Raw genomic sequence first — 72089 nt, 5'->3', positions numbered from 1 at the left:
TAATATAATACTCTGCACTATATTAATATGTCTATTTGAAAATTACTTTCTAAGCCTTCCCAAGCCCTTTTTGTGACTTATAAATTCTCCAAGGACAGGACAATCTCTTCTGTTTCTTTTATATCCAGCGCCTCCTGCTTTCACATTGGTGCACTGTCAATCGATATCATCTTGAACATAAAGTTCCGTGAGAAACAAGTGATGAAAAATGACTTTGGATCATCCACAGACTATGACACCAGCAATATAGACCATATGCTTCTGTCAGAAGAATGAGAGAATGAACTGGACGATAGGGTTGTAAACTACAGCAACCTTGACATGAAGCACAGAGCAAATAGTTATTAGCATTAGCAACAGACTTTGGGGGGTAGAAGGTAAGAGAGGTAAAAAAAATTACTGCCTTAAGGATAAAAGTAGTGTTCCCTTATTAAATCAAAGCATGTGAAATTCATGGCTTAGCAAGTGGAGACCTGAGGCCCCCTTGGGAGCCCCCATATCTCTTTTCTATGAGGTTTATCTTTCTCTTGGGCACTTTACTAGGAATCCATTGCCAGTGGTTCTTCCCTAAGGGCACTGCTCTCTCCCTCAAAAGCTGAGGCCCAAATGCAAACACAATCCCTTTAGTACAGTTAAAAATAGTGGGAAATGTCAAAAAGTTTCCTAAAAGCAACAAAAGACAAATGAAAAAAAATGCAAGAAATCTCAAACCAGTACATTTTACAAAGCATGGGTTCATAGCCTGTGAGAAATACCAGCTTGTTTCAAGGTTCACAGCTTGGTCCAGTGCTAAACAAATACTTTTACTTCTTCCATCAAGAGCTGCTACAACTTTAAAAGCATCTTACCCTGTTTTCCTGCTTCCAGAATACCTATCTAACGAAATATGGGGTTGCCATCATGCCTCCCTGTTTTTCTCTGCCACTCGGTTGCAAACCGTAGGATAAAGACTAAAGGAGAAGCTTCTGCCTCCCCACTTACCCCCAGGACCCTTTTACTTAGTTTTTAATTTCACGAAAGCAAAATTCTACCCTGACCATTGCCATAGTTTACGATGGAAATTCCACACATTTTACAAATAAGAAATGGTTTGCTCTTTTTCATAAGGGTGTCCCATTTTTGCAGTAAAACTTACAGTCATGCCACATGAATTATGCACATGAAAAATAAGGGCTCCTTTCTTTATACTGGAAAAAACTGATTCTTAGCTTTTGAAGATTTCTACATTAGTTTTCAGGAAACCCATGGATTTGAGGGCTTGGGTATCCATGTTTTCAGTTTCAATTCCTAAAGCCCCCAATAAGCTAATTACTAGTTATTGCTTGATTGTTGCTCTAACTGGGACCTGCCCATGTGAAATTGCTGGTATATTAAATGAGAAATCATTTGCTTTCTTTCCTGAAGTCTGTCAGAAATTTTAATGTGTAGAAGTGAGTCCCTAATTGAAACTGCAGTGTATCTAAAGACTGGAAAAAACAAACAAACAAACAAACAAACAGAGTTCAAGGAAAGCTGTTGAAAATCCTGGGGCATTTTCTCCCAATGATCACAGTTTTATTTTTCTTTTTTTTTTTTAATTTTTTTTTCAACGTTTATTTATTTTTGGGACAGAGAGAGACAGAGCATGAACGGGGGAGGGGCAGAGAGAGAGGGAGACACAGAATCGGAAACAGGCTCCAGGCTCTGAGCCATCAGCCCAGAGCCCGACGCGGGGCTTGAACTCACGGACCGCGAGATCGTGACCTGGCTGAAGTCGGACGCTTAACCGACTGCGCCACCCAGGCGCCCCAACAGTTTTCAAAATTATAATAATATCACAACCATGATATAATCACCTTAGTCAGATTTCCCTAATTTTATCTGGAATCTGTGTGTGTGTGTGTGTGTGTGTGTGTGTGTGTGTTAAGTACAGTACACTTTTGCCATCTCTGAGGGCTTGTGTATGCACAGAGTTAAGATGTTGAACTATTGCAATAGCACAAGGGTCTCTCATACTACCCTTTTGTAACCACACCTATCTCCCTTTATGTCCTTTCCTGTCCCTGAACGCTGGCAACCAGTTATCTGTTCTCTATTTCTAAAATTTTGTCATTTCAAAAATTTTATAATATGGAATCAATCTTTTTAACTTTTTGAGATGGGCTGTGTTTCACTCAACCCAATTTCCTAGAAATCCATCCAACCTGTTGTTTTCAATAATTCACTTCTTTTTATTGATGAGTAGTATGCCATTGTATGTATATCCCACAGATTGCTTAAACATTCACTTGTTGGAGAAATGGGCTAGTTCCAGTTCTTGGCTATTTTAAATAAAGCTGTTGTGAATATTTGTTTTTGTGGGTTTTTAAGAGTATGAAAAGAAAGTTTTCAGTTCTGGGATAGATGCTCAACAGTGCAGTTGCAGGGTCATATGGTAATTTCACGTTTAGCTTTGTAAGAAACTGTCAGACTATTTTCCAGAACACCATTAAATTCCCATCAGTAAAGTAAGAGTGATTCAGTTTCTCTGAATCCTCACCTGCATTTGGAGTTGTCAATACTTTTTAATTTAGCTGTCTTGATAGGTGTGTGGTGATATCTCACTGTGGCTTTGTGTTTCTGTGATGGCTAATGATGTTGAACATCTTTTCATGTGCTTATTTCCCATCTGTATACCCTCTTCAGAGAAATGTCTGTTCATGTCTTTTGCCCATTTTCCAATTGGATGTATACTTTTTACTTATTTGATTTTTTTCATTATTCAATATCAAGAGTTATTTATGTATGTCAGATACAAGTTCTTTGTCAGATATGTATTTTGCAAGTATTTTCTCCTACTCTGGATCTTGTATTTTCATTCTGGTCACATGGGATTTCACAGAGCAAAAGTTTTAAATTTCAATGAGGTCCAATTTATAAATTTTTCCTCTTATGGATCCTGATTTTGTGTCAAGTATAACAACCTTTGTTTAGATCTATATTCTAAAGAGTTGTGTCCTGTTTTTCTTAAAGTTTTGTTGCTTTATGTTTTACATGTAAGTCACATGATTCATTTTCATTATTTTTTGTGTAAGTTGTGAAGTTTAAGGTTTTGGTAGAGGTTCTTCCCCCTGCCCCACCTATGGATATTCCATTGCTTTAGCCCTTTAAAAAAATTTTTTTTTCAACGTTTATTTATTTTTGGGACAGAGAGAGACAGAGCATGAACGGAGGAGGGGCAGAGAGAGAGGGAGACACAGAATCAGAAACAGGCTCCAGGCTCTGAGCCATCAGCCCAGAGCCCGACGCGGGGCTCGAACCCACGGACCACGAGATCGTGACCTGGCTGAAGTCGGACGCTTAACCGACTGCGCCACCCAGGCGCCCCTGCTTTAGCCCTTTTAATTGAAAAGGCTGTCCTTCTTCCACTGAATTACTTTCACCTTAAAAAATAATTTGAGCATATTTCTGTGAGTCTATTTCTGGGTTTGCTTTGTGTTCAGTTGGTCTATGTGTCTATTCCTCCATGAATACCATACTGTCTTGAATATTATAGTATATAATAAGCCTTAAATTGGTTAGGGTTATTTCTATTCCTAATTATTCTTTTACAAGCTTGTTTAAGCAATTCTATGATTTGTATCTTAAAGCAAGCTTGCTTATGTCTACAAAAATAACTTGCTGGTATTTTGATAAAAATCACATTAAACTTATAACTCATTTTCACCATGTAGAGACTTCTAATCCATGAACATGGCATATTTCTACATTTATTTAGGTCCTCTTTATTTCTTTCATCAACATTTCATAATTTTCAGCATACAAATCCTATGCATATTTTGTTAAGTGTATCCCTAAGTATTTAATTTTCTTTGGAAAAGTTACAGTTGGTTTTGTGTTTTTACTTAGTTCCTATATATGTTGAACTTGTATCCTATGACCTTACTAAACTCATTTATTAGTTCTAAGAGTTTTGTGTACTCTTTGGGATTTTCTATGTAGACAGTCCTATCATCTGCAAATAGAGATAGTTTTATTCCTTCCTTTCCTATCTGTATGCCTGGTTAGAACTTCCAATTCTATGTTGAATAATATGAGTGAGAAAGGACATTGCAACTAACTAATGTATTTTAAAAGTATACTGAAAAAATGGGATATATTCAGAGGAATAGAACTTGTCTTGGTCCAGCTCATCGGAGGAGCCTGTATTGTTTTCATGTGTACAACCATAACAAATATTAAAGCCTATCTCCTAATATTTGCAAACTTAGTTTTGGAGAAAAACAGGTGTAGCAGTTTTATGTTGCCACATGACCCTGGGCTGGATTTGAAAAAGCCTGCAAAGGAGAAGATTTGGGCTTAGGAAAAGAAAGAGCATTATAGTAGAAATAACTCTCAGGCATCCATGAAGGATACCTCATGAAGGTTTTGTTCTCATTTCTAAAGGTTTTCAGAGATAAGATCATCTTCTGTGAAGAAGGACTATGTAGAAATTGTTTCTCCTTGAGTCCCAGGTGGCCTCTGAGGACCTGTGCCATTCTCCATCTGGAACACTAGGAATTTATGACTGTTCTCCCTCTAAAAACACATTCAGTTAGTTGCATTTTCCTTTTATGTGGTTACTGAATCATACTTTTTTATGCAGTCATGACTGTGGGCACATAAAAAGTTCTCAGTTCATAAAGCTAATTAAGAATGGATGGTCATGGTGATGATAACACAAGAATCACATAGCATGGAGAAAACACAACCCTAAATAGGCTTGATGTGTAATAAGTACAGCAAGTCAACCTCAGCCACTTTTTGAATAAACTGCTTTTTTTCTCTCAATCACATGCCTGTTATTTTTCTCTATTCAGTCTTTGTATTTTCTCCCCAAAGCAATGTGAGTGATCTTTTGCACTATACACAGAGGATGCTGCCTTGGACTTGTATCTCATACTTTTAATTGCCTGCCTTGTATGATTTGGTTATGGAATTAACCAAAGTGGAATAAAAAGGAGGAAAAATAGAAGTGAAGTGTGAAGTCAAGACTAGAGTGAGCTGGGGCGCCTGGGTGGCGCAGTCGGTTAAGCGTCCGACTTCAGCCAGGTCACGATCTCGCGGTCCGTGAGTTCGAGCCCCGCGTCGGGCTCTGGGCTGATGGCTCGGAGCCTGGAGCCTGTTTCCGATTCTGTGTCTCCCTCTCTCTCTGCCCCTCCCCCGTTCATGCTGTGTCTCTCTCTGTCCCAAAAATAAATAAACTTTGAAAAAAAAAAAAAAAAAGACTAGAGTGAGCAAAGAAGTCACCCTGGGGTGCAAATGTAAGAAGGCACCCACTCACAAGCTCTTGCAAGTATTGTGTCAGCACATGAGAGTGAGTGCCTCCTTAAATGCTGAGCCCTGGGCACCTCGCTTGTCTCACCCGGGTCCAGGTCACAGACCTCTGATTTATCCTTAAGTAGAATAAGCAAACAGATATCAGTTCAGCAAGGAATAGCCCATCACTAGTTGATAGGACATTTTATTTCTAGTTTTATAAAACTGCACTGCACTTAAAGAAAAGGATTAATTTATGGGCGCCTGGGTAGCTCAGTTGGTTAAGTGTCTGACTTCAGCTCGGGTCATGATCTCACAGTTCATGAGTTTAAGTCCCACGTCAGGCTCTGTGCTGATGGCTCAGAGCTGGAAACTGCTTCAGATTCTGTGTCTCCCTCTCTCTCTGCACCTTCCCCACTCATGTTCTGTCTCTCTCTCAAAGATAAATAAACATTACAAAAAAGAAAAGGATTAATTTGTAAAACATAATGTTCATATAACTTTATTTCCTCACAGTCATTCAATATATTGTACTTTGTCTTCTTTCGTGACTGAATTTACTACATTAGATGCTATAAATTCATAATTTTGTGGGTTAAAAAATTGAATATGAGCGATTTCATGTGGTCAGTTCAACTTTTTACTATATGGTGTAATGGAAAGAACATGAGCTAGAGGGTTATATCTATCTTTAAATTCTAGGTATATCATTTAGCAGCTATGGTTGCTGGAAAATTATTCACCTTTTTGTTTTTTTTCATCTTTAAAATGAAATCATAATTATCCTTTAGGATTGTTTTGATTATTGAATGAGATTATTCTCTACTACATCTGAGTACCAAAGAAACTCCAGCGTCAGTCCAAAACAGTTATAGTTGTACAAGTATTAAGGCAAAATTATGGTGAGTATTCTGTGATAGTCAAGTTTGGAGATTGCAAAAGTTGTCTGACTATCAGATTCAGACACAGTTAGTCTAAGGTGGAGCTTGATTAACTATATTTAAAAAATTTTTTTTAATGTTTATTTATTTTGAGAGAGAAAGAGAGAGAAAGGCAGAGCGTGAGTAAGGGAGGGGCAGAGAGAGAGAGGGAGACACAGGATGTGAAGCACGCTCCAGGCTCCGAGCTGTCAGCACAGAGCCCAACCCTGGGCTCAAACTCAGAAACCATGAGATCATGACCTGAGCCTAAGTCGGATGCTTAACTGACTGAGCCACCCAGGCACCCTGATTAACTGTATTTTTAATGAGCTCCCCTGGTGATTGAGATATGCCACCACATTTGAGACGGTGCGCTAGGTAGCAATAGAGTTCCCTTCTTTGTCTTATAATTATATATCAGACCCTGATTTAAGCATTTTTTCTTTTCTAATATAAACTCACGATTCCTTTACTCTATGTAATTTCTTCCCAGAGAAGGCCCCAGGCTAACTTGATGTATGCTTTCCTCGTGTGCACAAGGGAAACCTTTTGTTCTAGGATAGTTCTTTGAATCTGCCAGTTCTGCTGTGCATTTCTAGGAGAACAATTTTTTAATTAAAAAAAAGTCAAATGAGATTACTTACTTTTCTTCTTTAAAAGGCATTGTTGTCAGTTTCCATTAAATCCTTTTTTTCTTTGCCTCTCTTTCTTTAAGATATTTGAGTTTAGCAACATCCTCTGTGTCAATTTCTGGATAAAAAAGATGTTTCTTGGCCTGCTTCTATTGTCCGTGACTGTCATGGTAAAACAATCCATGCCAATAGCCCAGCCTGCTGGGCTGCCACTGATAAGAACCACCCACCCCCCCTTTTCTTGGTCTGGCATCTTGTTCAGATACTATAGCAAAAGCTGTATTACTCTCTGGGGAGCAACTTGAGTGTCATGTCAGTGGCTAACAGCCAGCATTCTGCCCTGTGGAAGGGGGATCCTTGGGCACAATCCAGAATGTACTTAGTACAGTATTGTCCAGAGGATCTTTCCCCTGTATAGTTAAAACCTATATTTTTGACCTTCAATTCTGACAGCCTGAATTTTATTCCAGCAGATATATCCATCTGGATTGAATCTAGCTCATTCTAGAAAAAGAATCTCTCAAGAAAGTTGTTGGTACTTTAGACCAAACATTAAAGATGAATTGGAGCTTCTACATGGGCTATTGCAGAAATAGAACTTTCAAATAATTGAGGTTATTACAGTATTCCTATAATGTTGTCATTCAAACAATAGATGCTCAGCCACAGGGACATAGTGGAACCTCCCAAGTCATTCTAACATCCATCCGACTGGGAATCCTTTGCTCAGATTGCCTGATAGATTGTCATCAAAGCCTGTGATGGAAAACTTCTATTGATTGGAAGCTCACTGCAACCCCTTCAGCTTTGAAGTTCTCTATTTTTCACAAAGTATTTCTAAATATTAAACAGCCTCTCTAATATCCAACTGTTCATTTTATTTATGCCCTAGAAAAGCACAGAGAACAAATTCGATTTTTCTTCTTTATGGAAGCTCTTCAAATATTTGGCAATACTTATATGTCCTGGTGTCTCCCCTTCTCCAATTAAAATGACCCCAATTTTCTTTTATATGTCATAGTGTTAAAACCCATGTAATTCTGGTCACTTTCTCTATAACTTATTTGACCCTTTCAGGTACTCAAATACATGAGTATGGTCTGATCAGGACAGACTACAGTGGGGTTACAATCTTTCTTATATTAGATGCTATACTTTGTTCATACATCCCCTTATCACATTAGTATTTTTGATAGTCTTATTACCCTTTTGCATCATAATAAATTTTTAGTTAACTGAAACCCTGTATAGTTTTTATATCTTTAGTCTTTCACATAAACTGATATTAATGCAATAATTTAAAGAAGTATGAAGGGAAAGGAAATTAAACTGTATTATACTTTACTCCTAGTTTTGTTACTACTTTATTTTGGGATCTTAGGCAAGTGTCTGGTTCTGTTTCTTCAACTGTAAAATGGAAGTGTAGGATTAAATGATTTCTAGTTCTAATTTTGTATTATTCTAAGAAATTCTGTGTTTCTCTGGGCGCCTGGGTGGCTCAGTCGGTTGGGCGGCTGACTTCGGCTGAGGTCATGATCTCGCGGTCTGTGAGTTCAAGCCCCGCGTTGGGCTCTGTGCTGACAGCTCAGAGCCTGGAGCCTATTTCAGATTCTGTGTCTCCCTCTCTCTGACCCTCTCCCGTCCATGCTCTGTCTCTCTCTGTCTCAAAAATAAATAAATGTTAAAAAAAATAAAAAAAAAGAAAGTCTGTGTTTCTCATATAATTGGTTGTTTTTTTTTTACCTGAAATGTAAGATTTTTCTCAAATTTTCAGTATTGCAGTAGTGTTTACATTTATTATTATTTCTGTTGACATTACCTTTTAAAATGTAGATCCATAGATACACATTTATGGAATTCATTTATTCTCTGAGAGGTTCCTAAATGTGGAAGGGAATAAAATATCTTTCACCCAAAATGGAGTAAAGAGAAAACACTTGTGCTAGATAGGGTTTAATCAAGGAAGCATATTACTATTCTGAGCGGTATGAAATAAAGGATATGAATGGACATGATTGTGGGTATTTCTGAAGGTGTTTATGGATGCCTATTTATGGGAGACCTCTGCATCGGAGACCCGATGGAAAACAAAAGCTAAACATGAAGTGGGGAAGAATGAGGGAAGACTAGAATTTGTGAAGATAAATTGGAACCCATGTAGACAAAATGCAATCCACATCTGTGTATCATCACCTCTAGCCTTGACGATGTGGATGACCAACAGAAGGAACTGGAACCCTCTCCAAGGAACTATACCTGCAACTGGCCTTGCCCTTGGAGAGACTGAGGAGAAGATGTGATGGAAGATAGAAGAACTGCAGGCCCAGCTGCTACCTCACACCAAGAAAGGGAACTAGCATATTTGCAACAAATGGACACATGTTATAATGGTAACTGAGCCCTACCCAGTGTTCACATCACTGCCTTCTAAATCTCATGCAAGCTTCCTTGTGGTCAGTCCTAACTTAGAAACATACAAGGAAGAGAATCCTGAGAAATGTGATTCCAGATTAGCCATGTTAACATGGAGAAAAATGCAGCAACAGTACCATTTTCTGACTACTTTCCATAGTGTTTGAAGATCTAGAAAAAAATACACGTGGGCAACCCATAAAACACATGAAAACCAAAAGAACTGGGGTCAGTTGCTTTGAATACATAATGAAATGTAATCGTGTAATAACTAAAAAGTATAAAATAATATTTTTAATGTTGAGGCACATAAGGAAATAAGCTCTCTGTTCAGTATAATAAAATGCAAAATGGATCAATAAATATAAAGAACTATATTTTAGGATAAGTGTGACCCATGCACTAAATACATTTGAAGTGTGTGTGTGTGTGTGTCTGTGTGTAGATAGGCATGGTTGGTTTGGTTGTCTGATGACCTTATCCTGTGTCAAGAATTAACTTTATATAAGGAAGGGCCCTAGCAGTCTTCCTTCTTCTGAAGTTTCTGTTTACCCTTCCCTTCTTTCTCCGAGTGATTCTCTTTTCCCAGTTCCAGCCTTAACTTGAACACCTCCCCACTAGTGTTCATCCCAACAAAACTCTTGATTCATAGTTCACAATTTATTTGGTAAATGGCATTATTTTAATTTGTATTCATTATGATTTTTTTATGATAGAAAGTAGGGTTTGGTCTGCTATGGTCTGTCATTGTGGTTTCAAACAAAGAGGTGTACAATTGCAAGGCAACTTCATCCTGAATAGATATAATTACATGTAATGTTAAAAACAACACTCGTATTTTGAATACTCAGAGAATTCTGTGGTTTATGAATGGTTCTAAATGGTTTGATTATATCTCTAAAAACACAGAAACTCAAGGTGTTCTGTTCCATTAAAGGTCAAGGTGGGGTTTAAAATAGTTTCTTCTAAATCTGATATGTTTCTCAGTCTTAGTTATTCTTCAGTTGCCTTCAAACAGCCCAATCAACGAAAACAAAAGAATTCTTTTAAACTCCACAAAATGTTCTGGGAATAATGTGGAAGAAGGAATAACATGTGCCATCTACTAGTGGCAAAGCACATCTCTTCACTTCTAAGAAACTAATGTTTGTGTTAAGTGCGTACCCGGAAATCTTACTTTGATGGCTTATCATCTGTGGTTTATTGCTAAGTTTTTCCACGACTGATTATACCACTATGACTCCTGGAATAATAATTGTGATTGTCCTAGTGATTCCAAGACACCCCAGAACTTTCTGTTTATAGTAGGGCAAGATATTGAGCAAAAGAATTGCTTGCATTGCTGCTATGATAGATAACGATGGTTAAGATGGTTAAAAGGGGATTAAAAAGTTTAGGAGGCTATTAAGAGAAAGTTGGGGTTGGAAGATGGTGGTAAATGAAATTTAGATGCTGGTGACCTATTTAAGGCTTATGTAAATGTCTGGAGTGTTGGCATTTACCTATGCAATATCTACTTAGAGTAGAAGTAGGCTTGTGCTTTGCAACACTTAACAAAACAACAACAACAACAACAAAATCAAGTCATTTCTGACAGCCAAATGTGTTAGAAAGCATTTCTATTTTCTTTTAAACCTCTATCCTCTGAATAAACATTTAGGAGAAGAAAAAAACTGTCTCTACCCAATTAAGACCACTTAAATTTCTCCTATTAATTAAACATTAAAGTTTCCCTATAGTACAGCTAATTAATCCTTGAAATATGAAAATCACCATGAAGAAGACAGTTTATACTAATAATTTGCATAAATTCAAGCTTATGCTATGGTGATCAAGATAAGAGATACATGAAACTTAAATACCAGTGAGAGGAGGGTGAGAATGTGTATTTTCATATACCTTAGCACAAAATGATGAACAATCTACTGATTTTATTTTTTCTTTTAACTATTAAAATCCTTAACTTGTATGTGTCAACTTATCAATTTAAATGTAAAATTTAGTAGTTCTATAAATGTAATGATTGAAATCTTGAAGGAAATTATATTCAATATGAAGTCAAGCTCTATAGATTTTCAAAATGTTAAACACTTAACTAAGAATAATCACACATTAACTTAATTTTCACAAAGTTCCCTTTCTACTGTTTGTCAAATAACAAGGGAAAGAAGGTTAGGAACCACTCAGTCTCCACTTAGTGGTTTTCTTCATCAATGCTTGAGCCCAAAACTTGGAATGAGTGCTGGGGTAGGTTGCCAAGGTTCTGTCCATTAAGGGCCTTTTAGGACAGACAAATCATACTTTATGCATTTTCCTATTTTAAATACTGGTATTGTATAGGGGTGATCAGCCTAACACACACTTTGTGGGTAGTATTCAAAGGGGAAATATTTTACAAAGATTGAATGGAAGATAAATATTAATTATATCCACTTGCCTTGGGGATGGTGCCACTAGTTTCCAGGTCAATACCTCTCCTCGTTCACCTGTCAACACAGGTTCTTGAAAGCTGGTGATGGGACTGCTGCTCTGAGCTAACCAACTGAAAGGTGATTTCTGGCTGTTGCAAAGTCCAGGGACTGGTAGCATTGCTCTCATGGCTCGTGTGATTTATCATGAGCAATCTGACTGCAGATTTGAGGCACGGGTATGGCAAAACGTTAATCTGAAATTTCAGAGCTTAAAACCTAATTGTGGAAAGCAACACTGATGAGGTTAGTATAGAAAGCAACGTAAATTATATCTCACCTTCACATCTACCCCAGCCAGCAAGAGTATTACTTACAATATTGTTCTCAGGATGGGGTGAAGATGTCAAAGAAGAGAAAACACCTGTGCCTAAAGATTTCCCATGAATTTTTAGCCACAGTTAGGTGTTTGTACCATTATGAGATATTATCTGCCAGCCTGTGGACCAGACCAGGATTATAATTAGTCCTTACTGTTTATATATAATTGGTTTATGAGAAATATGGACCTGTTTTGCCTTTAATATAGGCTCAGGAAAAATGCTGAATCCATCCCTTCCCTGTTTCAAAGTGTGCTTATAATCAGAGTGTGGGGGCCAACTAGGCAGGCAAGAGAGGAAACTGAGAGGGAAGAGCCAAAGTGATAGGGTCAGAGATCTGGGTGAAGGAATCATAAGTCTGACATGGTGAAAGCAACTAGAACAAAAAAGGTGGAGATGTAAAAAGTGAGGTCTGGGAATCATGTGGGAAGAGTTTAAGTAGAGTCTTTCCTTTGGTCAGAAACAATGAAGGCAGAGAGGATATAGGACAAAAGTAGATACAGTAACAGAATGTGAGTAGGTCTAAGAGGCCTCCATTGAGGCTTAAAGAGGCAATTTTAGGATAAGAACCGTGCTGTGCCAATCCAAGGCATTTGTCCTGTCTCATATACAGAAAACCTCTAGAAAAAAAGAATAAATAAAATAATAGATTCAGAAGATGATATCATTGCTAATAATGCTACCTACATCTGTATAATTCTTAATGGCTTTCAAAGTACTTTTATAAATTAGCTCATATGATTTTATGACCCCTGTGAGATATGTAGAACAGGTATCATTTTATTGATCTTATAGGTAAGGAATTTGAATGACGGTTTGGAAATCCTAATTGTCATACCCCAGCCTGCTAACATGTGAACTGGCACTCAGACCTCAGTTTTCTGATTAGGAATCTAGACCTGTTATTGGTAAATATATAAACACACACACACACACACACACACACACACACACTAAAGTTTTGGGAAAGCTAAATACATTTGATGATATATTTAGATTTTCAAAATGATATTATAGAGGATAATTATGTTTGGGTATTTGGTCTAGAGAAAATTTGGGTCTACACAATGTGATTTGGGCTTTTCCCACAGAGAGGTTGAAAGAGAAATAAAAGATTAAATAGGTCAACCTGGGAAACCAGTTAAGGAAGATTATAGTCAAGCAGGAGAGCACAAATGGTTGGAGAAGTTACCTTTTGTCTTGGGGTCTCAATCATTTGGAACCACATCCCATGATTAGGGTTCTTCAAAATCCCTAAACTCTTGGAAATGGAAATATCAGAATTGCAAAAGCTTGTTCCAAGAAATAAAGCATTGGGGTATCTATAGAACTTCTGAACACAATTCTGAACTGAGACTCTATGACTCTTTCCAACCATGGCCAAAGGCAATGTAAGCTACTAGGTGAATATGGCAGGCTATCACTTAAGATCTAGTTTTCATACTTACTGTATGTCACTTAAACATGTTAATAGTGAAGTTTACTTGTCTATATAAAGGCAGTGGTGCCATCTGCTTCATGGTGCATTTGGAAGATAAAATGATCCCATGTAAATAAAATGTATTTTGCAAGTATCGATTGTTAGAAATGTCACCCCTATTGAGAAAAGAACCCCTTTGAAGTATTTCTCTTTAAAGACATCTGAAGTCATGCTTACAGTTTCTAGAACTGCATCACATTGAGGCAAGGACAGAAACTTCAGAAAACTTTTGTGTATAACACTATCAGCTCTTTATTTTTCCTTTTCTGTAGGCCTGCTGGATGGATTTTCTGAGCTGGACAAGATGACAGCCACTAGTGAGGTAGCAGCAGCAGCTGCTCGTGCAGCTGCAGAAAGTTGCTGACACAAGACTCAGTTGGGAAAGCACTGAATGGAATGCAGTAATTTGGTGGAGAAAGGCAAAGAGAAGGCTGAGCAGCGCACAGTGAAGAATGACTCAGAGACTTTTCCCTACCCAGAACTTTATTCTGCTGGAGTTCTCTTCAGCGTTTTTGTCATTGTAAATTGGAGGCTTGGAATCAGCAAGAGACAGAAAAGAGTCCCTGATGAACCTCCAGATGGAGGCGCTTTGTTTTAAAAAGAGTAGAAATAGAAAGAGAGGTGTACTAGCATACCGAAAAGAGGCAAAAAGAGTGGATGGACGTCTGTAGACAAAAGAAGTTGTCTGCAGAGGGAGCAACTCCACTCAGTAGCCCTCTGGGTGATCTTAAGAAATGCTTAAGAAAAAGAAAGGAAAAAAAAAAAGCACAGAGTCATAAGGAAACTTTGGAGGTAGTGAATGTCTTTATTATATTAGATATCTTTACCTTGATTGTGATGATGGTACTATGTATGCATGCTTATTATGTCCAGATTCATCAAACTGTATATGTTAAATATTGCAGTTCTTTTTTACACCAATTATACCTCAATAAAGCCAAGAAAGAAAGAGAGAAAGAAAGAAAATTCTTTTGTTCTATCTTGTTCACCTTCTTTGAGGAAGGGCCTAGAGCTCTAAGCCCTACAAAGTAAAAGAAAACTGACGTCAGGGCTGTCGGTTGAGCACCTGACTCTTGGTTTCTGTTCAGGTCATGAACTCACAATTCCTGGGGTCGAGCCCCTCAATGGGCTCTGTGCTGACAGTGTGGAGCCAGGTTGGGATTATGTCTTTCCTTCTCTCTGCCCCTCCTGTGCATGTGTTCTTCCTCTCTCAATGCAAACATACTTAAAGAATTTAGTACTAAAAATACCCATGGTTTTCTTTTTTTTTTTAATTTTTTAAGCTTTATTTAAAAAAATTTTTTAATGTTTTTTATTTTTTGAAGGAGAGAGACAGAGCATGAGTAGGGGAGGAGCAGAGAGACAGGGAGACACAGAATTTGAAGCAGGCTCCAGGCTCTGTGCCGTCAGCACAGAGCCTGAAGTGGAGCTCGAACCCACGAACCGTGAGATTACAACCTGAGCCGAAGTCAGACTCTCAACCTACCGAGCCACCCAGGCGCCGCTAAGCTTTATTTTTCAGAGAGAGAGAGAGAGAGAAAGAGAGACTATGAGTGTGGGAGGAGCAGAGAGAAGGAGACACAGAATCCAAAGCAGGCTCCAGGCTCTGAGCTGTCAGCACAGAGCCCTATGCGGGGCTCAAACCCACAAACCGTGAGATCATGACCTGAGCTGAAGTCGGACGCCTAACCGACTGAGCCACCCAGGTGCACCCAAAATACTCATGTTTTTCTAAACAGCTTTATTGACATACAATTTCCATGCAATAAGATTTACCTAACTAAACTACAGTTTTATGAGTTTATCGAATGTGTACAGTCATGTAAGCACCATAATCACAAAATAGAACATTCCATCATGACATAAAAGTTCCCATACAACCCTTTGCAGCCAATGCCTTCTTCTTGTTCCTCGTCCCTAGATAATAATGATTTATTTCTATCACTACTGTTTGCCCTTTTTAAGGATTTCGTATAAAAGGTGGAACACAACTTACAGTCTTTTGTGTTTATTTTTGAGAGAGAGAGAGAGACAGAGCACGAGCAGCGAAGGGGAAGAGAAAGAGGGAGACACAGAATCCAAAGCAGGCTCTAGGCTCCAAGCTGTCAGCACAGAGCCCAACCTGGGGCTTGAACCCATCAATGGTGAGATCATGACCTGAGCCAAAGCTGGACACTTAACCGACTGAACCAGCCAGGAGCACCCAGTCTTTTATTTTGAGATTTATCCATCATGTTTTCTGGAACAGTTTTTTTTTTTATTGCTGAATAATAGTTTTTGTATGGATATACTACAATTATCCCTTCCCCAGATGATGGACATCTGTATTTTCCACTTTCTAGGTATTATGGGTAAAGCTCCTTTGAACACTCATTTAGTAGAGATTTGTGTTTTAATTTCTCTTGGGTTAGTATTTACAAAGAGGATTGTTACATCTTACAGAAGTGTATGTTTACAAGAAATTACAATTGGTTTTCAAAGTGGATATTCTGCTTGGATTCCCATCAGCAATGCATTGGTGCTCTAGTTCAATTTCTTGACATTTGGAATTAGTCCTTCTAATTTGAGCTATCATAGTGGCTACACAGTAGTCTCTCGATAAGGAGGATTAACATCCATATATCATATTTGATGAATTACCTGTTCAACCCTTTGGCCCATTCTTTACTTGATTTTGTGTTGCTGTGATTGAGTTATATGATACTTTATATTCTAGATATAAACATTTAATAAAATATAATTTTTGCAAATATTTTTCCTAGAATGTTTTGTGCCTTTTTATTTTCTCATCAGTGGCTTTTGAAAAACAGGAATTATTAAACTTAATGAAATATAATTTACTTCAATTTTATCGTTCATCCTTTTTTTGTCCGATCTAGGAATCTTTGCCTATACCAAAGTCACAAATATTTTCTCCTATATTAACTTCTGTACGTTTTATACTTTTTGGCTCTCACATTTAGGTTTATGATTAATTTCAAATTGCCTTCTGTGTATGGTGTGAGGTCAGGTACAAGGTTTATTTAATTATTTGGCATATAGATATTCAGTTGCTCCAGCATCATTTATTGAAAAGACCAAACTCTTCACAATGAAACACCTTGACACCTTTGCTGAAAATCAACCAACCATATATGTGTGTCTATTTCTGGACTCTTTTCTCCACCATATACCTATATATCTATATGTATGCAAATACAACACTGCCTTGACACTGTGCTTTTTACTAATGTTGATATATGTTATATGTGTTCTCCAATTTTGTTTTTCTCAAAATAATTTTGATTACTCCAGGTCCTATGCATTTCCACACAAATTTTAAAATCAGGTAGTCAGTTTATTTAAATGACCTATTGGAATTCTGTTTTAGATTGTTTTGCATCTATAGATAAGTTTGGGGAGAATTGACAATAATCATATTACTGAACATGATATATCTATCTCATTGGTTAGATCCTCTTTAATTTATCTGTAGCTTTAAGCAAATAGATCTTGCACATATCTTGTTAATTTTATCACCAAATATTTCATATTTTTGATGCTATTGTGAATGAAGTAAAAAATTTTAAATCAATTTATAATTGTTATTAGTGTATAGAAATTTAATTGATTTTAGTAGATTGACTTTACACATGCAAATTTCATGTATCTATTAATTTTATAAGTTTTTGAAGACTTTGGGGAAAGACTGTCTACATCTGTCTGGACATAGATATCTTGGCTTCTTTCTTCCCAAACTCCATGTTATCTAGCTTTATTTCTTGCCTTTTAACACTGGATTGGACCTGGAATACAATGTTGGATACTAGTTGCCTTGTTAGTGATCGTAGGGGGAAAGCATTCAACTTTTTACCATTAAGAATTGTGTTAGTTGTGGGTGTTTTACTTTTATTATTTTTAATGTTTTATTTATTTTCGAGAGAGAGAAAAAGAGAGAGAGCACACGTGGGGGAGGGACAGAGAGAGAGGGAGACACAGAATTCAAAGTAGGCTCCGGGCTTTAGCTGACAGCTCAGACACAGGGCTTGAACCCATGAACCATGAGATCATGACCTGAGCCAAAGTTGTCTTAACCAACTGAGCCACCCAGGTACCCCAGTTGTAGGTTTTTTATGGCTATTTTTTTTTCAACGTTTATTTATTTTTGGGACAGAGAGAGACAGAGCATGAATGGGGGAGGGGCAGAGAGAGAGGGAGACACAGAATCGGAAACAGGCTCCAGGCTCCGAGCCATCAGCCCAGAGCCTGACGCGGGGCTCGAACTCACAGACCGCGAGATCGTGACCTGGCCGAAGTCGGACGCCTAACCGACTGCGCCACCCAGGCGCCCCTTTTATGGCTATTCTTTATGAAATTGTCACTCCTGATATGCTGAGAGCTATTTTTTTTCTGCTGATATTTTCATGAATAGTTATACATATATTGAGATTATCATGTAACTTTTCTCTTTTATTCTTTAATATTGAGAACACACTTTTGTATTTTTAAATATTTTTTTAATATTAAAGCAACCTGGCATGCATGAGATAGACTCCACTTGGTCATGGCATATTATCCTTTTTATATATTGCTAAATTTGATATGCTAAAGATACATTTTCCTATCTTTGATTATGAAGGATATTAGTTTGTAGGTGTTTTGTAACTTTGCTTTATTGTTTTTGGTATCAGGACGATGCTAGACTCTTAAATGAGTTGGGAAGTAACCTATTTTCTAGAAACATTTGTATAAAATTGGCATTATGTCTACCTTCAAAGTTTTGTGAACTCATCAGCAAAGCCATCTGAGTCTGGAGTTTTCTTTGTGGCAAGGTTGTGAACTAGAAATTAACTTTCTTTCAAATTATCAGACTATTTAGGTTATTCTTTTTAAAATTTTTTATTTAAACATTAAAAAAAAAAACAAAAATAAAAACAGTTTACCCATTTTCCCACCCCTCTACTCCATGCCTTTGGAAACTGCCTACCTGTCCTCTACATCTATGAGCTTGTTTTTATTTTTTGTTTTCTTTTCTTTTTTTTTTTTGTTTTAGATTCCATATTTAAGAGAGATTATATGGTATGGGTCTTTTTCTGTCCGACTCATTTCATTTAGCATAATGCCCTCAAATTTCATCCATTTTGTCACGGATGGCAAGATTTCATTATTTTTTATGACTGAGTAATATTTCACCGTGTATATGTGTGTGTGTGTGTGTGTGTGTGTACCATAATTTTATTATGCATTCATCCATTTGTGGACACTTAGGTTTTTTCCATGTCTTGACTATTGTAAATAATGCTGCAGTGAATATGGGGGTGCATACATCTTTTCAAGTTAGTGTTTTTATTTTCTTTAGATGAAATCCAGAAGTAGAATTTCTGGGTTATATGGTAATGTATATTTTGTGAATTTTTGGAAAGAGGTCAATACTGTTTTCTATAGTGGCTGTACCAGTTACATTCCCATCAACACTACACAAGTTTTCCCTTTTCTCCACATTCTTACCAACACTTGCTATTTCTTGTATTTTGAGAGTAGCCATTCTATTATATAACATTCTACCACAATGAGGTGATATCTCATTGTGGTTTTCATTTGCCTTTCTGTAATGATCAGTGATGTGAAGCATCTTTTCATGTACTTGTTGGCCAGCTGTATGTCTTTGGGAAAATGTTTATTCAGATTCTTCTGAATTTTTAATACAATTCTTTCAGGTTTTTTTTTCTATTGACTTGTATGAGTTATTTATTTTGTATGTTACCCCTTATCAAATATATGGTTTATGAATATTTTATCCCATTCAGTAGGTTGTCTTTTTATTTTGTTGTTTCCTATGCTGTACAAAGACTTTTATGTTTTTGATATGAAATACATTGTCCAGTTGGTTTCCATACAACACCCAGTGCTCATCCCAACAGGTGCCAAAGACTTTTAATTTGATACAGTTACACTTGTTTATTTTTTGCCTTTGTTGCATTTACTTTTGGTGTCAGACTAAGAATATCATTGCCAAGACTTATGTCAAGGACCTTACTTCCTATGTTTTCTTCTAGGAATTTTATGGTTTCAGGTGTTATGTCAAGTCTGTAATCCATTTTGAGTTAATTTTTGTGTATGGTTTAAGAGAGTGGTCCAGTTTCATCCTTTTGCATGTGGTTGTCCAATTTTCTCTGTGCCATTTATTGAAGAGACTACCCTTTCTCTATTGCATGATCTTGTCTCCTCTGTCATGAATTAATTGGCCATATATGTATGTGTGGGTTTATTTTATTCCATTTATTTCATGTTATCTATGTGTCTGTTTTTATGCCAATACCATACTCTTTTAATTGCTATGACTTTGTAGTATAATTTGAAACCTTCAGCTTTGTCCTTCTTTCTCAAGATTGCTTTGGCTATTCAGTCTTTTGTGGCTTCCTACAAATTTTAGGATTGTCTGTTCTATATCTGTGAAAAATGCCATTGGAATTTTTATAGGGGTTGCATTTAATCTGTATATTTCTTTGAGTAGTATGGACATTTTAACAATATTAATTCTTATAATCCATGAGAATGGAATGTCTTTCCATGTTATTTGTTTTCCATAATTTCTTTCAGTTTTTAATATACAATCTTTCAGTTTTTAATATACAGGTATATACAAGTATTTCACCTCCTTGGTTAGATTTATTCCTGGGTATTTTATTCTTTTTGATGCAATTGTGAGATTCTCTTAAATTATTAATAATTCTTAATTTCCCTTTCTAATAATTTATTATTACTCTCCAGAACCACAACAGATCTTTGAGTACTGATTTTGTATCCTTCAACTTTACTGAATTTGTTTATTAGTTTTAACAGGTTTTTTTAAGGAGTCTTTAGGGTTTTCTGTATATAATATCATGTCAACTGAAAATAGTGACGTTTTTACTTCTTCCTTTCCAATTTGGATGCCTTTTATTTCTTTTTCTTGTTGAATTGTTCTGTCTAGAATTACAGTACTATGTTGAATAAAAGTGGTGAGGGTGAACATCCTTGTCTTGTTCCTGATCTTTGGGGAAAAGCTTTCAGCCTGTCACCAGAATATGATGTTAGGTGTGGGATTGTAATATATGGTGGTTGTTGTGTTGAGGCAAGTTCCTTCTGTATCAACTTTGTTGAGATTTTTTATTGTAAATGCATGTTTATTTTGTCAAATGATTTTTCTGCATCTGTTAAGATGATCATATGATTTTTATCCTTCATTTTGTTAATGTAGTGTATCACATTGACTGATTGGTAGTTGCTGAACCATCCTTGCATCTGCTGAATAAGTCCTACTTGATCATGGTGTATGATCCTCTTCATGTATCGTTAAATTTGGTTTGCTAATATTTTGTTGAGGATTTTGGCACTATATTCATCAGGGATGCTGACATGTGATTTTCTTTTCTTGTGGCATCCTTGTTTGGCATCAGGGTAATGGTTGACCTTAAAATGAGTTTGGAAAAGTCTCCATTTCCACTATTTTTTGAAAGGGTTTGAGAGGATTTGTGTTTGTTCTTATTTAAATGTTTGGTAGAATTTACTAGTGAAGCCAGTCCTAGGCTTTTGTTTATTGGGAGGTTTTTGATTGCTAAATAAATCTCCTTACTAATAATTGATCTGTTCAGATTTTCTATTTCAGTGATTCAGTCTTGATAGTTTCTGTGTTTTTCTCTATTTTTCTCTATTTTATTAATTTTTGCCATCATCTTTAGGATTTTCTTTTTTATACTTACTTTGTATTTACATTGCCCCTCCTAGGTTTGAAGATAGAAGCATAGATCGTTCATTTGAGACCACTCTTATTTTTCCATTATAAATCTTTAATCCTAGAAGTTTCACTGTAAGCACTACTGTAGCAGCATCACAAACATTTTTGTAAGATATACTTTCAATTTTTCAGATACAAAGATTTTTCTGACTTCCCTTGTGATGTCTTCCTTTTTCTTATGTCATTAGAGGCATGTAATTTAATATCCAAATGTTTGGGAATTTTACAGATCTTCTTGTTATGAATTTCTAATTTAGTTTCATTCTGGAGAAAGAATACACTTCAGATTATTTCAATTCTGTTAAATATATTAAGACTTGTTTTAGGGACAGAATTTACGTTAGTGATTTTTTCATGTGTACTTGAAAAATAGTGTATTCTGCTGCTTTGAGTATAATGTTATTTAAATGTTAGATAAGCTGGTTGATAGCAGTGTTCAAACATTCTATACCCTTATTATTTTTATCTACTTTTTCTATTAAATGTTGAGAGAGCAATGTTGAAATTCCAACTATAATTGTGAATTTGTTTCATTCTCCTTTCACTTTTATAATTTCTGTGTGTCTTTTCTTCAGGTATTTTGAAGCTCTATTATTAGGCATATGCAAAGAATTATAATGGCTTTTTGGTGAATTTGTCCTTTTATCATTATAAAATATTCCTCTTTATCTCTGGTAATATCTATTGTTTTTAATTTACTTTGTCTAATATTAATATGCCATTCCAGCTTTACTATATTTTAATTTAGGTTTATAGAAGTATAATTTACCCATAATAAAATTTAACCTTTAATTTACAGTTTTATAAGTTTTGAAAAATGTAGACATTTGTGTAACCAGCAACATAATCAAGATAAACATTTCCATCATCACAAAAATTCCCTTGAGCTCCTTTGAAGTCAGTCCCCTCCCTCCATCTTTTGCCCCTGCAAACCATTCATCTACTTCCTATTTCTACAGATTTGCATTTTCCAGAGTGCAACATAAATGGAATTAAACGGTAAGTAGTCTTTTGTGCTGGTAATATTAGTAATTTCTCCTTTTTATTGCTGAGTAATACTCCATCACATTGATGTGCTGTTGTTTGTTTATCCATTCTCTAGTTAATGGATATTTGGATTTTTCCAATTTAGAGCTATTTAAAATAAACTATATAAGCATTCATGTACAGGTCTTTCAGTACACATTTTCATAAAGTTCTATGCTTTAGGTTTTAAAAAAACAGGAATCTTCACAAAACTCACAAGAATAACAGATTGAGATGGACAGAGAATTGAAACATGGTGTAAGTAATCTGAAGACATCTTCAGTGAATCAGAACCTAGAATAAGTTCTACCTTCTGTGAACACAATCCAATAGTGGCTGATTTAACTTAAAAAATAGTTTAATAAAATCATGTAGGGCAGCTACCAGGATTTGGGGAAGGCTAGATAAAGATGTGCCAGGTGAGTTTCTGGGAACAATAATAAACGAAACCAATTGAAGAATGGGCATTAATATAAAAATGCTGAGTTCTGTTACCTCATGAAGCTCTTAGGACATTACTGTCATAATGACATTAATGTCACTTTTATTCCAGGAACTAAACATTATAAATATTGCCAAACTGAAGGTCACATATCTCTGCCACATTTGCAAGCAAAATAAATTCCCCTCAACCCACTCTCTACAACCAAGTGCTTACTTTCTCAAGCTGTTCACTTCTGTCTTAAGGTTAAGCCTGATGCTTAATCATCTGCCTGTGCTTTAACATCAAAGGAAGCAGGTGAGGTCAGTTCTCCAGGTCCTGTTTTGGAGAGGAATAACTTGTAATATTAGAAGTTCATCCAATGTATTAATATTTTATAAAACATTATGATCAGCCTGAAATTATGGAAAATATCTATTGTATTCTCTTTGGTATTTTTTGTTTTTTTTTTTTTAATATTTTTATTTATTTTTGAAGGAGAGAGAGAGACAGAGCATGAGCGGGGGAAGGGCAGAGAGAGAGGGAGACACAGAATCTGAGGCAGGCTCCAGGTTGCAAGCTGTCAGCACAGAGCCTGATGCGGGGCTCGAACCCACAAACTGTGAGATCATGACCTGAGCCGAAGCCGGACGCTCAACCGACTGAGCCACCCAGGCGCCCCTGGTATTTTTTGTTTAAATAAGATACGGGTTCAAGATAGGGTTCATACTAATAGTGAAAGGAATTTTTTAAAAGTGCAAGTTAGTAACCACAGAACTGGTCTTAACAAATTTGGAGTGATGGGAAAAAAAAGGACATAAACCAGAGGAAAACAGGATAACTCCTTTGAAGACAGGAACTGTTATTTGTTTTGTTTTTTGTTTGTCTTTTTTACCATTATTTTCTTAAGCTCCATGAACTTAGTACCTGACACATTATAGGTATTCATTTGGCACATGGAAAGAAAAATGCATCTAAATGGAATTTCCATTTAGTTCCACAATTTCTAATTGTGAAAAATAAGTGCTAATGGAAAAGAGTTTATGTTATAAAAAGAGCTCTTACTTTGTAAAATGAATTTTATATTTAAATAAATTTTTTCTCAGTTAAATGATATTTAAAATGTTTTTATTTAAAACTATTATTTACACATGAATCTTCCAGATATAATTATTCCTTACACAATGTATACTTGATCTTATTACTGTGACTACTGAGATATGTCACATTTGATTTCACCATATGAAAGTAAGAAAGCAGAGAGTCATAAGATATTTGTGTCAGGATTATTTAGTTCTAATCAAACTTGACAGAAAAGTGAGGTGGAGTTAAGAGTAAAAAGAAAAATTAACAATAATTGAGAACATAGATAATAGTGTCTAAAATTGTATTTGTATGTCCTTTGCATAATTACACTGTTAGGAATTTTTTGCTGAGTTTCTGTGGTAATCTTGAGGTTCCGTTCAAGTGAACCTGCTTTGGGTTGCATAGCTCATTGACAGGCTGCTGAATCTTCAGATCCACCATGGACTGTGAGACCATGCTCCCGGTCAATGAGTAAGGGAATAGAATCTTGCCCCATGTGAGAGTCCTCTAACAAGCAACTTTGGCATGGAGATTCCTTTTCAGCCTGGCTGAAACTTTCTTAGAATTGTGTTGTGATATGAGGACCTGCCTCCACAATCCTTCCTTCCATTCCTTTTTTCCACTGGTGTCAGACTTATTTCATGGTATGAACTCTCTCCCAATGTATTCCTCCCCTTCTTTATAGGCATTCTCTTCCCTTCGATAAATCTCTTGCTTGCCAACACCCCCTTTGTGTCCTGTCTTCTACACTCAGAACATCTAAAGTGGCACAGTTACATTAATAAGGAATCTTTCATTTAATTTAAAAAATAAAAATAAAAACAATACCATAGCGACTCAACCACACCTTAAAAAGCTTAGCATTTAGGCCTACCAAGGCCAGAAATTATATAACAGTGTCTCACCAGGTTTATCATAAATCTTGGTATCATAAGTAGGAGGAAATAACCAACATAAAAAGGCCTCATTAGCCCTGTAAGCTCATAAATAGAGTCAAATAACATATACCATTCCAGCAGTAAAAAGGTAAGTGATATATTTTATGAAAATTAGGGCCTTGCTTATTATGAGAAGTTTTTGTAAGATGTTTATGTGAGTTAGATTTCTTTTAAAAGAACAGAGTAAGGAGTGATAAGAATGTTCTAAGCCAGGGATTAACAGTCTGTGAGCTGGGCCAGAAGAGATGAGCAGGTATATAGGAACTCCCTACACTTTCTTCTCAGTTTTTCTATAAACCTAAAACTGTTTTAAAAAAATTAAGTCCATTTTTAAAAACTAATGATTATGAATGTCCCTAAAAAGAGCAAACCCAATTAGAGAGACTGAACCCATGCCATCCATCCCTGGTGCCCTACATAAGCTTCTTCACATATTTACTGCCTGGCTTTTAAGATATTATAATGTAAAATGTGCCTTCAATAAACGAAGCAAATTGGTTGGAGCAGAAGATTTCAGAGGAAGCTGGTTCCTTCAAGCCTGGATGAAATTTTGGAAGGCCATGAAAGCTAGACCACAGAGGAAAGTTGTCGTTGTGGCTGTGGCTATCTTGGTTAACAGTGGGAAGCCAAATGTTTTGAGCAGGAAAATGGTATTTAAGTACCAACAACAAGCACACACAAAAGAAGAAAACATTACCAGAATGAAAGGAAAAGTTGTAAAACAATTTAAAAATGGCCTTTAGATTTGTTATATAAAAAATTAGGGAAAGTAGTATTAAAAAAAAGATGGATTGTGTAGCGTGTTTGGCTGTATCTAGGTCATAATAGCCTTTCAATTCACAACTGATGGATGAACCAAGAGACAACCAAGAGGTAATCATTCAAATAAAAAAAGGAGAATTAGGGTGGTTAGTCTTAAGTTGTCAAGAAACCACTAGACAACTAGAAACATCTTCCTTCTACCGAAAACCAACCTTCCTGTTTAAAGGCAAATGTGTGAGAGCTATGAAGATTTCACATTTCAGTTCTGCGGTCAATCTTCTGTCTTCCAGTGTTGGAACCCATCATTAACCCTTTGCTCATTTACTAAGTAAGCAGGGGCTGTTCTGAGATGTCAGGAGAGGCAGTGCAGGGATGACTTTGAGACAGACATCAGTTATCTTGGCCCCAGTCACAGAGAATGACATTTAGTTGCTCAGTGATGACCCAGAAGACAGCAATGTTCACTGCAGCTCTAGGTCCTACTTCTGGCTCTGTTCCTTTAAAGGTGACTAAAGAGAATGTAAAACCACCAAATGAAAAGGAATATGAGAAAAGCAATGTGAAATCTGTGGGAAAGGGCAGACAGGAGATCCTCTCAAAGATGAATTTGTTACAAGATTCCGATTTATGGTGGAAGTCAGTAAAAGCCCACAAGGGGAATATGCAGTAAGAACATTGATAATAAACTCATTAGAAATGTCTCCAAAGAATGTCTGAGTAGCGATTCTAATTCTAAGAATGCAGAGGTATCATATTAGCTTCAGATTTGGGGCAATATGTAGGGCATTTGGGGAGTTACCAAGGGAAATTAGATGGCAGCTCCTGGAAAGAAATTGCTATAGGTAAACCAAGGATTGAGAATATTCACATGCAGATCTGAGATTAAAAGTTAGCACTGCAATCTATTGTATCTGGTATGATATAGTCTCTGTAAAATAATTTCCTTTATCCTACTACCTAAATCAAGTTTCTTATCTAGGAGACTGATAACCCTGTGTTGGTCACAGGTGTTCACAGAATAGCTCCAGATTTCAGCATCCACACTAATATTTCTTTCTACTGAGAAAGTTAATTGATTGCACAGAGGGAGGCACCTGCATGACTCATTCAGTTAAGCATCCGACTTTGGCTCAGATCATGATCTCAAGGTTTGTGAGTTCGAGCCCCACATAGGGCTGTCTGCTGTTGGTGCAGGGCCTGCTTTGGATCCTTTGTCCCCCTCTCTCTCTGCCCCTCCCCCACTCGCGTTCTCTCTCTCTCTCTCTCTCTCTCTCTCTCTCTCTCCCTCCCTCTTCTATTTCTCTCCCTCTCAAAAATAAATAAAAACATTTAAAATTTTTTCGTAGAAGAGTATGAAGATGGAGGAAAGCAAGCATATTAACTAATACTAGGATATGGTTACCATTTTTTCTATCTGTACATTTTTTAAAAATTTTTAGATGCTTATTTTTGAGAGAGAGAGAGAGAGAGACAGAGTGCGAGTCAGGAGGGGCAGAGAGAGACACACACACACACACAGAGAATCAGAAGCAGGTTCCAGGCTCTGAGCTGTCAGCACAGAGCTCAATGCGGGACTCAAACTCACAAACTACACTTAACTGAGCCGCTTAGGCACGCCCTAGTCTGTACACTTTTTTTAAGTTTATTTATTTATTTTGAAAGAGAGAGATAGGGGAAGGGGCTGGGGCAGGCCAAGAGATGGAGGAAGAGAATCTCAAGCAGGCTCTGCGTAATCAGTGTGGAGCCTGACACGGAGCTCAGACTCACGAACTGTGAGATCACGACCTGAGCCGAAATCAAGAGTCTGACACTCAACCAGCTGAGCCACCTGGGAGGTGCCCCTCTGGTCTGTACATTTTTAATGGACAAGACTGTAAAATAGAGAAAAAGAATTCTTTGGCTATAGAGAAAAGTCTCGATCTTCAGTTTTGTAAAGTCTCTTGTCTGCCTAGTTTTAGCTTCATGTTTGCCTTTCTTTTCTTGTCCATTTTTCTAGCTTTTGTTCCTATGTTCAAATCTGTTTTCTTAATTTTTTTCTTGGGAGTTTACACTCCACCCTACCACCAAACATTCTTATCCCTCTGTCTTGCCTCTTTTTCCTTATGCAACTTCCCTTCCAAACAGTGAATGTTTATTTGGTTTGGAAATGTTAGTAAAAATGAGTAGAGAAAGGAACCATGGCAATGCAGTTCCAGGACCACGTTATTTTCCCCACTTTAATTGGCTTCACTTAATAGTCCTCTGTTTTCACTAGGATCTTGGTTGCACCTGCTCAAAAACATGGTAACCACTCTTAGAACATTTACTTTAAGCCTAGCTACTCAAGGCAACTTGCCCAAACTCACCTTAAACTATTTGCATAATGAATGTGGAACTAACTCCCTGCTGACTTCCACTTTTATGCCCACCACAAGGCAGTTTGTGTGTGTTAGTAATCACAAGTACTGTTTAGATTGTGTCTTCTGTCCACTGAGCCATGTACTTTGGGTGTCTCATATACATTCTGATTTTTGAGGACTGTGTGTAGACAAAATTCTAAAAATGTGCCTTCAAGGGGCACCTAGGTGGCTCTGTCAGTTAAGCGGATGACTTCAGCTCAGGTCATGATCTCATGGTCCGTGTGTTCGAGCCCTGCATCAGGCTCTGTGCTGACAGCTCAGAGCCTGGAGCCTGCTTCAGATTCTGTGTCTCCCTCTCTTTGTCCCTCCCTGACTCATACTCTCTCTCTCTCATTCTCTCTCTCTCAAAAATAAATAAACGTTAAAAAATTTTTAAATGTGCCTTCAAGATTCCCACCCCCTAGTTATTTAAAAAATAACTAGCATGAAAAAGATTCTACTCACTGTTTCTGGCTTTGAAGATAAAGAGGGATATGAGCTAATGACTGTAGACGGCCTCTAGAAGCTGAAAATGACCCCTGGCCGAAAGATAGCAAGAATATGGGAACCTCCATGCTATAGCCACATGGAACCAAATGCAGCCAACAATGTGAATGAGTTTGTAAGGGGATCCATCTCCAGAATCCCCAGAAAGAAACACTTTGATTTTGGCCTTATGCAACTCAACAGCAACTACATTGTGCCTGGATTTCTGACCTATAGAAACTGTGAAATACCAGATTTGTGTTGTTTTAATTAAGTGTGGGGTAATTTGTTACAGCAGCTAGACAATAAGATGAGTTAGGCAGGCAAAACATTGTTACTGAACATTTATTTTATCCAAGTATTTGTGCTAGCTGCTACAGGAGAAGGAAGAACAGAGGATACAGATAGTCTTTTCCCTTTCTGTGCTCTTCTAGTGGGTGTGACTATATATGTATCTATCTATGCATATTCACATATATTCATGTATATCATGTCATTAGATAGTGATGATATGTTTGGTGAGTGTTGAGAAAGGAAAAAGTTATGGAACAGTCATTTGAATGGTTGTCTTTCATGTATGGCTACTTCAGGCCCCTATGTTTTGCTTTTACTTTTGCCTGAGAGACATAGTGCTCCTGATTAATCTGAGTTATGTCTAAAATGTCTTAACATTGAAAATATATGCACATATTTTTAAATTGTTATCATAGATCAGAAAAAGGAAAACTCTTTATTATTTCCTGATGATCAGCCACATTGAGATCTCCTGGTCAAGCAGAGTGTTGAAATGCTGTGTTTCTCTGATCAGGGCATTCACAGAAGCATTGAATTTTAGGCTATGGTTGAGATGTTAAGTTCAAATTAGTTTCAGTGGCTGACACATTCTTCTGTAACTTCTGGAATAAACCAATACATTTTTCTTGTAGATAAAAGTTGTGTATATATATATATATATATAGTAAAATTTGTTCTTCGTACAAATACAAGATAATTTCTGTCCTTTTCTTCACTCTATTTTCAGTATATGTACATATAAAATGGCACATATATGCACAAGTATATGTATGTATAAGCACACATATACATATATAAGCATGTATATACATAATGCCTTTTGGGGGGACAGTCATTCTGAAATGAGCCTCTAACTTCAAACGTGATAAGATCTTACCTAAAATCACTTTATTTAACCTTTCCAATTTGAGGCAATGTAAACTTTATTCATATTTTTATTACTGTTTTCTTTTTAATGTTTATTTTTGAGAGAGAGAAAGAGAGAGTAGAGGAGGGACAGAGAGAGGGAGACCGAGGATCTGAAGCGAGCTCCGTGCTGTCAGTTCAAAGCCAATGTGGGACTTGAACTCATGAATGGTGAGATCATGACCTGAGCTGAAGTTGGAAGCTTAAGCAACTGAGTCACCCAGGCACCCCATTTGCTTATTACTTTTTTGTTGAAAACTACACTGAATGCTAAATGTCCACCTTTACAATAAACAAACACAGTAATGGTAACTCACAATAAAACAAAACATTTCTGATAGCCATTATTTTTCTGTTTGGGGCAGTTGTAAATGTGTGTATGTGTGCGTGTGTCACAAAAACAGGAATGTACTGATAGAAAGCCTCAAAATAGACCATTGTTTAAACAAAAAGGCAATGATTCACAAAAGGTTATGAATATTACATGTAACTAGTTCATACAAATCTATTAAGATTTTCAACCATATTTTATTCCCAAAACTGGCTTTTACTAGCAGGTTCTTGTGTTCTAGATCAACTCACTCCTGGTGTCTTTGCTAGTAACATGAACTGTTCAATAACTTCAGTATAATGTGCCTGAGAGTAAAGTCGATGATGGTGTTGATTAAAATTCAGGTATCATATAGCTAGGATAAACTTAACTCACTACAAACAATGATTAACAATTAACCTATGGTTAATTTATAGGGTCACTTATGAAATTTAGAATGGTAAGTTTTCCAAAAAAAAAAAAAAAGGAATTCAACTATAATTATATAAACTGCACAGATCTTGAGTGGAGGGGTCAACCAATCATTACATTCATATGCACCTATGTAACACCAACCAATAAAGATGCAGAACCTTTCCAACATCCCAGGAAACTCTCTTCTGTCCCCTCCAAGTCAGTACCCCCTCACCAAGTTAACCACTCATCTGATTTCAATCATGAAAAATGAGTTTTGAATTGAAATTGAGAGGAGGTGGTTAAGAAAAATGAGGAGGACGGGCTTGGGCACACATTCCTGGATACCCAGGTATGAATCTCAGGTGGAGAAAGAAAGAATAAAAAACTATTATTGTCTCCTTCCCTGCTCCAGTGTGGCATAGGAAGGCTCAACAGAGATGGAAACATTTTGCAAAGATCACAGAAAGATATTTGAAAGATATAAAACATTGAAAGATATAAGATCAACATCTTCAACTTGCAAATAGGTTATATCCCAAAAGCTCATTTATAAATGTATCACTGGGAACTTGGAATGTACTTCCCCATAGAAGCAATGTCATAAATGTCGTAATTGATGGTTGGGATCCCAGGTTACTCGTATAAGCCTATATTAAGCATAATGTGTCTGAAACATTGCACATTTAAAATGAAAAATAGGTTCAAATCCACAATATGCATAATTAAGCAAAACAGAAAAAATGAATAATTATTCCTATTTATCTTGATGTTGGTACTTTAGAAAATCAAGGTTTAATTACAGGAGGTATGTGACATTAATTTATTTAGGTTTTGAAAGGATTCCAAGGGCATTTTCAAATACTTTAGATGATGTTTTTCTTTATTTTATTTTTCTATTTTTACTCTGAAACTATCACTTCTTGTTACCCTGATACAGGTGAATCTCTAACCCTCAGGCCTATAGTCATCTACCATTTGTGGCCAATAGCAAGTGGCTTAGGTTGAGACTTTAGTAAAAGGAGAAATGGTAGCAACATTTTCTTCCTCCTATTCAATACCTCTTTCCTCTCCAGAAAAGAATTTGGAAGATGGGATTGGGACTTATGGCTCGAAGATCCTCCAACTACACAGGACCTCACTGATCAAAGGTCCCAGTACTGTACTAGGAAATATACCAGTGTAATCATGCTGAAGCTGTGGTCCCCATGCATTACTCCCAGCTGATGACTGCACACGGCTAAGGCACTCATGGTCCTGGAAGACAAGCAACAGCTCTGCTCTGATGGCTGACTTGGGCTAGAGAACTCCTTGATGCAGAAGAGGACTTTCCATTCAGCATTCCCTTGCTCTCTCCTTCACTCAGGCTTAGACTAGCAGTGCACTCTGATGGCTCTCTTTCCCATTTTTCTCTTAGGTGTTTCCCCTAAAACGTGTGTGTGTATGTGTGTGTGTGTGTGTGTGTGTGTGTGTGTGTGTGTGTTTCATTTTATATTAGCATCTGCTTCTCAGAAGACTTCCCAGACTAACATAGAAATTAAATACTCTCTATTTAAGAATTACATTAAGCCTGGATTGGGGGTTGGGGGGTGGGAAGGGTGTTAAGTCCCAAAACAAGTTGGAAGTAGAATAATACTAACAAGATGTATATGTTCAATAAGGCTTTAAGAATAAAAAGTGTAAGGAATCCCTAGGTCTTCTCTTCGTCCAGTCAAGGGAGTTAGGAAATAGACAAGGATGTGAGCAGCAGAAGAAGCAACCAGAATTAAGAGTATGAATTTGATGGACATATGACCCATTGTATCATCTGCCAGGAAATTAGGAAAGGCAGCAGGTAGGTAGAACACGGGCAGAAAAGATCATAACTTTCAGGTATATACAAGGGGATGGAAAATTACAATGAACATAATGGATTGCATTTGACATTTGGGAGCAGTGGAGAACTTCACAAAGCATCTTTACGTTTTTTAGAATTGAGACTCAAATGGACAGAACAAGACACATCCTGGAAAAGGATCACAGTTAATGTGTTTCATATGAGTTGGAGGGGGGGATATATTCATCTTCTATTGGGTGTATTCTTTTTTATTTTAATTTTTATTGGAATATAGTTGATATACAGTGTTATATTAGTTTCAGGTGTACAACTTAGGGGTTTGACAAGTTTACACATTATGCTATGTTCATCACAAATATATCTGTTACCTATCCCATTACATCTTCATTACAGCATCACTGACTATTCCTTATGCTCTGCTTTTTATGCCCATGACTTAATCATTTCACAGCTACAGGCCTGTATCTCCCACTTCCCTTCACCCATTTTGCCCATCCTCCTCCCCTCTTCCCTCTGGCAACCATCAGTTTGTTCTCTGTATTTATACTTCTTATTCTGCTTTTTGTTTGTTTTATTCATTTCTTTAGGTTCCATTTATGAGTGGAATCATGTGTTATTTATCTTTTTCAGTCTAACTTATTTCACTTAGCATAAGACCCTTTAGGTCCATCCATTTTGTCTGAAATGACACGATCTCATCCTGTTTATGGCTGTGTAATATTACACACACACACACACACACACACACATACATATGCACATACACATACACATACATATACATATACATATACATACACACACACACCCCACACACATTTTCCTTATCCATTCATCTACTAATGGAAACTTAGGTTGCATATTCTTTTAATAGTCATTCACATAGGACATAAAGCAATTAATTAATCAAAAGCAATCTTAACCAGGGAAAGTAAAAAATAACATTTCCAATACCAGAAATGATACTTGTGTCACTCTTTGAGTTCTTAATGCTGCAGTTTTGAAAGTGTGTGTGAGATTTAGCCAAGGGGAGGGCCTAAATTTTATAATTAATAGGACATCTGAAGTCATACATTTCTAGCAGTTTTATCTCACATTCTTCTCTATTCCTGCCAGGTAGAACTCTAATGTTCCAGTCTTCATTGCCTCAACAGCTGGGAAGAGGTGTCAGACATTGGGTTCAAAGGAAAATTTCCAATGAAGCATATTTGGAAGGTGTGATGGGGGCATATCAGTTCCTATCCAGAGATTCATCTGGTCAAACACAACTTCCCTAGGGACATCTCTGAAAATTATGCTTTTAGGGAATCTGTAAGAATCAAATCTGCACCCACACCAGTTTTATTGTTGTTGTTTTGTTTCTTTATTTCACTGTCAAGTCCTGAATTTCTTATCTCCATTTATTTTATTTGGCCGCTAGTGCCTCCATTTTATAATCTGTCATTGAGAGCTACTCCTAAGCCAGTGAAAGTAACTCCTTCTTAAATATTATATTGTTCTTCAGCTTTAAATTCCCTGACTTTGGGTAAAGTTTTCAATTCTGATGGGAGTATGTATGCCTCTAGGCACTATGTTTTTTTTTATGCCACTGTAAGAACTTAGCATTATAAAAAAATAGCCAAGAGATATAGCTAATAAGTCAGTATTGGAAATAAAATGGAATCTTAAAAAACACCTATCAAATCTAAAAGCAGTCAAGAAATGAGAAAAGAAAGAACAAAGAACAGATAGGATGAAAAGAAAGCAAATGTCGAAATGGTAGAATTAAACCCAACCATTTCAGTTATATTAAATGTCAATAGTCTAAACATTGTAATCAAAAGCAGAGATTTCTGGAATAAATAAAACAAGACATAAGCATATGATGTCTATAGAAGGTGAAATTTAAGAATAAAACACAGGTAAGTTGTAGGAAAAAATATGAAAAAAATATATGCTATGGAGAGTAGTCATAAGAAAACTGGAGTGGCTATATTATTAGACAAAGTTGACTTTAGGACCAAGAATATCAGCAAAGATAAAGAAGAAAATATGATAAGAGGATAAATTAATCAAGAAAGCTTAATAATCCAAAATGTTTATGTGCCTAATTAAAGAGCTTCAAAATAAAATAGACCAAACCTGTGAAGTCTAAAAGGAAAATAAATAAGCTTACAATTAAAATTAGGAATGTCTGCATTCCTCTCATAGAGGAAGTAATAGAACTAACTAATAGAGGGAGTACACAGAACATGATTAAGGATATAGAAAGTTGGGGGGCGCCTGGGTGGCGCAGTCGGTTAAGCGGCTGACTTCAGCCAGGTCACGATCTCGCGGTCCGTGAGTTCGAGCCCCGCGTCGGGCTCTGGGCTGATGGCTCAGAGCCTGGAGCCTGTTTCCGATTCTGTGTCTCCCTCTCTCTCTGCCCCTCCCCCATTCATGCTCTGTCTCTCTCTGTCCCCAAAATAAATAAACGTTGAAAAAAAAAAAAAAAGGATATAGAAAGTTGGAACAACTCTGTCAAATAAATTGAACTAGGTGACATTTTTAGAATGTTAGTAAAAAAAAAACTCAAAAAATGTAAAAAGCAGAATATAAGGAATACAGTCAATATTGTTATTATACTGATATAATGGGACAGATGGTAGCTATATTTGTGGTGAACATAGCATAATGCCAAAATTTGTCAAATTGCTAAGTTGTACACCTGAAATGAATATACCATTGTGTGTCACTATACTTAAAAAATAAAGACTAAAATCTTTTATGTTCTCTGGCTGTAATGACATTAAATTAGAATTTAATAAAAATAAATTATCCAGGAAATCCACAAGTATTTGAAAAGTCAGTAATATACTTCTAACATATCTGATGGGTCAAAAAATTACAAAGGAAAATGAGAAAAATTGTCTAACTGATAATGAAAATGTAACATCTCAAATTTGTGAGATATAGCTACTGTGTTTAAAAGGAAAGTCATAGCTTCAAATGCTATGCTATTTTAGAGAGATGGGCAGTGTAAAATCAATAATCTATAATTTTTCCTTAAGAAGTTACAATAAAAAAGCAGGGTAAACAAAAAAGAATTTAAAGGGAGGAACTGATAAAGATAAGAGCAGAAGCCAATTAAACAAAAAACAGAAAATAGTAAAAAAAATGTGAAACCAAAAAGCTTTTGTTTTGAAGAGATCAATAAAATTAATAAGGATTTAATTAGGCTGATCAAGAAAAAAAAAGCAAGAAGAAACCCATTTTCGACAATATAAGTGAAATAGAGTATATCACTAGAGATGTTATAGGTATTAAGTGATAATAAATAAAAAACAATTATAGGGGTGCCTGGGTGGCTCAGTCAGTTAAGCATCTGACTCTTGATTTCAGTTCAGGTCATGATCTCACAGTTCACAGTTTGAACCCTGCATTGGGCTCTGCACTGACAGTGTGGAGCCTGCTTGGGATTCTTAAAAAATAAATAAAATAAATTAATTAAAAAACAATTATGGACAATTTTATTCCAAAAAAAATTATAATCTAGATGAAATTGAAATTTATTTAAGGATTCATGAAATTTATGAATCTGGCCCAAGAAAATGTAGAAAAATCCAAATATCCAACATGTATTTTAAAAATTGAATTAATAAAAGCATCTCACAAGAAAAAACTTCAGTTGAGATTGCTTTGATGGTGAATTCTCAGACATGTAAGGAAGCAATAGTAACAATCACATATAAACTCTTGCAGAAAACTGAGGGAGAGTCACTATTTTCCAACTCCTATCCTGAAATCAGTAGTATGGTGACACCAAATTCAGAGATAACACAACAAAAGAACACTACAGATATATGTTCCCTGTGAACTCAGGTGTGAAAATCCCTAGAAAAATGTTAGGAAATTATATCCAAAAATATATAAAATGGATAGCATTCCTGACTGAATAGGTGTTTCCTAAGGAAGGCAAGGTTGATTTAACTTCCAAAAAATTGATCATTCTAATTTAGCACATTAATACAATAAAGCAGTAAAAGTATATAATTTCAGTAGAAGCAGAAATTGCATTTCTAAAATTAATACTCACTAATTTTTAAAAAATTCTGAATGCTCAGCAAACAACAAGACTTCTTTAGCCTGAGGAAGGACATTAAGCTAACACGGTACTCAATAGTGAAAGGCTCAATGATTGCCATTTAAGATCAGGAACCAGGAAAGATTGTAATCAACACTGTAGGACCAGTTCTAGTCAGTGAAATTTGATAACATAAACAAAATATCATAAGTATGGAAAAGGAAGAAACAGAACTCTGAAAAGGACATAATCATGTACATAAAAATACAATAAATGACTAATATGCTACTTAGACTAATAAGTGAATCAAGTTTGGATATGCAAGGTCAGTGTAGATATACCAATTGTACTTCATGTATATGCTATGGATAATTAACAAAAAATGTGAAAAATCAATTCCACTTAAAATAGCACCCAGAACCAGAGAATAAATTTAGAAATTTTTTACATGACCTGTATGAAATGATAATTATGAATAAATGGGACAAAGGGAATAAAAAAAACCATAAATTTCTCAAATAGTAAGCAAAAGCATTAAATATAAAAGAAAAGTGGACTTAATGAAAATTAAAAAAAAATTTTGCTATTTTAAAAGCAATTAAGAAAATTAAAAGGCAAGCTATTGACTGATAGAAAGTATTCACAAAACCTTTATCTGACAATAGGCTTAAATCTTGAATATCAAAATAATATACGTTCCAACTCAATAATAAGATAAATACCATTTAAAATGAGAAAATGGTTTAAGAAGTCACCTCACAAAAGAGGATATACAAACGGGCAATAAGCACACAAAAAGATGTTCAAGTCATTAGTCGTTATAGAAATGCAAATTTAAACCAAAATGAGATACCAGTTTATATCCACTAGGCAAAGTCAAACAGGCTTACAATACCAAGTGTTGACAAGGGTGTGGAACACCTGGAACCTCTATATCTTGCTGCTGGGTATCTGAAACTACAGAGCAACTATGGAAAACAACATGGCAGTATTATATGAAGTTAAATATATGCTTCCCATGTGACCCAGAAATCCCACTCATAGACCAAAGAGACATAAAAGCATATATTCACAAACATTTCTATCCAAATCTTCGTAACAAAATTATTTATACTAGCATAGAATTAACCATGTAATGGAAGTAAATATTTGCGATACATATAACTCACTAACAATATCTCTAGGGTATGTAAAGAAGTCCTATAGGGGTGCCTGGGTGGCTTGGTCAGTTGAATGACCAACCTCAGCTCAGGTCATGATTGCCTGGTTGGTGGGACAGCTCAGAACCTGGAGCCTGCTTCCGATTCTGTGTCTCCTTCTCTCTCTGCCCCTCCCAGTTGCACTCTGCCTCTCTTTCTATCTCTCAAAAATAAACATTAAAAAGAGAACTATAAAATGATAACAAAAAGACAAACAACCCAATAAAAATGGACCAAAGACTTAAACAAACATTGCAGAAGTGAATACTTTACTGCTGAAAAAAATGCTCAACCTAATTAGTCAACAGGGGAAATGCAAATTGAAACCACAATGACATACCATTTCATACTCAGTAAAATGACTAAAAATGAATAAGCAACAGATAAGAAATAACAAAACTACTAACACCAAATGTTGACAAATATGTGAGAAACTGGAATTATAGTACATAGCTTGTAGAAAGCATATCTCTCAAATATCTAATCCCACTGCACTCTTAAGTAAGCAAAAGCAAATGACAACACATGTCCACAAAAAACTGTATCTATAACATGTTTATAACATCTTTATCTACAAAAGCTCCAAAATGGAAGCAACTCAGTGCTTATTAATGGGTGAATGGATAAATAAATGGGTATATGTTTACATAATGCGATACTAATAAAGAGAAAACAGAAACCCAAACTACAGATACATGCAACAATAGAGATGAATCTGAAAAATAAGAAGAAAAAAGCCAGAAGCAGAATAATACATGTGTATTCTATTTATACAAAGTTCAAGAATAGACAAAAGGAAATTTAGATGATGGAAATCAGAATAGCATATACCCATGAAGGGTAGGGGATTGACAATAAGAGGTAGGAAGGAATTTCTTGGTGTGATGAAAATATTCTGTATCTTACTTGTGGTAGTGGTTAGACTGGTGCATGAATTTGTCAAAACTCGTCAAAAGGTGCACTTAAATCTGGGTATTTCACTATATGTAAACTTTAACTCATTATAAAAATCTAAAAGTAATGATAATAACAGGAACATGAAAAGTTGCTCAACATCACTAATCAGTAGGGAAATACAAATCAAAACCATAATGAAATATCACCTTATACCTGTCAAATGGCTAGTTTCAAAAAAGACCAGAATTAACAAGTGTTGGTGAGGATGTAGAGAAAAAGGAACCCTCATGCACTGTTGGTGGGAATGTCAAGTGGGGAAACCACTGTGTAAAACAGTGTAGAGTTTCCTCAAAAATTAAAAAAAAAAAGACATACCATATGATCCAGTAATTCCACCCCTGGAAACAAAAACTAATTTAAAAATATATATGCACCCTTATGTTTATTTCAGAATTATGTACAATAGCCAAGATCTAGAAACAACCTAAGTGTCCACTGACAGATGATGTGCTCTTTATATACAATGAAATATTATTCATCCATAAAAAAGAATGAAATCTTGCCATTTGTGACAACATGGATGGGCCTATAGGACATAGTAATATATGAAATAAGTCAGAGAAAGACAAATGACATGTGGTTTCCCTTTTATCTGGAATCTAAAAAACTAAACAAACAAAGCAGAAACAGACCCGTAAATACAGAGAACAAACTGATGGTTGCCAGAGAGAAGGGGTGGAGGATGGGCAAAATGGATATAGGGGAGTGGGAGATACAGACTTCCAGTTATGGAATGAATAAATCACAAGAATGAGGAGTACATCATAGCGAATATAGTCAGTGCAATGTAATATATGTATATATATAATATTTATGTATATGTGTATAAATAATATAGTCAGTTGTATGGTAACAGATGGTAACTACACTTGTGAGCACAGCATAATAGTTAATAGCAATAATAATATACATTTCATAGGGTTCAGGTTAGAATTAAATCAATTAACACATAGAAAGTACTTAAAACACAATGAAAGACATTGAGAGGACTCAAAAGTTAGCTGCTTTATTACAACATTATTATTATCGTCACTACTTTTTTTATTTATTTACTTTAAAAACAGATTCAGATTTATTTAATGATATTTTTATACATGCATTGACACATACACTGATCTACATTTAAAATGTTTTTATAAAATTTCAAATTTATCCACATAAATTCATAATGGCTGTCATTAAAAATATCTTAACTATATCCCATTCGTCTCTTATTTCTTTCCCGATAGCCAATTGATTTTTTTTTAATTGAAATATAGTTGACATACAACATTAGTTTCAGATGCACAACATAGTGATTCGACAACTAGACATACACAGAGGGCAGGGAGAGACCAAAGACAGAGGCAGATCATTCTAGATTGGTAGGTGGTAGGTTTAATAAGCGAGGACATTCACAAGGTTTGTTTTAGGCAGCCACAAGATGAGTGTATCTCTGCACCAGCCCATCAGAATCTTATTTAGTGGCCTTAACTGGGTTCTGTCACATATACCATCGAGATAGTCTCAATAACTCATCGTTCTCTCAAGTCTGCATCTTTGAAAATGGCTCCCACTGTGGGTACAGTGGGCAGAATGTAGATTCCAAGGACAAGGTGCAGGTGATGAGCCTCAAATGGCCCACATCCAGCTCGCAGGTCCATTGGTAGTCATGTCTTCTCAGTGACCTTCTCTATCACTCCGCCCTTCATGACCAGCTCTTACAATCTTCCATGTCTCCCTATTCTGCAATGTGCCCTGAGAGGTCAGCAAGGAGTTTCATTAGTATGAAGAATTTGCTCATTTGGTGGCTATCTGACTGCAACGAAGGCAGATATCATAGCAACAATAGAAGTGCATGCACTAGAAAACTAAGATTAAGATAATGACTCTCAAAATAAGTAACAATGTTTTTTCCAAGAGCCCCATCATCTGAACCACTGATATACTAAGTCCCATAGGCTAGTGCTCAACGTCTTCACTTGTGTCTTTGTGTGATTTAATAGAGATGATACATTAAGAGGAGGCTATTAACACATGACACTGGATAGTGGCACAGCTTCCTCCTTGTGAGGCAGTAGTCATGTCCAAGGTCTTTCTATTTTATCCTCCAGGTAACTTTTATTATTGGAGACATTTCAGGTTTAGTAAAGACAGGCTTTGCCAGCTGTCATTTAAGGCTTGTTTGGTGCATTTAGTAAGAGTTTCCGTGTGTGCTACAACATCCTCCAGGCCAATGGAGGGGACAAAGACAGCAGTCAAATGATGAAACCAACCAGTGGGAAACAAAACATGCTTCTCTGGCCTCAAAGAGAGGGAGGTCAGCAATTTTTGTTACTGTGGGGCAACCCCTCTCCCATGCCCAGGGAAAACCCACAGTATAGTGGTTCAACCATCCAGGTGGAAGCCACAGCCAAATATTTGTACCACACATTGGTTCTCTTTCGGGACTATGCAATAAACACCTAGATAGCAGAACCTGTTTATGCCAAATCAGTCACTATCCTTTAATGTGACAGAATGACTGCACAGTTCTAGTGATATCCATTCTCTATTCTTAGTGAAATGAGTTGGTTCTGTTTGGAGTGATTTTTTGTTTCCAACATAGGGTTGCCAGGGTGCTCAAATGTTTATAACCCCAGGGTAAGCCACCCGAACACATCCCAATTCTGAGCATAGCCACCAATGGGTCTATTTTTAGGACCCTTCTGATCAGCGGTCTGATGGGCTGCCTATGCAGTTTGATTGACAGGAAAAGAATGCCCATGCCTAGGGTTAGTGACAGTGGGTACCACAGGCCAGGTTTCTAAATCAGTATTGGTAATATCAAATGAATTAGGAGTAATAGTCCTAGCTTGTTCTTCCATAATGCACTGCTTTAAGGCCTTCCAATCCCCACCCTGTAGTGGTGATACCCACCATGGCCATCCTAATGAGCTAGAGAGGGACAGTTGCCCACACATCCAACAGTTGGATTGATTCCTTTGTCGGGTGGATGAGCCGGCCAACTGCAGAAAGCTACTGGATGCTGTTTCTGTGATCAGGCACCACAGAGGCCACAGAAGTCTAAGGTCAAAAAGACATATTTAGTGGGGACCTATATGGGAAGGTCTTCCCCTTCGATAGGAATTATACTTGTGGCCTGATTGTTAGGTATTAATGTAACTACAGCTTTAGGAATTTAACTTTGTTGTTTATAGCATACATGTTGGCTGGGGGAAACAGTACTGTCAGGTATGAGGAGATGGACTAGAGGTAGCATATGTCAGGCCAGGACCCCTACCTTCTCCCCTCTTTCAAAGGTGCGTGTTCTGTTCCAGGTACAGTGCATTTCCGCAGGTTCAGCTTGCAGCAGGACAATAGGATCCCAGGTGATTTGTGCTGGGCATGCAAAGTTAACCCCCATCCGGTGGGATGTTCCATCGCAAACTCCAGTACATAATGCCTTTCCCAGGTGTGATGGAGCTTGATGTTTTCAACACCATAGCATGTGGACCATAGTGAGATTCAGAACAATGACTATCTCCCAAGATTTGCATACCTTTACATAGTTAAGTATCTTGGCTGGGGTCCCCAGTTTGGCATATGGGGCAGCAGGTTCTACTGTTTGATTATTCAGATGTATTAAAGCCTGGAATGGTACTTCAGCCCACCTGGCCAATAGGCTGCTTTAATATTTCATTCTTCCTTTTTACCAACCCTTCTCCTTGCAGGTTATGGGGAGATAAAGCCATCATTCAATATCATGTACTTTCATCCAGTCTTGTACATCATGACCTATAAAATGTGACCCTTGATCACTATCTATTCAACCAGGGTCGAATATTCATACATGGTACTCAGTTTATTTTTTTTAATTATTTTTTTTTTGAGAGAGAGAGAGAGTGACCGAGAAAAAGAGAGAGAGAGAGACAGAGTGTGTGTGTGTGTGTGTGTGTGTGTGTGTGTGTGTGTGTGAGGAGGGGGAGGGGCAGAGAGAGAGGGAGAAAGAGAATCTTAAGCAGGCTCCGTGCTCAGTGCCGAGCCTGACAAGGGGCTGGATCCAACAACCCTGCGATCATGATCTGATCTGAAATCAAGAGCAGGATGCTTAAACGACTGAGGCGCCCAATTTCTTTAGTCCCCTGATGGTGGTAGCCTGCTTCGCACGGCAAAAGTGAAGTTTGGGTTAGGCTGTATGTAGTGTCCACCAAAGCAAGGCATATTTAGGACCCTCACTCTGAGGGAGGGACCAATATAATCAAACTGTCAATTTCTCAGCAGTTGGGAACTTCAGTGAATGTCCCCACATTCCTTTGACAGTTGTCTTTGGTATTGTTTAGAGCACATTGGACCTGCTGTTTACTGCATTAACCAGTCACTATATTTCAAGGGAAATCTATCATTCTTGGCAATATGCCATCCCCACTTGGGTGCTACGGTGGCCACTCTTCCTACATACCCCATCTGCTGTATTTACTGAAGGGTCAGTTGGCAGGGCTCATACCTGAGTTAGGTTATGAGGGGGGTGTCAGTGCCTTGTGTGTTGGGATTCAGAGGACAGTAAAGGCTGCCTGAGGCTCTTGCAAGTGAACCCAAATGCTTTTCATATATCTTTCCCTGACCCTAAGGGTTTATTCATGAGATACCCAGAGCTTTAATGTGTTTCATTAGTATTTTTGCTTTCTCAAAGGCAGCTTGCAGCTCTGATCCTGGATTGCACCCATGCCCTTTCTTTACCAGGTGGTATAAGGGACAGAAGCACTGTGCCAGGTGGGGAACAAAAGTCCTTCAAACCCCCAAAATCCCTTCAGAGGCTTGCACCTCTTTCATATTATTAGGGATTGGATAGTCTTGCACCTTATCAATCATAGCTTCTGGAACAAAATGCATCTTACTGGACCAAACAACTCCCCAAAAATTTACAGTGCCATTGATGGCACTGAGGAAGCCAGAGAACTTCTGAGGATTACCATGTATTAGAGTACATTTGGCTCTAGTATCCACCAGAGCCATCACCTTTTGCTTATTTCTGGGGGACCAGTGACTAGTGAGCTCAACATGATGCCTCTAATCACCTCCATAGGCCTTCACCTGGAGGCAATCTTGGCATGCACCTTACACCTGCATTATGGGCGGAACCTACCCCAAGTAGTTCAGTATCTCTGAGGCCTCTGCTGGAGCAGGTGAGGCACTGGGGACTGTAGGGGCAGGAGGGGCAGGAGGGGCAGGAGTGGCAGGTCTGAACTGTTTTTCAGGTTTTAAGACCTTCCACAGGCTGACCAACACAGTGTGGGGTTGCAGGTCTATTTTTTTCAGGCGGGGTCTCATCAGCAATGAGGTCAAACCACATTTACTTCCAGGTTACTTTTCTGGCCCCTTTACAGCCAATTGGTATCACCTTTTGGCTATTGGAATTCCCTCTCTCTCTCAGATCTTTCTCACAGCCCATACTCACTGCTGGGATTTGTCAGTTTCCCCCAGATCAGCAATGGATCGTCCAACGTCACAAAGGTCTTATCCCATGACTGAGTTCAGCATGGATATCAGAACCTCATACCAGGTACTGGGGGCAGATGGAGTATTTTGGCTTTCATTCCTGCAGTGAATGTGACTGAATGTGCGCCTTTAAGACAGGGGTGTAGATGGCCTACCTTATTCCCAACTCCCTAAGACTTTGTTGTATCTTATGGATAGATTTTTAGGGTCCCACATGCCCAGGGAGCTCCCACTCATTGGGCCAAGCCTCCCTGCAGGCTAGAATAGTCCAATCTATAAAGGAGAGAATATGTTACACACACACACACACACACACACACACACACACACACACACATTTGCAGGTGCTGCCAGAGGGCAGGGTGTGTGGAAATGTTGCTTATTTTCTCTGCCTCCTATCTAGACAGAGAAATGCCATCACCCCCATATTCCATAGCCACACTAACCATGCCTGGATACTTTCCCTGGTCTTTGGCCTTTTGCCGGAACTTGGCAGCTGTATCAATAAGGTCAGCAGAAGTGTACTCTGTTACCATCAGTGTTTCCTGAATAGAGGGCTGCCCTGCTGGCTGGAGTAGTAGCTGCAGGGCTTTTGCTTTCCTGTGTGCCAGGGACAGATCCGCCCGCCGGAGCATTTTGTTTGTTTCGTAGTCAATTACCCCAATGTCTTTCCCTTCTTTCTCCTCCCATTTCCAGAGATTCTAGAGTCTCAGTCAGGCCTTGTCGCTAGCACCCCGGTCTTAGTTGCAGACAGTGTGTGTCCTTCTCCTTTTGCAAAACAGCACATTAAGGTATCCAATGTATCATCCTGCTCTCCCGTTTTGTCTGCCAGCCCTGGAGCCAGCAGATTAGTGGCCCTGGTGCATTCTTCTCTAACTTCAGCTCTTCTTCCAACTTTCTAACTCAAGCTTCAGCCTCTAGTTGGGCACCAATGGCCAGCCAAGCTGCCCACAGGAGAGGCCAGCCCAGTGTGGGAGCCATTTGTTTCCTTCTCTGTGCAGGGTGCTGTGCCCCAGTCCCCAAACTAGTGAGTGCCAGCCGCGTTATTATGGCATCTGCGCCCACGCGGTGTTCCACAAGCATCTAACCTAAGGCCACCCTGCCCCACTCAGAGGTCCATGACCACTCAGGATTTCTCTTGCGGATGCCTCTTTCCCAAGATCGTTTCTTCAGTCTCCTGCCTGGATTGTCAATTGTTGATTTGCACAGTTGGGAACTTGGGAGGTGAAACCTGAAACCAGACTTGTACAGGGAGGACAGGGAGAGACAGAAGAAAGAGGCAGACCACTCCAGATTGGTAGGTGGTGGGTTTAATAGCAAAGGGAATTTACATATGAGGCTTGTCATGGGTGGTGGCAAGAGGAGTAGATCTCTGCACCCACCTGCCATTATCTTAAAAGTTTATACGGAGGCCTTACCTGGGTTCAGTCACATGTACCATCCAGAGGGTCTTGCCTGGGTTCAGTCACTTGTATCGTCCAGAGGGCCTTATCAGCACCTTCTTCCCTCAAGACTGTGTCCTTGAAAATGGTGGGAACAGTTGGCAGAATATACATTTCAAGCTCAAGGGGGCTGAGGAAGAGCCTATGATTACCCAAGTCCAGCTCTCTGATCAGCCACTGGCTACCTCCTGTCAATGACCTCCTCCAACAATGCATGTCATCAGGTACTTAACCAGTTCTTTCTAAATAAACATTGAAGATGTTTTTTCTGTAGCCATTTCTTTTTGCTTTTATAAACAATGCAATAATGAACATTCTTGTGTTGTTTTTTTAGGGCACTTTTGCTAGTGTTAAAAACTTTGTTCTTGGAAGAGGAAATGCTGACTAAGGTATGTGCATTTGAAATTTTGATAGACGTTATTAAATATCTTCCCAAAAAGGTGCTAATTAGCACCTTCCCCAAGAGTGTAGGAGAGTATTTCTAGCACAGACTTTTGCCAACAGGATTATAATTTTTTAATCATTTCAATCTAATAAAACGATGATTGTTTAAAATGGTTTATTTAAATATGAATGAGGCTGAGCATCTTTTCATATGTGTACATTTCTATAAACTACCTCGTTGTGCTCTAGGCACATTTTTATTGTTGATTATTCATTTTTTCTTTTTGATATTTAATTTTTTCTATATTAAGAAAAGTTTGCCTTTTCTTAAGTATTGCAAATAATTTCCCCATATTATTTCTTTCCTACAGAGATTTCTAATCTCTATGAAGTCATGTTCAGGATTCTTCCCACCCTCTATATTAAAAAACATAAAGTCTGCCGTGTTTTATTTCAGCACTTTTATTCTATTTTTATATTTAAAATTTTAAACCTTTACTACGCCTTAAATTTATTTTTGTGCAAGTACTGAACCAAGAATATATCTGATCCCACATTAGTTCCAATGCTGGCCAACAGTATCCAAAAAAAAATTAATAATATATATTTTTCCCCACTGTTTTGGAATACACTTTAATATATATTAAATTTCTGTATTTTTAATTCATATGCAGAGATCATAGTATATTCTATTCTATTGTTTTGTTTCACCCCACACCAGTAAGAAAAAGATTTCGCTAGTCTTGACTTGTTTTCAACTTTATAACTTGAAGGATGATCTACTCTCATTTTTCTTTTTTAGAAAAATTTCTTGGTGATAACTCCACATTTTAAGATTTAGACTAAATTTAGTATCAACATTTTTCAAGTTCCAAGAAAAAAATATTAACATTTTGATTGAGACTACATTGGATTTTCTAGGTAAATATTTAGAAGGATGGATAGTTTTACAATATTGACCTTTTCTATTTTTCTTCCTTCACAAAGTATATTTTTACATTTATTTAAGTCTTTCTTTTTGTCTGTAAGTCATTTAATTGTTTTCTATATTATCATTACAAGTGCCATGAAAGTTTATTCCTAGTTGTATGTTTTTGTGGCTATCACTTAATGGAATCATTTTTTACATTTTGTAACAAAAAGGCCCTTGGTATTTTTATGTTAATTTTGTGACAAAATCACCTTACTAAATTAATATTTTTCCTATAGGTTTTTTCAGTGACTTCTCTTTATTTTCCCAGTTGTAAAATCATGTTAACAGCAAATAATAAGGCAAAAATTTTCCTATTCAGTATTTTTGTATCTTTAATTTCCAGTGTATATATATATATATGTATATATATATAGACTAATACTTTCAAAGTATTGCCAAGTAACAGTATTGAGTGTAGGTATTCATATAGTTTTCCTAACTTTAAAGATAGTCTTTCTAGTTTTCCCCAATTTGACATAATGATGGCTGCTTGCTATTTTAATCACATTTATTATATCAAGGGATTATCAACAGGAAGAAATGTTTAATTCTGTTAAATGTCCTTACATAAGCCCTTACATAAGCTAGTGAGATGGTCTCTTAATTTACTTTTATTTTGACCTGTTAATTTTGAAATCAAATAAATGTCCTTATTTTATTTTATTTATTTTTTTTGGGGGGTATAACTTTTTTTTTTTTTTTAATATATGAAATTTATTGTCAAATTGGTTTCCATACAACACCCAGTGCTCATCCCAAAAGGTGCCCTCCTCAATACCCATTACCCACCCCCCATCAACCCTCAGTTTGTTCTCAGTTTTTAACAGTCTCTTATGCTTTGGCTCTCTCCCACTCTAACCTCTTTTTTTTTTTTTTCTTTTTTCCTCCCCCTCCCCCATGGGTTCCTGTTAAGTTTCTCAGGCTCCACATAAGAGTGAAACCATTTGGTATCTGTCTTTCTCTGTATGGCTTATTTCACTTAGCATCACACTCTCCAGTTCCATCCACGTTGCTACAAAAGGCCATATTTCATTTTTTCTCATTGCCACGTAGTATTCCATTGTGTATATAAACCACAATTTCTTTATCCATTCATCAGTTGATGGACATTTAGGCTCTTTCCATAATTTGGCTATTGTTGAGAGTGCTGCTATGAACATTGGGGTACAAGTGCCCCTATGCATCAGTACTCCTGTATCCCTTGGATAAATTCCTAGCAGTGCTATTGCTGGGTCATAGGGTAGGTCTATTTTTAATTTTCTGAGGAACCTCCACACGGCTTTCCAGAGCGGCTGCACCAATTTGCATTCCCACCAACAGTGCAAGAGGGTTCCCGTTTCTCCACATCCTCTCCAGCATCTATAGTCTCCTGATTTGTTAATTTTGGCCACTCTGACTGGCGTGAGGTGATACCTGAGTGTGGTTTTGATTTGTATTTCCCTGATAAGGAGCGACGCTGAACATCTTTTCATGTGCCTGTTGGCCATCCGGATGTCTTCTTTAGAGAAGTGTCTATTCATGTTTTCTGCCCATTTCTTCACTGGGTTATTTGTTTTTCGGGTGTGGAGTTTGGTGAGCTCTTTATAGATTTTGGATACTAGCCCTTTGTCCGATATGTCTAAATGTCCTTATTTTAAAACATTCTTGCTCTTTAAACAGCATATGGTTACAATTAGTTATTTTAATATATTCTGTAGTTCACTGTGCTAATATTTAAGAGTTCTGCATACATATTTTTGAGCAAAATTGAGTTTTCTTTTTTAAATGTGTTAATTTTTTTGGATTTGGGAGATTACTGATATATAGTTTTTATAAAATCTACTTGAAAGCTTCCCTTTTTTGTCTATGAAGATGTTCCTCCAAGCCTGTTACACTAGGACCATCAGTATCACAAATTCCTAATGGTGCTTTCTTTTTTTTTTTTTTTAATTATGATGACTATTGGTTATCTATTTTTATTTGTTTTTCAACAAACTAGCTCTCAGATTTTTTTTCTTTTTTGCCTGTTCTCTTTTCTATATTTAATTTGTCAATGTCCAACTTATGTTGCTCTCTTTTTGCATTCCTGGTTTGTGATTTTTACCTCATTGAATCGAGTACTTAATTTCTTTTCATTTTTGTTTATTGATGTCATATATGAAGATACAAATCTTCTTACGGGCACAAATTGAGTTTCAACACATGGGATTTGATTTACAGTATTTTTACTATTCTTCTTTTTGAGATATCCCATTATCTCAGTCTTAAATTCTTCTCTGAACTGGGAGTTAAGAATTTCATCTTTTAATAGCTAATAATTTTGGTTTTGTTGCTATTATTCTAATTGCATTAGAAAATGGTCAGAAAATGTTACCTGCACTGTTGCAACCTTTTGGATTGGAATCTGTGGTTGTATTCTTAGATTAATATATAGTAAACTTTTGTAAATGATCTTTGAGACTATCATGCCCCATTTCTCAGGGATTTTATATATATAATATATTAATATAGTATCATTCAGATTATTACATATTTTTATTATGAGCTGAGAATAATGAGTTAAAATATCCTATTACAATTCTCTATCTTTGATTTCTCCTTGTATTTCCTGCAATCTTGGCTTTGTGTTTTAATATTATGGTAATGTGTGGCTTAAAGAATGATGACAGCAATATATACTAGCTGTGAATTATATTCTTTATTATTGAAAATGCTCTTCATCACATCTAATACATTAATTCCTTGAATCAAACTTGTTTAATATGGTTATGAAGATGTCAGCTTTCCTTGCATTTGTATTTTTCTGCTTTATCTTTGTCATCTTTTTACTTTGAATATTTTGATTAATTTCTGCTAGATGTATTAATTGTGTATGGCCTGTAATTGGTTTTGCTTGTGGCAAATACAAATTTAGCATACATTTCTATAGGGGAGTTTATCTCATTACATTTACCAATATTATATTTTACCTTAATTGGCAATTATTTTGTGCTTTTAATTTTTATTTTATTACACCCTGTTTTTATTCTTTCTACACTCTGTTCTATGGTCTATGTTTCCTTCCTTCCACTACCACTCCTTCTCACAACTCAAAAATCATATAGTATGTTTTTTATTACTTCCTTTGATGGTTATGTTTATGATTTAAATAATATACTAATATCTTTATTTCATATGTTCCAATTTAAAATTGAAGCATTATATATATTACATTTCTCCTCTAAAAGATGAGGGAATTAGTTTGTATTTCCACCTCTTCTCTACTCCCACCCTTTGACTTTTATTACAGTGCTGGAATTTTGGTCTAATGCATTGCAGTTGCTATATATTTTCTCTCAGTATCTATCATTTCCTTCCTTGTCTTTAAACATAACTCACACATTTGTTTTGTGCTAAGTGAATAATTCCATATTCCAAGGTATTCAGTTTTTACTTCCAATCCTTTTATGTTATGGTGTCTTCAATCCCAGGTTTTTCACTTGATTCAATCTTTGTTTGGTTAGATCCCTCTACCAAGTTGTTTCTTAAGCATTTATATTTGCTATAGTTCCTGATTTGTTGGGGAATGTCTATCTTGTGGTGCCTGGGTGGCTTAGTCAGTTGGGTGTCTGACTCTTAATTTTGGCTCAGGTAATGATTCCAGGGTCGTGGAATCGAGGCTTTCTTCCACAGTCACGCTGAGTGTGGAGCCTGCTGAAGATTCTCTCTCTTTCTCTCCCTCTTCCCCCTTCCCCACTTGTGTGCTCTCTCTAAAAAAATGTTCAAAGTGATTTAAGTGAGTATAAAATCTTGATTTATAATTTTTTCTCTTTATCCACTCAGAATTTGGAACTTACAAATATTATTTTTATGCCTACTTGGAAGTAAATGCTAATGTCTGAAAGTTTGAGGAATTTTTTTTTCATTTTTTTCCTTATTTTTTTTAACTTTATTTATTTTTGAGAGACAGAGCGAGACAGGGCACAAGTGGAGGAGGGGCAGAGAGAGAGAGGGGAGACATAGAATCCAAAGCAGGCTCCAGGCTCCGAACTGTCAGCACAGAGCCCCATGTGGGTCTCGAACTCACAGACCATGAGGTCATGGCCTGAGTGGAAGTCAGACACTCAACCAACTGAGCCATCCAGGTGCCCTAGGAAAATTTTTCATTCTTGATAAGTGAACTGCTTTTTTGTTGTTGTTCCTATCAAAATGCCATAGGAATTTTTCTTAAAATTGAAACCTAATGCATTAATCAGGAAATTTTTGATGAAAATTACAGAAATTAAATTTGAACTAGCATGAACAAAAAGAGGGATTGGAAACTCACACAGACTGAGTTTAATGGTCACACAGACCATTAAAAATGACTGGAATAGGGGCGCCTGGGTGGCTCAGTCAGTTAAGCATCCGACCTTGGCTCAGGTCATGTAGGGCTCCCTTGCAAATATATATCATTTTCTATGTCAAGAAATTCAACCTTTTCTTCATTTATGCCCCTTTGAGACAATGCAGTAGGCAACCCCAAACTCCCAGAGGTTCATCAAAATATTGTGTTAAGTAAAATAGAGTGCAAGATTTAAATATTACCATAATAATGTTGTATAAAAAAACCCTGAAAACTTGTTTCATGTAGAAATAAGTATTTCATGCTCATGGATCTGAGGTTTGGCTGGTCTTGGTTAGTCTTGGATGGGCTTGATTGGGCAAAACTTCAAACTTCAGTTGAGTTCAAATCATCTCCAAGTGGGCATCCTTCTTGGACCCCAAAGCTACCAAAGGCATATTCTTCGCATATGAAAAGCAGAAGTGCAAAAATGTAACTGTAAAGACATTTCAAGCCTTTGCTGATGTCCAATCCACTGACATCTTATAGTCAAAACAAGTCATGTGATCAATCCAAAGCAAAAACTGATTAGTCCAGTCCTTCCATCATGACAGGAGAGTGGATGCATAATACTACTACAGTAGGGTTAGGAATTGAGAATAGTGGTTCAGTCTTTCATAATTTCTTTGTTGGTCACAATTACTCACACGTAAAATATACTTGACCCTGTGCAATGACACCCAAAAGTTTTATCCAATCATAGTAGCAGACTCAAAGTCAGGATCAGAGTTTCTTGTGATCAGGAAACCCATGAACTAATTAAACGTTTACCAGAATCCAAAGTACAATAGTATAAAAAGGGTGGGAGAAAACATAAACGCTTCCATTCAAAGAGAGTAGTAATGGAATGCACATATCAGTCAATGGTCCATAGAAGTTTTGTACTCCTGCTGGACAGATATTGCCAAGTCCACTTCCCACAGGTGCAGGCAGTGATCTTTGATTAGCCTCTATGTCTGCTCTCTGGGAATGTGTTCTCAACAGCTCCTTTTCTGTCTCTAGGAGGTCTTTCTATTTACAAAGGCCACTTTTGAAGACACATGGGAGAATGTGCTTTTCTTCAGAGCAGAGGAGGTTTTTGAACCTACTATCTGCATGGAGAAAGAGGCTCAAAAGTCTTTTTACATCTTGAACACTTTCGGTCTCCTTTATTCCAGATTATGGTGATTTTGCCAATACAACTCCCTCAAAAACTGTTAAGTTTCTATGTATTTGATTCTAGTTAATTTCATATTCCAAGAGATACAACCACAATTATTTCTGAGGCATGCCCTTCATTTTAATTGCAATCATAGTTTCCCTGGGTATATCAGACATCTGGGGGAAACCACCCCTTAAGCTTTCTAGGAGCCCCACCCCCTACTTCCAGCTGAGGAGATCTACTAAATGTTCATTTAATTCTTTCAAACTTTTAAAGATGGTATTATAGCCACACATTTTTTTGTCATACTCTGAGGCTACATCTTATTGCAAGTACCAGAGAATTATTCTTTCCCCTGAAGCTATATCTTAATAACCATTTATTTAATATGGTGAAAAACAGTTTAACTTTCCAATTTTGCAATCCTAGCATTTCTAGATTCTTCATATTTCCTCTCAATTCTATTTTTACCCTGGCCAATTTTCCCCTGTCTTAAAGAACTTTATCAAATGCAGCCTGCAGTGGCCACCTCTGGATTTTAGCAGTCTACCTCAAAATCTCCTCAATCAACATGACACGTTCATTAGATATATTTTCTGTTCTCTCCATTATCATGAGTGTCAGTTTTGACAAATATTTAGCCACTACATGCCTGCGAGGGATTTGGGATTTTCTCTCTCTCTCCCTGCCCACCATATGAACCTGCTCATGTTCTCTCTGTCACTCTCTAAAATCAAAAAAATAAGATAGTAACAATCCAGTTTCTACAATGCATCAATCACAACATCCAGTAAATAGAACATTCAAGATCATGAGATTAAATAAAGAAACAGAAAATATGACTCACACTAAGGTGGAGGAAGAGATGTCAATAGAAATTAATAAGACATTGGAATTACCAGACAAGGATTTTAAAGCAGCCATTATAGTCACTCCCAGTGATATAAAGAATGTATGCTCATGATGATAAAACAGGTAGAAAAATTCAGCATAGGAATAAAAAATGTAAAAACAAACAAACAAACAAAAAATCCTATGTTAATACTAGAACTGAAAAATAGAATAACTGACATGAAAATTAAGTGAATTGGCCTAACCACACAGTGAGTATGATGGAAGAAAAAAAAATCAGGGAATTTGAAATGGATCAATAGAAATGATCTAATCTGAAAATTAGAAAGGAAACAGTGGAAAAATAAAGAAAGCCACAGTGATCTGTGTGAATATGAAAATTTTAACATACATATATTTGGAATCTGAGAAGGATAAACGAGAAAAAAAGTTTGAGGCAGACATATATATTTGAAGAAATGACTGAAAATTCTCTAAATGTATCGAAAGACATTGATGTAAAGAAACAAGTACCTCAGCAAATCCCAGCAAGATAAATACAAAGAAAAAAGACCTAGATGAATGATCATCAAACTATTGAAAAGACAAAAAAAAAAATTCTTAAAAGAACCTAGAGGGAAAAATACCCAAAACATTCATACATGAGAACAATGGTACAAATTATGCCTGACATCTCATCACAAAAAAGTAGAGGACAGAAGATAGGAAGACAGTGTGAAATTATTTTTTAAAGTGTTAAAAAGGAAAATCCAGTCAATCCAGAATTCCATATCCAGTATTTTCAGAAAAACAAAAACAAACCTAATAGACTTCATTACCAACAGTTAAAAAGGAAAGGGACTACCAAAGGAAGTATTTCATTTGAAGTAAGATAACATACAGAAAGTCAGATTTGGGGAGAGGATTGAAGAGTATCAGAAGTAGTAAATATGGATAAATATAAAATACTATATTTTCCTCTTTATTTCTTTAAAATGCATGTGACTTTTTTTCTCATTTTTTTATTGTGGTAAAATGTACTTCACATAAGATTTAGCATCTTAACTCTTTTTAAAAATTGAGATAAAATGAGGTATAATAGTTTCAGGTGTATAACATTTTTAAAATATTTTTACATACAAATATTAAACACTTTTAAGTATACAGTTTAGTAGTATCAAATCCATTAATAATGTTGTGTGGCCATCACCACCATCCATGTCTGTAGCTGTTTTCATCTTGTAAAACTGAAATTCTATATCCATTAAACAATATGCCCCCCATAACCCTCTTCCCCAGTTCTTGCCAGCCACCATTCTACTTTCTGTATCTATGATTTTGATTACTCTAGTACCTCCCATAAGTAGAAGAATTATACACCATCTTTTTGTTACTGGCTTATTTTCCTTAAATTCAACAATGTCCTCAAGGTTCATCCATGTTGCAGCATATGTCAGAATTTACTTCCTTTTTAAAAATTTTTTTAAACATTTATTCATTGTTGAGAGACAGATTGAGACAGAGGGTGAGTGGAGGAAGGGCAGTGAGAAAAGGAGACACAGGATCCCAAGCAGGCTCCAGGCTTTGAGCTGTCAACACAGAGCTCAATGTGGGGCTTGAACTCTTGAGCCATGAGATCATGACCTGAGCCAAAGTCGGTCGCTTAACCGACTGAGCCATCCAGGAGCCCCAGAATTTACTTCCTTTTTAAGGCCAAATAATATTCCATTCCATGTGATATATATGTCACATTTGCTTATCCATTCATCTGTTGATAGACACTTGGATTGTTTTCATGTTTTAGCTGTTGTGAATAATGCTACTGTGTACACAGATATACAAATGTCTCTAAAAGACCTTGCTTTCAATTCTTTGGGGTATATGCCCAGAAGTAGAATTGTTGAATCATACGATAATTTTATTTTTAATTTTTTGAGGAACCACCATACTGTTTCCCACACTTGTATCATTTTACATTCCCACCAACAATATACAAGTGTTCCAATTTCTCTACATCCTCACCAACACTTCTTATTTTCTGAGGGGGATATTGTAGTTTTTATTTGCATTTTACTAATGCTTGGTGATGTTGCATATCTTCTTTGGAGAAATGTCTATTCCAGTCCTTTGACCGTTTTTAAACCAAGTTTTTTTTATTGTTGTTGTTGAGTTTTAGGAGTTATCTGTATACTCTGATACTAATTGCTTACTAGACATGTGATTTGCAAATATTTTCTCCCAATCTGTGGGTTGTCTTTTTCCTCTGTTGATATTGTCTTTTGACGCACAAAATTTAAAATTTTCATCAAGTCCAATTTGTCTATTTTTTCTTCTGTTGCCTGTGCCTTTGGTATCACATCCAAGAAATCATTGCCAAATCTAGTATCGTGAAGATTTGTTTTGTGTTTTTTCTCCAGGAGTTTTATAGTTTTGGATCATACATTTAGGTTTTCATTCCTTTTTGAATTTTTGTATGCCAGGTTTAATAAGGATCCAATTTCATTCTTTTGCATGTGGATATACAGTTTTCCCAGCATGAATTATTGGAAAGATTTCCCTTTCACATTGAATGGCCTTGCCATACTTACCAAAACCCAAATTATCATGTATGCAAAAGCTTACTTCTGGGATCTCTATTTTTTTCCATTGGTCTATATGTCTGTATTTATGCCAACACCACACAGCTTTGATTATTGTTGCTTTGTAGGAAGTTTTGAAATTGTGAGTCCTTCAGATATGTTCTTTTTCAAAATAGTGTTGGAGGGTCCCTTGAGATTCCATATGAATTTCAGGATGAGATTTTCTATTTCTGGGAAAAAATCAGTGGGATTTTGATAGGGATTTCATTGCATCTTTTGCAAATGACTTTTTAAAGCAAAAATTGCAACACCGTGTTGTGAAATTTATAATATATGTATATGTAATAGATATAAACATAGCACAATGGTTGGGAAGTAAAAGGAAATAATTACTTACATTATTAATTGGTATTATACTGATTCTAAATAGACTGTGATTAGGTAGTAATGTCTATTGTAATCCCAAGAGCAACCACTTTAAAAATGTAATAAATAAAAAGAGGTATAGCTAAAAAAAGAAAGACCCAATAGAAACATTAAATGGAATTATAAGAGTTATGCAATAAGCACAAAAGAATTGAGGATAAAAGGAACAAAGGAACGAAATTAAAACAAAAACAAAAACCTAAATGGGACAAATAGAGAACAAATAGCAAAATGACATCTCGAATTTCAATCGTGTGAATTAAAGATAAATGGACTAAAATCACCAATTAAAACATGGAGATTATCAGAATGGATAGAAAAATGTGTTCCAAATATTATCTTTCTGAAAGAAATAAAGTTACAAGTAAGTTGACAGTGAAAGAATGAAAATAAGATTTAGCTAGTAATAAAAACTAGATTTAATTAATAATAAAAATTTAAAAAGCTAAATTATATTTAAAGACAAGTAATATTATAAGAAATAATGGGATAAATCATATTAATTAAAATTTATCACCTGAGATAAAGAAGGATGCTTTATAGTAAAAATAGTATTACAAGAATAAATATTTTACAACATTATGTTACCAAGAAGATACACCAGCAGAAATATATATACACCTACTAAGTATACTATGGTAGAAACATAAGCAAAAATTGTACTATCTATGAGGTTCCAATTCCTCCAAATCTTGATATTTTCATTGTTTCATTAATTACTCATTATGGTGGATGTGTATTGGTATCCCAAAAGGTTTTTCTTTCTTTGTCTTTTTTATGACTTAACAAAAATGCTAAAATGATGTTCCACTGCATGGATATACTATATTTTTTTCTTTTTACCTTTTGACCTCTTTCACCCATTTCTCCCATCTCCCACCCCCTGCCTCTGGTGACCAGCAATCTGTTCTATGTATATATGAGCTTGTTTTGTTGATGTTGTTGCTCTTATATTCCACATATAAAAGAGATCATACAGAATTTGTCTTTTTCTGCCTGACTTACTTCACATAACATAATTCTTTGAGGTCCCTCCATATTTGTCTCAAATGGAAAGAGTTCATTCTTTTCTAATGACTGAATAATATTCCAATAATATTCCATTGTGTGTGTGTGTGTGCATACTACAATTTCTTTATCCATTTATCGATCTATGGACACCTACGTTGTTTCTGTAGCTTAGCTATTGTAAAGAATGCTGTAATGAATGCATATATCTTTTCACGTTAGTGTTTTCATTTTCTTTGGATAAAAACCCAGAAGTGGAATTGCTGGATCATGTAGTAGTTCTATCTTTCATTTTTTGAGGAATGTCCATACTGTTTTCCACAGCGGTTGCACCAATTTACATTCCTACTAAGTGCACAAGTGTTTCCTTTTCTCCACATTCTCGCCAACATTCGTTATGTCTTGTCTTTTTGAACTAGCCATTGTAACAGGTGTGAGATGTATCTCCTTGTGGTTTTGATTTGCATTTCCTTGATGATTAATGAGGTTGAGCATCTCTTTATGTATCTTTTTATGTACCTGTGAGTATCTTTTTATGGCCATCTGTATGTCTTCTTTGGAAAATGTGGCTTTCAATAAAGTTAAGTCTGCATTTAGGGGCACCTGGGTGGCTCAGTCAGTTAAGCATCTAACTCTTGATTTCGGCTCAGGTTATGATCTCATGGTTCGTGGGTCGGAGCTCTGGGTCAGGCTCTGTGCTGATAGTGCAGAGCCTGCTTGAGATTCTCTGCCTCCCTCTCTCTCTGCCCCTCCACTGCTCACTCTCTATCCCTCTCTCTCAAAAAAAGAAAAATTAAAAAATAAATAAATAAAATGAAGACTGTATTTTGTCACAGCAGTTTTAGGTTCCCAACAAAATTGAGAGGAAGCTACAGAGATTTCCCACATATTCTCTGCTGCTACAAATGCATGGCCTCTCCCATTATTATTATTTTTTTATGTTTATTTTGTTTTTGAGAGAGAGAGAAAGTGCATGCAAGCAGGGAAGGGGCAGAGAGGTGAGGACAGAAGATACAAATCAGGCTCTTTGATGACAACAGCAAGCCCCAAGTGGAGCTCAAACTCATGAACACTGTGATCATGACCTGAGGTGAAGTTGGATGCTCAACTGACTGAGCCACCCAGGAGCCCCTGGCCTCTCCCATTATTAACATCCCTACTAGGGTGGTACCTTTGTTACAATTAATGAACCTGCATTGGCATATTTTAATCATCCCAAATCTATAGCCTACCTTATAATTTACTCTTGATGTTGTACATTCTGTGGGTTTGGACAAATACAACATTACATGTATGCATCATTATGGTATCATACCGAGTATTTTCAATGTCATAAAAATCTTCTGTGCTCTGTTTCTAATTCTGTGTCTCCCTCTCTCTCTGCCCCTCCCCCGTTCATACTCTGTCTCTCTCTGTCCCAAAAATAAATAAACGTTGAAAAAAAATTAAAAAAAAAATCTTCTGTGCTCTATTTATTCTTCTCCCCACTGCAGGCAACCACTGATCTGTTTATTGTAGGTAGAGTTTTGCTTTTTCCAGAAATGTCATATAGTTGAAATCATACAGTATGCTGCCTTTTCAGATTGGTTTCTTTCACATAGTTGTATTCATTTATGTTTCCTCTATGTCTTTTCATGGTTTGATAGCTCATTTCTTTTTAACACTGAATAATATTTCATTGTCTGGATGTACCCCAATTTATCCATTCACTTACTGAAGGACATTTGATTGCTTCTAAACTTTGGAAATTATGAATAGGTTTTTTTTTTTATACATATGTGTGCAGGTTTTTGTGTAGTTATCAGTTTTCAACTCTTTTGGGTAAATTTCAAGAAACATGATTGCATGACCATATAGTAAGGATGTGTTTAGTTTTATTTAAAAAAAAAATCATCAAACTGTCTCCCAAAGTGGCTGAACCATTTGCATTCCCATCAGCAATGTTTAAGACTTCTTGTTCCACACCTTAATCAGCATTGTTTTCAGTGTTCCAGATTTGGGCTACTGCTTTCTTTTGATTACGTTTAATATATTTTATTCCATCCACTTACTTTTTATCTATATGTGTCTTTATAATTAAAGTGAGTTTATTATAGACAACATATAATTGGGTACTGTTCTTTGATCCATGCTGAAGGAAGGTCTCTGTTTTTTAATTGGTGCATTTAGGCCATTGACATTCAAAGTGATTGATGATATAGTGGTATTAATATCTGCCATATTTGTTACTGTTTTCTATTTGTTGCCATTGTTCTTTCTTCCTGTTTTTGTCTTCCACTGTTTTTTGCCTTTTATGGTTTTAACTGAGCATTTTATTTGATTCTGTTTTTTCTCCTTTCTTAGTATACCAGTTAAACTTTTTTTAAAAGCCCTTTTAGTGATTGCTCCACAGTTTGCAATATACATTTACAACTAATCCAATTCACTTTCAAATAATTGTACCACTTCATGGTAGTTTAAGTACCTTATAATGGCAAAACAATCCTAATTCCTTCCTCTTATCCTTTATGTCATTGCTGTTATTTATTTTGTTTATATATAAGCATACCTAAGCATATACATATAGAATATGTACCTAAGCATACATAATCATATATATTTTTCTATTTTTGTTTTAAATAAGATTTTATATATTAGATCAATTAAGAATAACAAAACTACATTTTTGATTTACCTTCACTTATTTTTTCTTTGATGCTCTTCCTTACCTTATGTAGATGTGAATTTTTGCCCTATATTGTTTTCCTTCTCTTTAAAGAACTTCTTTTAAAATTTCTTGCAAGGCAAATCTACTAGCAACAAATTTTTGTTTGTCTGAGAAACTCTTTCTCATTAACTTTTGAAGGATAATTTTGAAGGATACAGAATTCTAGGCTGGTGGGGTTTTTTTCCTCTCAATACTTTAAACATTTCACTCCATTCTCTGTTTTTATGTGGTTTCCAAGGAGCAGATTGAGTTCTTTGTTCCTCTATATGTTAAGGTATTTTTCTCCTCTGGTTCCTTCAGAATGTTTTTCTGTATCTTTGATTTTCTGTAATTTGAAAATGATATGCTATGGTTTAGTTTTCTTGGCATTTATCCTGCTTGGTGTTTTCTGAGCTTCCTGGATCTGTGATTTGGTGTCTGATATTAACTTGGGCGAATTCTCAGGCATTATTGTTTTAAATATTTTTTTTCAATTCCTTTCTTTTCCTTCTGGTGCTCCTCTTGTGTTTGTTTCATCTTTTGTAGTTATCTTCTGTTTTGTTTTTCAGTCTTTATTCTCTTTGCTTTTCAGTTTTCCAGGATACTATTGATATATTCTCTAGCTCAGAGTTTCTCTCCTCAGCCAAAGGCATTCTTAATTTCTGTTAGAGTTTTTTGATCTCTAGTATTTTTTGTTTTTTTTCTTAGAATTTCTGTCTCCTTATAAATTGTCATCTGTTCTTGCATGCTTTCTATTTCATCCATTAGTGTCCTTGGCATCTTAATCATAGTTGTTTTAAAACCCCAGTCCAATGTTTCTAACAGTGCACCATACCTGGTTCTGGAGGTTGCTCTATTTCTTTAAATAGTGTTATTTGCCTTTTGGTATGTCTTGTAATTTTTCCTTGATAGTTGAGTACTGAGGAAGAGGAACTGATATAAATAAACCTTTGGTAATATGGTGATGAGGTTTGGAGCAGAGGGAATATTTTATAGACCTATGGATAGATCTTAGTCTTTTAGTGAGCCCATGCCTCTGATCTGTAAACTTCACAGGTGTTTTAGTGTTCTTCCCCCCTCAGGTGGGACAGATTGACTCTAGTGGGCTGGAGTTGGGTATTTCCCTTCCCCAGGTCGGTAAGGCTCTATTTAACTAGTTTCTCCTGAGGGCAGGCCTTGTTAAGAAGACCAGAGCTTCTGGGGTATTTCAAAATGGATCCTTTTTCCTTTGACCTGCCTAATACTGGAGGGGATTTTTCTCTGATATTTACTGTGAGAACCTAGTTAATTTCCTAAAGGTAAATCTTACTGTATTGTGGCCCCTCATGACTGGGTGCTTGGAATTGTTAAGTGTCAGGTTGTCTGCACTGAGCTCCCAGCACTTTATCAGTTACAGTTCTGGTTTTCCTAATCGCTCCTGGTTCCTGTGGTGTTTTAGCCAGTAAGTCCCTGTTGGGTAAGCCTGCCTCCCTTTATTCACCTGTTTGGCTCTCTGATCTTGGGGGCAGCAGTTTGGTCTGTGTCCTCCCCTCTCTTAAGGATCCAAGCCTTCTTCACTTTTCAGACTGTTCAGCTTTTTATTTGTTGTTAGGACAGAGTGGCAACTCCCAAGATTCTTATATGCAGAACAGAAAAACCAAAGTCTTAATTTGCTTCTTTTTAGCTAATATTAGATTGCTAAACTATTTTCCCCGGAGGGCAAGCCTCCTTAAGAAGAACTAAGCGCTATGGCAAATTTCAAAATCATTCTTTCCCCCAAACTCTCTTCCCAGAAGCAGGAGGGAATTTTTCTCTAATGTTTAATACTGTAGGAATTTGGTCAAGTTCCTGACAATATTGTGGGAAACCTCCAAGACTGGATTCTGTTTCCTATTTTTAACTCTCGGAGTTGTCCACACTGAGCCTCTGGCAATTCATCAATTAAGTTCAGGTTTTCCTAACTGGGCCCTGGTTCCAGAGACAGTTTCTTCTTATAGTCTCTGCTCCAGTAATCTGGTTGTCTATGACTCCCTGATTTGCTCAGCTGTCTTTCCTATCTTGGGAGCAGTAATTTACCCTATTTACTCCCCTCTCTTATGGCTCCAACAAGAATTGTTGATTTTCAGTCTGAACTAAAAAGCTGCTTACCTGCAGAACCAGAAACTAGAAGTCTCGGCCATTAGTGTTTTAATTTGCATTTTGCTGATGACTGATAATGTTGAACTCTTTTTCATGTATTTATTTGCCATTCACACTGTTCTATTTTGAAATGTCTGTTGAAATTTTTTGCCGTTTTTTTTATTGCTTTGTGTATATTGTTTTTGTATTTTAATATATATTATTGTATGTATATAATACATATATGATTTATGTGTGATATGTATTAGATATTAGTATGCCTATATAGACATACTATACATGTAGATATATATAGTATATCTATATGTAGATATAGGTATAGTATACCTACAAAGGCATCTATTATATATCTATATACATATGTAGTGAGATATATAGGTATATTAGATACATATTGAATAGATATAAATATATCTATCTCTTGGAAACCCATTCTCAGATATTTTGAAAATATTTTCTCTTAGTTTATGACTTGCCTGTTTGTTTTCTTTCTTTTTATTTTAAGTTTATTTAATTTTGAGAGAGAGAGAGACAGAGACAAGGGAAAGGAGACAGAAAATCCCAAGCAGGCTCCATGCTGTAAATGCAGAGCCCAACACAGGGCTCAAACTCACAAACTGTGAGATCATGACCTGAGTAGGAGTCAAGGATAAGCGGCTTAACCTACTAAGCCACCCAGGCGCCCCTTGCCTGTTTGTTTTCTTAATGGTGACATTTGACAGCAAACATTTTAAACCTTGATAATATCTAATTTGTCTATATTTTATTTTATAATAATTTCTTTCTGTGTCATGTCTTATATTTTCTTATAAGAGAAAATACATAACTACATTATGACATAACAATTGCACCCCTAGGTGTTTATCCAAGAGAAATGAAAACATATGTGTACAAAAATGTTCAAACCTGCTCTTTCATAATAGCCAAAACTTGGAAACAATCCAAATATATATCAACAAGAGAACACATAAACAAGCTGTGATATATTTATGTAATGGGAGACTTAGGTGTCGTTAAAAAGAAAGAAAGAAAGAAAAAGAGAAATACTGATGCAGTCAATAACTTTAATGAACCTTAAAAATTATGTTAAGTAAAAGAAACTTTACACTAATGTGTAAAGACTATATACTGTATATTTCTATTTAAAAAATTTTTATAACAGGCAAAAAAAATACTATATGGTGAAAAAATATCAACTGTTTACCTCTGAAGTGTGGGGAATGGAAACTGACTGTATAGAGATATGAGGGAAATTTTGGGGTGATGGAAATGTTACGTAGCTTGACAGGTGTTTGGATAACAGACCTATGCATATGTCAAAACTCATTGATGGTTCATATCACGGTAAGTTAACTTCAAATAAAGCAAAAATAACTATAAACAAATAATCAATTTTAGTTAATGATATAAATGCTGAACTATTTAGTGCTGGTATGTCCTGGTATCTGAAACTAACTTTGAAACACTTCAAAAAGTAAGATGAAATTATGGATGAATAGATAAATTCGTAAAGAGATCAATTGATAAATTAAATTTGGGGATGAATAGATAAATATGTGGTAAAGCTTATACAGAAAAATGTCGAGAGTCATAAAATTTCAGTGGTGGGTATATGGATGTTTACTATACAGTTCTTTCCACTCTTCTGTACATACGATAATGTATAATAAAATGCTGGGGAAAACCAAAAAGGTTCTTCCCAGTAAAAATGATGAAAAATAAAATGAAAACCACTTTATTCAACATTTCTAGACAAAAAGGGAAATGAAAAGCATAAATGAAAATGTTTTAAAAATTGGTAATGCAATCCTTAATGAAATATCAGAATCTATTTCTTATATTTATAACATTTTCCAGATGATTATTCAAAATCTTAAATATCTGTATCAATAAAAGTACAAAATTAAAAATAGTTTCTTAATTTCCCAACTCAAAACTAAAAATGTATAAAATCTTAAAAAAAAAACTAAGGAATGACTTAATATAAAAACAAAAGTTGATGGGACAAATAAAAATTTGAAAGTAATGTTAAATCCAAATACTGATTATTCTTTTAATATTTTATTTCATTTTTTAAATTTACATCCAAGTTAGTTAGCATATAGTGTAACAATGTTTTCAGAAGTAAATCCCTTAATGCACCTTACCCATTTAGCCCATATCCCCTCCCACTACCATTCCAGTAACCCTCTGTTTGTTCTCCATATTTAAGAGTCTCTTATGTTTTGTCCCCCTCCCTGTTTTTATATTATTTTTCTACCCTTCCCTTGTGTTCATCTGTTCTGTGTCTTAAAGTCCCCATAGAGTGAAGTCATGTGATACTTGTCTTTCTCTGACTAATTTCGCTTAGCATAATACTCTCTAGTTCCATCCACATAGTTGCAAATGGCAAGATTTCATTCTTTTTGGTTGCTGAGTAATACTCCATTGTGTGTGTGTGCGTGTGTGTGTGCGTGTGCGTGTATACCACATATTCTTTATCCATTCATCCATCAATGGACATTTAGGCTCTTTCCATACTTTGGCTATTGTTGATAGTGCTGCTATAAACATTGGGGTGCATGTGCCCCTTAGAAACAGCATACCTGTAACCCTTGGATAAATACAAAGTAGTGCAATTGCTGGGTCGTAGGGTAGTTCCATTTTTAGTTTTTTGAAGAACCTCCATATTGTTTTCCAGAGTGGCTGCACCAGTTTGCATTCCCACCAGCAGTGCAAAAGAGATCCTCTTTCTCTGCATCCTTGCCAGCATCTGTTGTTGCCAGAGTTGTTAATGTTAGCCATTTTGACAGGTGTGAGGTGGTATCTCATTGTGGTTTTGATTTGTATTTCCCTGATGATGAGTGATATGGAGCATTTTTTCATGTGTCGGTTGGCCATCTGGATGTCTTCTTTGGAGAAGTGTCTATTCGTGTCTTTTGCCCATTTCTTCACTGGATTAATTGTTTTTTGGGTGTTGAGTTTGATAAGTTCTTTATAGATTTTGGATACTAACCCTTTATCTGATATCCAAATACTCATTATTTTAAAAAGTTAGCAAAAGTAGACACACTAGTATTTAGCCTAATAAAGAAAACAAGAAATCACAAATATAAAAATAATTAACTACAAGAAAAAAAGCTATTGAGTCAGAGAAATAACAAAAATCATAACCATACTTTGTAACTGTCTGCAGGTACATTGTAAGCTTAGATGAGAGAGAAATTTTCCCAGGTATGTGAAATTAAGTAAAAATAATCCTGTTGCAGAGGTAAAATAGACTAGTTTCACAGGAAAATAGTGAAAGTTTAAAAAAAATTCATCCCCCCCCCGCAAGAAAGCACCAAACCTAGGAGGTTCCAAAAGGACATTGTATGAAATGGTTCACATCTAGATGTTCCTAAATGCAACATAAATTGTTCCAGAGCATCAAAAGTGAAGGAAAACTTCCAAATTAGTTCTTATGAGACAAATGTAACATTAATTGCTGAATCTGATGGTAGCAGAAAACAAAACAAAACAAAAACAAATATTACTTGTGAACGCTGAAGCAAATATCCTAAATAAAACATTAGCAAATGGAATTGAACAGTCTCTCTGGAAAATAATACATCATGACAAAGTGAGGTTATATTCTTGAAAGGTAAGGATGCTTACTATTTGGTCATTATTTAACATATATTTACATATTAATGAAGAGAATTTATTCATATTAATTTCTGGGAGAAACACCGTAGTTACTCAGAAGGCCTTTGACACAATCGATACCCATTTTTTCTGATAACACTTAATGGAAAAAGAATGCACACATATAAGCACATAATAAAAGCATTCCTACTGAGATCAAGAACAAGGCAAAGACTCTTACTTGTATGGGACTGTTGATCAAATTGGAAAAGTAGTAAAACATAGCTACTTGTAAGGGACATGACAATATTCTGAAAATGCCAGAGAATAGGTTATAAAACATACTCATATAATAAACATTTGATAATGCAATAGGATATAAAAATCAACATAGAGAAACCAAGGCCTTTAACCACACAATCAGTAAAAATATGAGAAAAACTGCAACAAAATATATAAAATGCTTAGGAAAAACACTCATGAAAGTGAAAGACAGAAAAATAGATTTGAGCAAAAGTAAAAAACATTCCTTGTTTGGGGATTCAATATCATATGCATATCCATTTTCTTTCAGTTAATATATGAATCTAATGCAATTTCAATAAAAATTCACATTATTAAATGTACAAGAATAAGGATATAATCTTGAAGAAAAGCCATGGGGTGGGAGGCCAGTGCATACTTATCAGATCTTAAAACACACCATGAAGCTTCTGTAATGGAGACAATTGTGTATTAGCATATGAATGGACGTAAAGAATGGTAGAACAGAATAGAAAGTTCTGAAAACCATCCCAAATATGTATAGAAATTTAGTATAGGATAAAGATAACATCTTAGTCATTGTAGAAAATATAGGCTTCCTAATAAATGCTATCAGCTAATTGCATAGCCATTTGGAAAAAAGAATATTGAATTTATATCTCATAGATTCCACAGGAATTAACTCCAAAAGGATTAAAATCTAAGTGTAAACACACACACCCACACACGTACACAGAGTAGAATAAAACACAGATGAATTCCCCTATAATCTAGAAACACGCAAAAGCTTTCTATTTGAGTCTCAATATCCTGATGTAATTAAAGAAAAGACTGGTAAATTCAGGAACATACAAAAGCAATCTTTTGCTTGGAAAAAAATAAAGTTAAAAAATAAATTCCAAACGGAGAGGAAATATTTAACTTTTATCCTAAAAGTTAAATTCTGAAAAAATATAAAAAATTCGTAAGAAACCAAAAAATAACAAGACCTAAAAAAAAAAGGAAATAAGGAAATAAGGGAAAAAAAGATGTAGGAGAATAAGAATGAGAAAATGGCCTTTAAACTCTTGAAAAGACATGTGTCTTCATTCATCCTACAATAAATTTGACTAAAAGTACCTGGAATTAAACCTTCATGTCTTACCTATTAAATTTGCAAAAACTTGGCCAGTTTGATAACATACTTTGGTGTTGCTCAGCCTGTGGGGAAACAGATACTCTATTATATTGATGCTAGAACTGAAAAATGGTATAACCCCTGTGGAGGAAAATTTAGTGATACAGGAGATAGCAAAGCCACCTACCCTTTGACCCAGCAATCTTAGTTCCAGAAATTTACCCTAAAAATACACCGTTAGTAACACACAAATACAAAATGTATAATTTATTCATTGTAATATCATTTATAACAACAAACAATTGGAATGTTACCTATATGCCCAATAATTGGTGATTAGGCTTATTGACAATAATATGTTCACAGAATTAAGTAATGCGCAAATACAAAAAAAATGAAAACATCTTTACATGTGATATGGTTTAAGTAGAGTTATGGTATATATTTTGCGTAAGAGAAAAGGGGAAATAAAAATGGTTGAGTATGTTTGTATTCATAGAGATGTGTGTATCTGCTTAGTTTTGTAAAAGAAATACAGGAAAGGTAGATCAGAGAATGATTAAATTTGTTACCTTCAGAAGATGTGTGGAAACAGAAAAGGTAGGAAAGGAATAAGATGTTGAGAATTTTTATATAGATTTCACTTTTGAACCATGTCTTATTTTTTATATTAAGAAGTAATAATTCAACAAAGGATTGCAAAAAACCTTCAAATTGATGAAAATATAGGAAAATACCTAATTGCATATCAAACTAATGATAGAAACACAGAGAAGAATCAATCTAAGGAACTTTTGCATAAAATATGTCGGCTTTATTTCTGGTGAGATATATTCTAAGGACAAAAGGAAATCTTGACCTTTAATTAATACATTTGTGAGTGTAGGGATATGTGTGTACTAGGTCTGAAGATTTCTTGTACACTGTATGACTGAACAAGTAACTATATACATACTGATATTTTTACAGCCATATTTGTTTCCAATTGTGGAACAAGTTAGAAGTACAAAATGGGAGGAGAGAAGGAATACTATAGTGTTGTATTTATTATTTGTTTATATTCCAGTTTAATTACCATACAGTGTTATATTATTTTCAGGTGTACAGTATAATGATTCAACAATTCTATATATTATTCAGTATTCACCAAGATAAGTGTACCTTTTTTTTTTAAAGTTTTTATTTAAATTCTAGCTAGTTAAGATACAGTGTAATATTAGTTTCATGTGTGCAATTTAGGGATTCAACACTTACATATGTAATACCAGGTGCTCATCACAAGTTCACTCCCTCACCCATTTAAGGCACCCACACTCCCCACTTACCCTCTGGTGACTATCAGTTCATTCTCTATAGTTGAGAATCTGTGTCTTGGGGTTTGAATTGGAGCTGGTCAAAATGAGCTAATGATTTCCAAAATACATATTTCCTAGCTCTGTTCACTGATAAAGCCAGTAGCAATAGTACATCAGTAGCACTGAGAGTACTTAGCACCTAGATCTTGATTTTAAAAATACCATTCTCCTCTAAAAGGAACCAGAGTTCCTTGGCTGGCTCTGGGTCTGTGGCAGGAAAACAAGGTGAGTCTGGGACATTTTGTTATGTCAGAGAGTAAGAAGTTCTCAAACATGTCAAGAAGAATATGTCAAGAGTACAGAAAAGCATGTTTGGAGAGGCTCCCACCGGCTAAATTTGGGATAATTTGAGCCTCAAAAAGAAATAATGGTAGAAATGGTTTATAACACATTGAGTAAGAAATAAATCCATGAACCATAACAATACTAATTTTCAAAGGGCCCAGGAGGGAATGAGTGGAGGGAACTTTCTTTTTTACAAAAAAAATGCCAATAATACATATAGGAGGAGTAATAAAATTATAAAATCATCATCTTGCAGCCAACATTTTAGGAATTAACTCAGGAATAAATCAGCAATGAATGCGAAGACCACTGGGTTAAAGATCATTGGGGAAAAGGATAATTGCACAGTCTCAACATATGACCTCCACAGATTAATTATTAATTAGAAAGGGGAACAGATAATGCTATAGAAGTTTGGTGAACACTACCTTTACCAAATGATTGAATTTAATATCACCAGTAGCAGGACAAACTGGTATCATCCTTCTCCTGATATGATGTTCTGAAAATGATATAAGTGGTTCCATGGTGTAATGGTGAGCACTCGGGACTCTGAAAATGATATAAAATCATCTGTGTAGTATTCTTGTTAAAAAAGGTTTAATCTGAATCTAATCTTGAGGAAACAATCAAATCCAATGAGAGACACTCTGCAAACAAATGGCTTGCATTTCTCAAAAAAATATCAGGGTCCATGAAAGAGAAAAAACAAAACAACAAAACAATGAACTATTCTTGATTACAGTAGACAGGAGAGTGATAACAATTAATGTTGTTGATCGAGTTCTGAAGGGGGGGAAGAGACATATGGAACATATTGGGATTATAAGAGAAATTAGAGAATGGGCAATATATGATAATAATAACAAATCAGTATTAAATTCCTTTAATGTGAACATTGTATTATGGCTATGTAAAAGAATATCCCAAGTCTTAAAGCTACATGCTTTTATAGAAATGGCAAAATATTAAAAACTGGTGGATGTAAATGAAGGATATAAGGGTGTTTTTTGTTCCCTTTTAGCAACTTTTCTAAAATAAAAAGTTGGAGGAAAAGAACACTATCAAGGCCAAACAAATTCCTACATTGAACAGTATTTGTTTAATTTTTTTTCAATATTTATTTATTTTTGAGAGACAGAGACAGAACATGAGTGGAGAGGGGCAGAGAGAGAGGGAGACACAGAATCTGAAACAGGCTTCAGGCTCTGAGCTGTCAGCACAGAGCCTGCTGTGGGGCTCGAACCCAAGAACTGTGAGATCATGACCTGAACTGAAGTTGGACGCTTGACTAACTGAGCCACTGAGGCGCTCCAAACAATATTTGTTTAAAAGTCAGGCAAAATATTAATCTGGCTTTGAAATTTAGAAAAAATAAATTCTTTTTTTTGTTTGTTTTTTGTTTTAAACATGCTGGTCCTTCAATATTACTGAGAGTCAGGATAAAGATAAAAAGTAGATGAGATGTGTACAATCATAAACAATGCACTCGTGCTTGGAACTAACATTCTAGGATACTAGTCAGACATTCAGAATATAGTTTTGAGGTGAGTCTTCCCTATTTTCAGAAGTAAATCCTCTTCCTTAGAAAAGATAGACAACAATATGTCAAAAGTCAAGTGAGGTTATCAAGGGGCACCTGGGTAGCTCAGTTGGTTAAGCATCCAACCCTTGATCTTGGCTCAGGTCATGATGTCACATTCATGAGTTTGAGCCCCAAGTCAGGCTCTGCACTGACAGTGCGGAGCCTGCTTGGGATTCTCTCCCTCCCTCTCTCTCTGCCCCTCTTCTGCTGGCACTCTCTCTAAATAAATGAACAAAGACACAAATAAACAAAAACGAAAAAACAACAAAAAAAGAATCTAGTGAGATCATTAAGATTGGAATGTGCTTCTAAATGGTGCTCTGCAATGGTGGACTTGGTGGGAGAAATAAAGTGATACAAATTATCCTCCCTCTTGTCTGAGTTCTTTTTTCTGCTACTGGATTAGTAAAATGGAGAAGTCCTTCCATATCAGAGATGCCCTCAGTTCTGGAGAGCTAAGTGAAATATTAAGGCAGAAGCATTAAGTCTAGGCCTTTAGAGGAAGTGGTAAGGTGGGTGTGTCAAAAACTGTAGATTGGTCCAATCAACATCCTGTTAGGTTTGGCTGTGTGACAGACTTCTGGCTAATGAGATGCAAGTGGACATCTGCTAGTTGTACTTGTTCCTTTTTTATTTTTCTTGGCTGGATATGATATGAGGGCAAGAACCTCTGAACCACCTTACAACTATGATGGGAAGGCTGATAGAAGTCATCCCTCATGGTTGAGTTACTAAATCTACCCTGCATTAGACTTCTGGGCTTCTCACGTAATAAAAATAAACTTACTCGTTTAACCCACTGTATTTGGTTTATGTTACAGCCCATCTCACTGGGGTAAGACCAGGAATTTGTACCTGAGTGGCTCAGTGGGTTAAGCATCAACTCTTGATTTGAGTTCAGGTCATGATCTCATGGTTTGTGAGATTGAGAGAGCTGAGCCCTGTGTCGGGCTCCGTGCTGACAGCATGGAGCCTGCTTGGCATTCTCTCTCTCCCTTGCTCTCTACCCCTCACTCACTCATGCGTTTGCTCTCTCTCAAAATAAATAAACTTAAAAAAGAATGTGAAGAATGTAACTCAGCATGAATGTCCCCGTGTCACCTCCCTCAGAAACCTGTGTAACCAAATATACTGTAGCACTAGTAGAGATAAATCATACTTTTTACAGGTGTAAAATAAAAATTGCCCAGGGTAGAATTAATTGAGCTATATCAAGTGAACGGAGGCAGCAAAGACCCTGAGGAGGGAGAAAGGAAATAGTGGAATTTAAATTGGACCAGAGTTTCCCCCATCAATCACCGGGAATCATTAAAGGTCAAGAGGTGTGGGGTGAGGCCACGTGATTGTGAGGAAGTGGCCTCTTATGAAGAAGCTTGAATAGAGTATATATAACACAGTCAGGTGTTCAGAAGGGGAGCTGTCAACTAATTATCACAAAATTATGCTGTGTTTAGTTGAGAATTGGGAGGAAGTAGGCTTTCTTCAGACTAGTTAATAAAATATTTAAAAGTTATTATATGATAACTTGAAAAAAATAATAAATTCTGATGAGGACAGTTGATCCTGAGACCTAGCCAATATTAAAGTTCTTGCCAAATCAGCCCTGGCATTTGGCTCCATCACAAAGGCAATCCCGTAGATGCAGAAGCATCTGCTCTCCTACTTACTGCTTATGTTAAAATGAAAGCTATTCAATAAAATATTCATAAGTACTGCTTCTACTGGTGGCTGGATGGAAATAAAATGGCGAGAAACCAAATTTCTGATAAATATATGAATAGCCACTCAGTTGACCACTTTCTGACATGAACATCATCATTCATAATTCCTGATTCTTTTTCAATATGTGCTTTCTTGTCAGAAAATTAAAATAAAGTTATTCTAGGCCTCTTAAGTGTCCAAAATAAATGAACCCTGTCAATATAGACAATAGCAATCAATCGTTTTTTTTCCTCCTTAAAAGTTAGATCAACTTAATCTTTCATTAGTTAATCCATTAAATGTGTATTTTGTGCCAGGTATTGTCACAGATTCTGTGGATAGATAAAGAAACTTAACCCTCCTAAAGTTTACCTGTAAGTAAGGGGGATAAAAGGGGCTTAAAAAAGACAAAGTAAAATATGCTTCTTTCTTTGTCCTATGCATAATGTCAGCCTAGTAGGATCTTACCTTGAAGCCAGTCTCAGCAAA

The sequence above is a fragment of the Leopardus geoffroyi genome, chromosome C2, assembly GCF_018350155.1.
Source record: "Leopardus geoffroyi isolate Oge1 chromosome C2, O.geoffroyi_Oge1_pat1.0, whole genome shotgun sequence".
NCBI lineage: Eukaryota > Metazoa > Chordata > Mammalia > Carnivora > Felidae > Leopardus > Leopardus geoffroyi.
The sequence above is the reverse complement of the archived record's forward strand: the minus strand, read 5'-3'. Positions refer to the sequence as shown.